At 36.7% G+C, this 72,089-nt stretch overlaps 2 protein-coding genes across 3 annotated transcripts; both read right to left on the bottom strand.

Moving 5' to 3' along the window:
• Positions 1-29,216: 29,216 nt before the first annotated feature.
• On the bottom strand, positions 29,217-29,693 carry LOC127082074 (uncharacterized). Its single transcript, XM_051022298.1, has one exon. The coding sequence runs from the start codon at positions 29,691-29,693 to the stop codon at positions 29,217-29,219; it is 477 nt and encodes a 158-aa protein (XP_050878255.1).
• Positions 29,694-29,923: 230 nt separating this feature from the next.
• Positions 29,924-62,934, bottom strand: LOC127086431 (G-type lectin S-receptor-like serine/threonine-protein kinase At4g27290). 2 transcript variants are annotated; one of them, XM_051027194.1, is made up of 7 exons: positions 61,524-62,934; positions 31,662-31,790; positions 31,429-31,565; positions 31,133-31,343; positions 30,794-31,031; positions 30,556-30,703; positions 29,924-30,379 (listed from the first exon to the last, which is right to left on the bottom strand). In XM_051027194.1, exons 1-7 carry the CDS (start codon positions 62,803-62,805, stop codon positions 30,077-30,079), a joined length of 2,448 nt encoding a protein of 815 aa, XP_050883151.1. In that variant the 5' UTR covers positions 62,806-62,934; the 3' UTR covers positions 29,924-30,076. The 2 variants fall into 2 exon arrangements, with proteins under 2 accessions (XP_050883151.1, XP_050883150.1); XM_051027193.1 differs by lacking the exons at positions 29,924-30,379; positions 30,556-30,703; positions 30,794-31,031; ... (1 more) ...; positions 31,429-31,565; positions 31,662-31,790 and adding exons at positions 59,710-60,113; positions 60,290-60,437; positions 60,528-60,765; positions 60,867-61,077; positions 61,162-61,298 and having other exon boundaries at positions 61,395-62,907.
• Between the last annotated feature and the right edge of the window lie 9,155 nt (positions 62,935-72,089).

Below are 72,089 nucleotides of genomic sequence, written 5' to 3'. Positions count from 1 at the left end.
GTCACTCTTTTTGATGATCTTCATGAACTCCTCAACATCTTTCTGAAAAGAACCCTCAGCCTCCTTCTGAGCCGGTTCTTTGTCAACCACTGCCTGTTTGCCCTTAGCTCTTGCGGATGACTCAGCAGCAATGTCTCTCAAAGGCTGAGGAGCAAACAGTCGTCCGCTCCTTGTGAAGCCTCCCTGTCCTCCGACATTGTCCACCACAGGACTTGTAACAGCAGGGATCCTCACAGGAGCACTGATCGTAACTGGCGTTTGAACAACCGACCTTGTCTGGTTACCAGCCCTCCTATCTCGGCGATAGGCATTGTCATAACTCCAGGGCACAGCTCTACTATTTTCATTCTGCCTTCTGCCAGGCGCAACAATAGTAGCAGGTGCTCTGATGGTTACCGGGGTAGGAATGGTAACCGGAGTATTGCTGGTGGTGGGTGTACTGACAGCCCCACGTCCTCTTCCTTCAGCCGGCTTATAAAAAATGGTGACAGTAGACACTGCCCCATTATCTCTGGTAGCACGGCTAAACTGTAGACAGCCTTCGTCCATTAAACTCTGAACACCAGTCTTCAACTGGTCACAACCATCCATGGCTTCTGAACAACCCAAACAATCTTCTGAACAGCCTGGGTCAACACCCCCCTTCAACAATCGGCCCTTGACGACCAACAGAGATGTCTGAACATCTTCGACATTTACAATCAGGTCTTCAGCTTCCCCATCTTCAATGTTATTAACCCTATGCCCCCCATGTTGTGGCATAGGATTGTTCACGACATTCGGAACCGGAGAGAAGTTGATTGTCTTGGAATCAATCAAGTCCTGGACCTTGTGCTGAAACGCCCGACATCTTTCAGTATGGTGGCCTGGTGCCCCAGAGTGAAAGTCACATCTTACATTGGCATCATAGCCGGGTGGCAGCACGGTAGGAGTAGCCATTGTACGCAACTCTACAAACCCTAACCGGAGTAGCTCGGGTAGTAGTTCTGCGTACGACATAGGCAGAGGGTCAAATCTCCTATCAGGATTCAATCTCTGTCTCTGCTGAAAAGGACGTTGCTGTTGTTGTTGCTGTGGTTGAGGTCGTTGCGGTTGTTGTGGTTGTTGTTGAACTCTTTGTTGTTGTGGACGCGGTTGAGGCGCAGGAATGGTCACTGCGGCGATTGGACGATACTGGTCCCTGTTGTTGGCTCTGTAAGCACTCCCTCTGTGCTGTACAGCATTGGTTTCTCCTTCTCTACGGCGAGGTGCCCCAGAGAAGGGTTTCTTTGATGACGATGAGGAACCAGTATCGTGGATCCTCCCAGCCTTGATCAGGCTCTCAGTTCTTTCGCCGCAGATTACGACGTCAGAAAAGCTTCCGAATGGGCAGCTTCCCATCCGGTCCATGTAGACACCTTGAAGAGTGCTAATGAACATGTCAGTCAACTCCCTTTCCAGCATAGGGGGTTGAACTCTTGCAGCAAGTTCGCGCCATCTCTGGGCGTACTCTTTAAAACTTTCATTGTTCTTCTGACATAAACTTTGTAACTGAGTTCTGGTTGGAGCCATGTCCATATTGTGCTTATACTGCCTGAGGAACGCCTCACCCAGGTCTCTCCAGCACCGAATTGAATCCCGCTTCAATTCCATGTACCAATCCAAGGATGCCCCAGATAGACTATCCTGGAAGAAATACATCCACATCTTCTCATCGTCTGTATATGCGGATATCTTTCTATAGTACGCCTGCACATGGGTGCGAGGGCAAGAGGTACCGTTGTATTTGTCGAATGACGGTGCCTTGAATTTATGCGGGATTCTGAGTCCTTCAACCAATCCCATGTTGGTAACGTCAAAACCGAGAGAGTTTTGACATTCCATTGCTCTGATTTTCTCAGCTAGGGCCTCTACTTTGCGATCTCTCGCGTCATTTCTACCCAACATGTTGTCGTCTTCACTGAGCATTGTAAACAAATCCTCTTGTCTGTCAACAATTGGAATTCTGTTACGGACCGGAGCATGGATGACTCTGGGACTAACAACATCCGGAGCAATCGGTTGACCGTCGACTCGGATACCCCTCAACTCTTCACCCACAGCGTAGTTGTTGACGGGAATAGCAGCGGCAGGGACCTCAGGAACTGGGTTTCCTTCTTGCAGAGGCTGGTTGGGCGGTGGCAATGTAGCTTCTTGCCTCTGGACCATTGCTCGGAGTTCTTCTTGGCCTTGCGCGACCCCTTGCATCATGTGGATGAATTGGGCCATGCTTGCCCTCATTTCTGCCAACTCGGCTTGTACTTGATCCATGTTGCGTTGATGGTTGAGCCTCGTTGAGTAGCGGTGCGGCCTTTGGTCAGCTATCCTGTCTGGGCACAGGAATCAAAGTGAGAAGATGGCCTGAGAACACCTGTTATGCAAATGAGATGAGTATGATGCATGCAATGCTTGTGCAAATGCTTTGTTTTCAAGGAACCCTTAGGGTATTGTTTGCAATATTTTGAATATTTAGACATTTTTGTTTGCTCACGGAAATATTTCATTCAATATATTGAGACAAAGAAATACAGCATTCCTGATTTATTACAAAGAGAAAAGGTAAATGACATCCTATGGATCCCTAGAAGCTCGGGATGCTGGAAGACGGGAAGTGCACAACTTCTTGATCTCCCTCTCATAGGCAGCCTCCATGTCAGCTTTCTCTTTGGCAAGTCGATCATACTTCCTCTTCCAGAATTTGGATGACTGAGGAAGCAGAGAAGTCCAAGTGTCGTTCGGATCGTCGATCACTCGGTGCTCGAGAAACTCGATCATAGCATCCTTCTCCTTGAGCTGCTGCAGCAATTCCTCCCTCTCACGGACCCAGGCACGCGAAAGGTCCTCCTCTCTCAACTCCTCTACACGTTGGGTATGGAGGGTTGAAGGCCCAGCCACATCCAACGGTGTAGGTCTTGGATGATCGTACGGCATCAGGTAGGTTGCAGCTCTCTGTCTGACCCAAGAAGTATAGGGCTCCAAAGCAATGCAGTTCTTTGGACCCAATTCATTCCTACTTTTCTTGTGAATACTGCGCCAAGCACGGACAAATCTGGCTTTCAGGCCTTGGGGATCTTTACCCTCCTGAAAGAACGCGCCTTCTAACAGAATGTTATTAGGTTTATCCTTCAGGGGGAACCCAAGCTGACGTCGTGCAAGAATAGGATTGTAAGTAATCCCACCACATGTACCAAGAAGAGGCACATTAGGGAATTCCCCACAATAATCGATGATCTGGACGGTATCATACACGCGATCATACCAGGTGATATCATCATTGGTGAGAGACATGAGTCTCTGAGACCACCGTAGACATCCCTTGTTCTCCTTGAAAGCAACAGTCTGCGGCAAGTGCGAAATAAACCACTTGTACAGCAGGGGTAAACAGCAGACAATAACTCCTCCATTCTTCATATTCCTCAAGTGCATGGAGAAATAAGCATCACCCAACAAGGTCAGAACTGGATTAAGGACGGAAAAGATCCTAATAGCGTTCATGTCGACGAACTTGTCAAAGTTGGGAAAAAGCACCAACCCATAGATGAGTAGCACAAACAGAGCCTCAAAGGCGTCCTCACTCATGGCCTTCCCATAAAAAGTAGCTTGGGAAATGAGGAACTCGGAAGGAAAACCTTGAATTCCGCCTTTGGTAGTCAGGTTAGCTCCAATCAGATCTTCATCTATGTGCAACAGACTAGCAATCTCTCGAGCAGATGGAATACTCTCCAGGCCACTGAACGGCACTTGATCCAGAATCGGAATCCCAATGAGGTGAGAGTATTCTTCCAAAGTCGGCAGTAGCTGGAAGTCTGGGAATAGGAAGCAACGATGCAACGGATCGTAGAACTGAGCAAGAGTACTCATCAACCCTTCGTCAACCTGAGTGGTGAGCAGAGGCAGAAGCTTCCCATAGCGAGCTTTGAAACCCAAGGGATCTAATACATATGATGTCAGATTCCTTAACTCTTTTACGTCAGGCTGCTTGAAGCTGTATTTCTTTGTATGTCTTTTTGGTTTTTCCATTGTCTGAAAAATTTGCAAATAAACCCTTTAAGTTCCTTGAACATTTTCTTTTTCTGATGATGACATGTATGCGGATGAGTGCATGAATGTATGAATGCAACAAACACACTCAAGAATCAAGCAAGTCACACCAAACAAAGGTCGTGGGAAAGCTCTATGTATCCCTAATATCAATCATCCATTTTGGTGGATTTAGGTTTTCACCTTATCGACACCCAAGTTCCATTGATATTAACGGTACATGAACCGGTTCAAACATCCCTAATATCAACCAGCCGCTTTGGTGGATTTTAGGTTTTGCACCTGATCCGGGATCCATTGATATTAACGATGTTTGAACGACTCAACCACGAATCACGGGTTTGTTGAGAGTCACGAGCATGGGGTCTCGGTTAAGAACCACCCAAAAGGAGTGTACTAGGGTTTAAACCTGCCAGACATGTTCTATCAGAGGTTCCCATAATCATCGTTCCATCTTTCGAATATTATCGGAGGAACGAATACTCGTATTCCAAGAATATTCTCAAGAGAAACTCTTATGAGTGTAGTATCGCGTGACAATCGTATCAGAACTGACATCTGAACGACCTCCGCACTACGGTCCTAAAAATAGGCCAAGATGGGTTTGGTAAACTAAGGTCCTTGGCTTCTGCGGCACATGATTGAAAGAATAATGCCTAACCACAAATGACTTGTGTGACATTATTAGTTCAACATGACCTCCACCAAGTGAATGGGCTCGCAAGTCAACTGGCTAAGGAATACTCCACACCAGTCGACAAGACTATGCCATTCTCCTATCCTAGAGTGCACTCGAGTTCGGGTATAGAACTCATCTCACAGACCACCAAAGCAAACAGCAATGTATATCAAGCAATTCACACATTACAATCAATACAGTGATCCCAAATGGTACAAGAATAAATCAAATAACAAATAACAATATATCACAACAAAGGTGAAAAGTAGGCACTACCGCCAAGGAAACTAGGATCCCCAGCAGAGTCGCCACTTTTCTGTAGCGGTGTATTCGTCGCCATATGATTTATCAATTAAACCATAAGCAAAGCATACAATGAATCGAGTCGCCACCGCACTTTTATTTATCCAAAGGACTGGCTAAAAAGCGAACAAAAGCCTAAGAAGTTTTACACGTAGAAAACTAATAAAAGATCAGAGATTCCGGGTAAGGGGTAAGTTACACAATGGGAAGGTGTTAGGCACCCACTACGTCCTAGGTACTCCTAGGGAGCCCTTTTCACACTTGTTGTAAAAAATTGTTATTTGTTAAGACATATGCATTGTGCAAACAGGAGTGAGATGATGAGGAAAGAATGTACAAGTTTTATTGGGTTTGAGCGGATGAACCCGCTGCCTACGTACCTTCCATCAAAGGTAAGGATCAAAACGCCGTAGTTCGGCTAAAAGATTTCCAAAAGTGAGTTGGATTCAATTTTAAACAATAGCACTGAGGCTTTTCATTATCAATGGGAGAACACTCGACCAAAACCAACATCCACCATGCGAGGATAGCTTCGACGTACGAGAGGGGTTAACCCTATTTTCAGTACGGAAGTCTTACTGTCGACTCACTAAAGATAAGGTGAGGTTTACATCAACCACAATGATAATTGAAACCTACGGCTAATGCATGAAAAGATTAATGGACATGGCCAAAACAAGTGAATGAGTGAAGTTAATTGATTGTGATTATGAAAGTGAAGTCAAAGTATGATTAAGGTTAATTCAAAAGAAGTATTATGAAATGGAGTTTGTGAAAAGAGTCAAGGACTTGAGTCCAGGTTTTTAGTTTGAAAAACATGAAGATGTTTGCACAATGTCTAAGTCAAGTTTAAGATCAAAGTGTGAAAAGGTTCTAGGACACAATGAGGATGAATGAGTGAGGATGGAAAGTAAAGCTTCTCAGGAGGTTCACTTCTTGAGATCATATGAGAAATGATTCAAGGGTGTCCTTTGGAATGGAAAGTAAGTAATGATGAAATAAACAAACAAATGATACCGGATGCCACTCAATGGTCTTGCTCCAGTCTCACAAACAGAAGCGGATATCGGATACCAATAGCTGGATTTACACCAATCTCCTAAAACAGAACTGGATATCAGAGGCCACTCAATGGTCTTACACTAATCTCCTCAAAAAGAGAACAAAGAAGAAATATGGAAGTCAACTGCCAGCTTGTGGGACTTAGGTTAACCCCACACATGATCATAGGAAAGCAAATGCCAACTCGTGGGACTTACAATTGCATCCTCTCACAAACAAAGAAAGCAGAACAAGGATGTCAGACGCCAACTTGTGGGACTTACTCTAACACACAGTATGATCCTAGGAAAACAACTGCCAACTTGTGGGACTTACAATTGTATCCTCACATACAAACTATACAACAAGCAAAGATAAGATGAGTGGCCAATGTGATGGACTTATACTCACTTCCATATCATAGGAACAAATGCCAACTCGTGGGACTTACAATTGTCCTCAATGGGTAAACAACAATGATGATGTCAAACAGACAAAAGAGATGCTCATGCATTAATGACAATCGATGGTGATAAATGCATAACATATAGGCAAGCAAATGCACATAGAGCAAGCAATCAGTCAATGAATAGCAAACAGCACACTCTATAGCCAAACAATTGGGGGCTCACACAAGAGGGTTTGACTTTGAAAGTCCACTGTAATGGGTGAAGGTCGCTCTTAACCTGGCCATTGAGGGGCTCAGGTGAAGCAGATGAATAGGAGATGAGGGGTGTGCCTCATTGCTTCTATCTCAAATAAGAGAGAGCATCAAATAGAAAGTGGGGGAGTCCAGAAAGATGGAACTCTTTCCCCATTATTGACTCGATTAGATCTTGGGTATTTATCTCAATGCTTCAACCAGGTACTGGGAGCAAAGAGAGGACACACTGAATAGTGGGGGATAGATTGCTTATCCCTACCTTCCACCAATTGCCTTACTTGAAGGACTTTTCCTGCTTAGGACAAATTTAAACAAACACAGGCATTGCCTCTTAAGGAGGACTTCAGACAGTTTGCCCGGTCAAATAACAGACCGGGTCTCCAGACTACATGAAGAAGAAATATTTATACCTCAAAAGCAAATGCTAAAATAGCAAAGCAAGCAAGTTCAAAGAACTTAGGCAACTAAAGTACCAATGTGAAGAGCAGAAGCAGATGCAGCAGTGTCCTGGTCTTTAATCCCTGCAGCAGGTATCCTTTATGCTTTCAAATGAAGAATGAATGAGGATTCTTGGCTCAGAAATGCTTGCAAGTGCTCAAATCCGCAAATGCCATTGCTGGTCCATGGAGAAAGCAGAGTATGAAAGGGGTTTTACAGTTGATGTTTGATGGCTGTAGAGAGCTCACAATGGTGCCCAAGTCACGATACAAGCAAGAAAACTCATGGTGTTTTGGGAGTTTTTGCAGAAAAGGATGCTCGAGCCAAAAATGCAAGATGTGAGAGTGAATGGTTTTCTGGTTCGTTTCAGCTGCTACCCTAGGGTTCAAATGACAGAAAGATGTCCTTATGTAGTCTGTTTTTAATTGGTTAATCAAAATGCTAAGCTGGTTTTGTCAAATGAAAACAAAATGCAAGTTGCTAATTTGGTACAAATGAACATGGAGGTGCAAAGTCTTGCTCGAGTTTGGGCTTGGAAACCAGCTGCCAATGATCATTACTGATGCTGTTTTGGGTCTGTACACAAATTGTTAACATTGTTTTGTCCAATGAAGACCAATTGCCAAAATTGCCAATTTTGCATAAGTGGAGAATGGAGGTGTGGTTGGCACGATTTTGGGCCTTTGGCCAGCTGCAAAATGGCCTGTAACTCAACTGTTTTTGGTCTGCACCATGCATTGTTAACTTGTTTTTACTTAATGAACCAAAATGCATCACTTGTAAACTTGACAACCAAAGCAAAAATGGAGGTGGTATGAGGGAATGCAACTTGATTTTGGGCTTTAAACAAATCACAAATGATGTATGGAACATTTCCCAATTGGCCAAATGAAGAAAATATCAAAGAATCAAAAAGTCAAAGTTTGGTCAAACTTTGATTTTTAATGGAATAGGCCAAAAAATGCCATTTTGATTGGCAAGGTTTTAGGTCATGAAATTTATATTTTTGGAAAGAGGATGAAAAATGTGGTGTGTAGGAAAAAACCCCACCAAATTTGGCCTTATGGTTTGAGAGATATGGCTTGTTGAAGTTCAAAAATTGATGAAAATGATTCGATCATATCTTGACAACCACACATGGGATTTGGGAGTTCTTGGACTTTTTGAAAATGGGAGAACAAGATCTTCAACTTTCATGTTGGGCAAAAATTCATTTGAAGCTTGTATCATGATGCAAGTTGAGGATCAAGAAGTTTCTATTTTTGGCAGTTGAAATTACAGGTCCAGTTTCTATTTTGGGAATTTTTCTGATTTGCTTCAAATTCTTCCATGATGTTGATTGCCATGACATATGAGGTTTATTAGGACATGAATAAACTCCTTCAAACCATTTCCATCCATCAGAACCAAAGAATCAACCACAGTTGACCAACTTTGACCTTCTAGGGTTTTTGACTGTCTATGCATGAACTGATGAATTCCAAACCCTAATTCCTTGAGATCTTGACTTCAAATGATGTCCCAAGACAAATGAACTCTTGATTGTTGACCATGGTGCCCAAATTCCACAAGAATGGCCACCATCCACTGCTTTGATTGACTGTTGATTATCTAGGGTTTCTGTCCTGGCTTTGCACTGACTGCTGACCTCTGAGCCTTCAACCCTTGACTGGAACACTTCAAAAAGACCCCCAAGGCATGTGAACTTGTTGGACAAACCCTGGGGCTTTGATTCCTTGAGGAACAACCTTGCTTGATTGGTGGACTGATCTCCTGATCAATTTGACCTAATTTCTGCTTGCTTGCACTTGAGGCAACTGGGGACAATGCAAATGCTATGCAATGGATTATGATATGCTATGACCTAATATGAGATGGTATGCACAATGATAGGTGCAAATTTGAGGTGCTACAAATAAGAAGAGTAGAGGAAGAGGATCTTGTTTTAATTGTGGTAAATCTGGACATTATAAAATGGACTGTCCTATGAAGTATAAGGATCAAAGAAAAGCTTCACCAAAAGGGTACAGCAAACAAAGAAGAGCTTACATTGCATGGGAAAGTGATAGTGATTCATCAAGCACACAAAGCTCAAGTGATAGTGATGAAACCGCAAATCTATGCCTTATGGCTCACACCAAAAATCTGTCCTACCACAAGAAGAAAATCAATGACAAGAAGGTAAAACAAGCCTATTATAATAACTTCTCTTCTATGTCTTTTTCTGAACTGAAAATAGCTTTTGAAAAACTGCATAACGAAGCTGTAGATGCTTTTAAAAGATTATCTTCCGACAAACAAATTTTCTCATTTTTGGAAGGTAAAGTATACAAAGCTGAAAATGATTTAGAATCGTTAAAAGCTAGTATTGCAAAAAATTCAAAAGATATTGACATTAATGGATGTAGTAAAGTTAGGTATTGTGACGCTTGTCATATTTGGCAAAAAGAGGTAAACACTCTCAAGGTCAAATTAGAGAAAGCGCTACAACCTAAGGTTACTTATATCGTTGACTCTAGTTTGTTTAAGAAGTCATTAAATCCACCATATGCAAAATACTCTTTTATTCCAAAGGATTTAATGAACAAGAATAAACAAACACATCATCATGGTTCATGTCATTATTGTTGTCGTGCTGGCCATACCATTGAGAAATGTAAGTTTAGGAGATTTCTTGTTCCTAAAGGCATTTATCAATGGATGCCAAAAGGCAACCATGTTAGCACTTACCCACTTGGACCCAATGAAATTTGGGTACCAACCTATCTCGTTTGATATTATAGGATGAGTGCCTTGCTTCTGTAGATAGAAGATGGTTTCTTGACAGCGGTTGCTCAAGGCACATGACCGGTGACATATCGCTTTTCATAGAATTCAAAGCAAAGAAGAAGGGATATGTTACTTATGGAGACAATAACAAAGGAGCTATACTCGGCAAAGGTAGTGTAGGTAATCCCTCCACCACTACTATTTCTAATGTCCATCTAGTAGAGGGACTTAAGCATAATTTGTTAAGCATAAGTCAATTGTGTGACATGGGCTATAAAGTCTCTTTCACGAAAACTTGCTGCATAATTGAACATGCTGAACAAAACATTGTGTTTAAGGGTGTAAGAGTAAACAATATCTATATGCTTGACCTTTTTGATGTATCTTTAACAAGTACTAAATGTCTAGTTACCTTGAATGATGATTCTTGGCTTTGGCATAGACGTTTAGCACATGTTAATTTTGATTTGCTTAATAAGGTTGTATCTAAGGATCTAGTAGTCGGTCTTCCAAAAATAAAAATTTCAAAAGACCACCTATGTGACGCGTGCCAAATGGGAAAGCAAACGAGGGTCTCTTTTAAATCAAAAAATATAATCTCAACTTCACGACCCCTTGAGCTTCTCCATATGGATCTCTTTGGACCTTCTAGGACAAAGAGCTTAGGTGGAAATTACTATGGTTTTGTAATTGTTGATGACTATTCTAGATTTACTTGGACTATATTCCTTCATAGCAAAGATGAAACTTTTTCTGCTTTTAAGAATTTTGCAAATCTGTCCCAAAACAAAATGAATTCCAAAATAGTTACAATCCGTAGCGATCATGGTGGTGAATTTCAAAATTATCACTTTGATAAGTACTGTGACAAGTATGGTATTGAGCATAATTTTTCAGCTCCTCGAACTCCACAACAAAATGGCGTTGTGGAGCGTAAAAATCGTGTTTTAGAGGAGTTGGCAAGAACAATGCTAAATGAGGGTGGATTACCAAAATACTTTTGGGCTGATGCTGTTAGCACAACTTGTTATGTTTTAAACAGGATCTTAATCCGTCCTATTTTAAATAAAACCCCTTATGAGCTTTTAAAAGGAAGAAAGCCAAACTTGTCACATCTTCACGTGTTCGGTTGTAAATGTTTTGTTTTGAATAATGGTAAGGAAAATATTGGGAAGTTTGATGCAAAAGCGAATGAAGGTATCTTTCTTGGATACTCACTATCAAGTAAAGCATATAGAGTGTATAATAAGCGTTTACTTACTGTTGAAGAATCTGTCCATGTTTCCTTTGACGAGTCTTATCCGAAAAATGTCGGAAAAGGTATTTCTTTTGATGACGCAGGTGTATCTACAGAAGACATACTCAAGGAGGTTGTTAAGGAAACTGATCAGTCCAAAACAGCTGCCCATGAGAAGGAGGAAGATACTAGTCATGGAGAAGATGAGGAAGAAAAGACAGCTGAAGTGAATGAGCTTCCAACAGCTTGGAAGTCCTCAAAAGACCATCCTATCGACAACATCTTGGGAGACATTTCAAAGGGAGTAATGACCCGTTCTAAGATAAGTAATTTTTGTTCTCACTTCGCTTTTGTTTCACAAGTGGAACCTAAAAATGCCAAAGAGGCCTTGATTGATGAATTTTGGCTAATGGCCATGCAAGAAGAGCTTAATCAATTTAAAAGAAATGACGTTTGGGAACTTGTCCCTCGTCCGCGAGATCATCATATCATAGGTACTAAATGGGTTTTTAGAAATAAGCTTGATGAAAACGGAGTGATAACTAGGAACAAGGCACGTTTAGTAGCACAAGGGTATAACCAAGAGGAGGGCATAAACTATGAGGAAACTTATGCTCCAGTTGCTCGCCTTGAAGCTATACGTCTCTTGCTTGCCTATGCGTGTTCTAACGATTTTAAGCTTTACCAAATGGACGTAAAGAGTGATTTTCTTAATGGTGTCATAAATGAAGAAGTATATGTCTCACAACCTCCTGGTTTTGAGAATGCTGAAAATCCAGATTATGTTTACAAATTAAAACGAGCTTTGTATGGTCTTAAACAAGCCCCTCGGGTTTGGTATGAAAGGCTCAGCAAATTTCTAATTGATCATGGATATTCAAGAGGTAAAGTGGATAATACTCTCTTTATTAAACATAAGGGAAAGCACATCCTTTTAGTTCAAGTTTATGTAGACGATATAATTTTTGGTTCAACTAACATACACTTGGTCGAAGAATTTTCTAAGGTTATGCAGGGTGAATTTGAGATGAGTCTCATGGGGGAGCTGAATTACTTCCTAGGACTGCAGATAAAGCAACTTGATGAGGGTACAGCAGTATGTCAAACAAAATACTGCAGAGAACTACTCAAGCGCTTTGGAATGAATGACTCAAAATCAATTGACACCCCTATGCCTACCAACGGAAATCTGGATAAGGATGAGCATGGTAAGTGCGTAGATGTCAAAAAGTTCAGAGGTATGATTGGATCTCTTCTGTATCTTTCTGCTTCTAGACCTGACATCATGTTTAGTGTTTGTATGTGTGCACGATATCAATCAAATCCTAAGGAATCACACCTAAAAGCTGTTAAGCGCATATTTAGATATCTTCATGGAACACCTAAATATGGGTTGTGGTATTCCAAAGGAAGTGATTGTAGTTTAGTGGGTTACTCTGATTCTGATTTTGCTGGCTGCAAATCAGATAGGAAAAGCACAAGTGGTACATGTCACCTGTTTTCAAACTCCTTGGTAAGTTGGCACAGCAAAAAGCAGGTATCTGTGGCTTTGTCAACTGCAGAGGCAGAATACGTTGCAGCCGGTAGTTGTTGCGCTCAAATTCTGTGGCTAAAGCAACAACTATAAGACTTTAACATTCAACTCAAACGTATTCCAATAAAATGTGACAACACTAGTGCCATAAACCTTACTAAAAACCCTGTTTTACACTCATGCACTAAACACATAGAGATTAGACATCACTTTCGTCGCGACCATGTTGAAAAAGAAGACGTTGTATTTGAGCATGTTGATTCTAAAAATCAGCTTGCTGATATATTCACTAAACCTTTGGCAACGGAACTGTTCTTCAACATTCATTGTGAATTAGGAATCTTAGATCTCTCTCAATTGATGTCTTAAGCATGTTTATTCTTATTTATATTATGCCTCACCTTGGTTGATGAGATTTGTTTTAGCTATCATGTATACGTCACAAGATTACACCAACAGAGGTAATATCACTCCTTTCTACACTTCTTTTACAACTATGTGTATGTTAGAACAAAATTCCTTACTCTCATTTATGTAAATTTCTTTGCATATATTGTTTGAACATTAAGAAACTGATTTATGAATCATACTTGGGCATAACTACCATGACATACTTCATAATGCATATCCATACTGCATAAAAATTCATTAAAATCTGGTTTGGCATCAGTATGTATCGATCCAAACATGTATGCATCGATTCATATCTTCTGCATTTCAAATTTTTCAAAACTGGTTCAGGATGCATCGATCCATCCATCGCATGTATCGATACATAGACCTGTTAAAAACATAAATGCATGATATGGATCGATCCATGGCCATATGCATCGACACATACTGATGCTATTTGAATTAAATGCATTTTTCTCTCTCTCATGGATCGACACATCAGCCACTCTTACCACATCCTATCTCAAGACTTCATATCAGCAGTACCCATACCTCCCAAAACCAGCGGCTAACCCTAATCTCCCTCATCATCACTCAATCTGAAACCCTAAACTCATTCCACTTTCCCTCACCCATTCATCACAATGCCTCCTCCTCCGCCTCCGCCGAGCTTCAGAGATCCTGATAGAGCTGATGAGGAGTCCTGTGGTGGCCACAATCCCCATTAACCAATCATCATTTCATTTCACTGCATTTCATCTCATGCTGCTCAAGTTTTATTTGAATTGTTGCACAATATATGGTTTAGCTTATGTAATTCTTAAACTCGTTCTACTCCTTAAATGCTTTTCACTTTCTGTTTACCTCTATTGTTATTGCCCTTATTTGTCATTCTTTGTGAGTGATTCTTTACTTTGAAGCTTCCTTCTTTGTGATTGCTAGCTTTTTTATCAATTTTTTGCCATGTCCTGCTACAACATGTTGCCTTGATAAACCTGTTTCTTCCTCTTTTTGATGTTGACAAAGGGGGAGAAATGCAGATATGCACAAACTCAGGGGGAGTATCACACATCTTGCCAAAAATTTGCCATCATCAAAAAGGGGGAGTTTTGAGCAAATTCTTTACTTTGATACATCTCTTAAAAGAACTCATACAATCTATTTTGTGTCAGTATGTATCAACACATAATCCTATGCATCGATCCATACAGTATGTTGTAAACCACAAAATTCTTTTGTTTAGTATGTATCGATCCATACGAGTCATGTATCGATACATGGACAGAAAAAATGCTCTATGGATCGATCCATACGAGCCTTACATCGATCCATGTTAGTTGAAATGTCCTATGTATCAATACATACGAATTATGCATCGATCCATGTTAGTTGAAATGTCCTGTGTATCAATACATACGAATTATGCATCGATCCATGCTTACTTAAATTCCCCAAAAACTCATTAATCTTACAGTATGTATCGATGCATAGCCTCATGTATCAATACATAAGTCTGTTTTATGTTCTAACAGCTTCTGTTTTGCATATATAAGAAATGTTATGACAGTAGTGAAAACAACGAATTCTTAGAGGGAAAAACAGTTGAGACATCAATCAAAACAGTGTGTAGCAGCAATTGTTTGAGCAATTAGAAACCTGAAAGAGACTTCATCTTCTCCATCTTCTCAATCTCTTTTCTTCAAGAACATCAACACATAATCATTCTTGTTCTTTGGATTAAAGGATCAACGAGATTACGTTCAGTGGTACGATCAAGGATCTAGCTGAGGTTTTCAGTGGAACGATCGAGGATCTAGCTGAGTTGAAGATTGAAGGGGGTTTCGAGGAAAAACCTACTGGTTTGTCCTTCAAGAACTGGAGTGTTCTTGCGGGTTTGTTAGTCACGTTTGCAGAACAGATTCAGCCGCAGCGTTGCGTTTGGAAATCGGGGGATTTCGCAAACAGGTCGTGGAACCGGTGAATTGTTTGCAATTTCTTGCAGGAAATTCTTGATCGAGCTCAGATCAAGTGAAGGTTTTAAACAAGAAGAAGATCTTGGGATTTAGAATTCTGTCTGTGTATTGAAACCTTGTATCAACGAATTCGGCATTATTGATAATTACAGTTCTCAATTTCATTTGAAATTGAGAGGGAGACGTACCCACACGCGAGGACGACGTGGGGAACTTCCTTACCAAATCTCTGCGTATCGTATTCTTTCCTTATCTCTCTTTACGTTTTCAACAGTTTCGCAATTTCAGATAGTGTGTTGTGGCTGCACTTTTTGCGATACAATAGTGGCAAGAAAACTTCTTTAACTAAAGTCCACTGTTGTTCATTATTGATCACATACACACCAACTGTTTGACAAAACTGTTAGCTGAATTTTATTCATTGGAATTAGGATTTAGTGATAAGTGCATTCAATTTGATAAGATTCCAGTGTTAATAACTTCTGTCATTCTAATTCAAATCCAGCAATAAATTCGCGTGTCCGGTTTTCTAGTAGTAGTTCAGAATAGACGGAAGTCGATTCGGGACTGAAATTTTCCGCCAAGTTTAAAAACTCTGATAAAATTTTAAATCCGTTTATTTTCAAAGAGGTGATCTATTCACCCCCCCCCCCTCTCGATCACTAGCCACACCGTCTAACAGAGAGAACTTTTTGATCTAAAACCCTAGACTCACTAGTGACGTGAGAATGGCAAATAAATGTAGAAGGATATGTGTTTTTGATCCTTCTATTTTGGGCCAAGTTCCATGATTCATCAGTCCAACCCAATATTAAAGTAATGGTTCAGACTAAAGCTATTGGATCGGTTGGATTCAGTTTTCTAAAGGTCCAACCCAACCATCTGAAGCGACCCACCTAAACCCATATAAAACCATTAGTCATTAACCCGATAATGTGAAATAACAACCCACCCGATTTGAAAGCATGTGGGGCCTGATGGGTAGGGAGGTTTGCATCAATTTCAAAATATTTGTCTATCCCTACAAATATGATCCACATTACTTATGAGTTCACACATTCACGTATTTACAATTTTTATGGATATTCGATCTAGATCAGTTGATTTATAATAAAAATAAATAAATTTGATTTTATATTTTAAAATATTAAAATTAAATTTAAGTTGTTATATCATGATCATATAATTATTGTTTCATGCCGACCAAAGACCTGAGACCCACTTCTCCATGCCGACAAAAGACCCAGGACCCACTGCTCCATTCCAACCAAAGACTCGGACTCATTGCTCTGTGCTAGATAAAGACCCGAGACTCTCTGCTCCATGACAACAAAATACCCAATAGAGAGAGGCCCAATATCTAGCCTATTCCACCAGGCCCAAGCTATAAATACTTTTGTAATGGGTTCTAAGGTACAAAATCTATAATGTCCACTTTCACTTCCACTATCTTGAATCCTAAGATGACTTGGGCATTGGAGTGCTAACCATACAGAAACCCCCTCCCTTGAGCCCATTGTATCGGAGATAGTAACACCAATTAACGACATCACATAAAGATTGACCTCTCTGGTTCAAGAAGCATCGTGACTTCTGAAAGTACAGTCACGTTATCATATGGTATCATTTACTTATTTTGATGTTTTTTGCTAATTTGAGTATCGTTGTTAGAGTTTGTTTGCGTATTTGTAATTTGCTTACAATTTAATATTCGTGTGTTTGTAGTTTATTCACATTCGAATTATGGTAATCGCTTCGACTATTTAGAAAATTGTACCATTACGATCCTCAATATTCAATATATTAAGAGATTTTGATTCCTTGATAATGTATCTTTTTGAGCCGAGCAAGTTGTCCTTTTGTCGTTTCATCAAACTTGGCTTGAATCACAAGTTAGAACTATTAAAATCAAGATTTTGAGTGTTTGATTCAAATCATGTACTAACTATGAGTCAAATTGTAAACTTGGCTCTCTTTGGACTGTCTTTTTATTGGACCTTCTTAAATTGGGTGTTGGCCTAATCCATATCAGCTAGTATCCTATTTATATAGAGTATAGAAAATGGGAATTTCTTATCCCACACTATCCGGTGAAAAAACACCATATGAAAAACCAAAAATGCCCCTCAAATTTCATAGATACATCTTTGGACGCACCATGCACCACTTTTATGACGCACCAAATGATTTCCACCCCAGATTAAAACAAAAAATTATTCTGGAGATGCAACTCCGGATATTTTCAACAAATATATTGATATTTGAGCATCCCAATGGATATTCCAGAGATGCATCTACGGAGGTTTGGGGAGGGATTTTGAAATTTCTATCAACTTTGCATGTCAGATATTTTTGGAGATGCATTTTATGGAATAAGTTGATAAAACACTCACCTGCATGATCGCAGACTCATACTTGTTTTCCACTCAGAATCCTTTCCAAAAACCCTTCCATTCTTAATCAACATTTTCACTCCAAATCTTTATTCTTTTGTTTCATCACATCAAAAGAAGCTGAAATTTCAGGTAAAGATTATTTATATCAAACCTCATTGCTCATATTAAACTTGTTTTTAGTCTGAAAAATGTTCGTTTTATCCGGAGATACATCTGCAGATTCTATATCAACTCGTCTGAAGATGCATCTCTATAGGTTGTTTTTTTATCATTTTTTAACTTTGTTTACAATATTAGCAGATTTTGAGTGTTTTATTGTAAATTTTTTCATTAGATATGGTGCACCCCCGATGTTTCCCCCAAATATGTTGTGTCTCCGGATGCCAAAGGTGTTGTTGTGAATGAGGTAGATGTTGATAACCAATTTAAAAATGAGCAAGAGTTTAAATTTCATGAAAACATGCTTTAATGGATTCGTACGGACAGAGCCACATGAGGTGGTGAGGGGGCATGTGCCCCCAATAATTTTTTAATTTTTTATATATTATTATATATTTATATATAAAATTAATAAAAGTCTTTTAAATTATTTTTGTGTAATAGATTTGTCATTTAAGTTTTTATGTGTAACAACTCAGTCCTTTAAGTTATCAAACATGTGCATCATTAGTCTTTTTTAACCGTGTGAATGTGAAATTGTAGTTGTAGTTATTTTGAGTGGTTATGAAACTGATGAAGTGCAATGAAAAATATCCAAATGTTCTAAATGTTCTAAACATGAAGAAAAAGATTTGAAATCAATCTAAATGACTAGTTTGTTATAAAAAAAAACTTAAATGACCAATTTATTACACAAAAATAATTTAAAAGGATGTAAATATATGAATAATTATTTAGGGTTTCTTTTGTGAATTATTTATTTTAAAAATTAATTTTGAATTTAAAATATGTTCGGTTAAAATATAGTTAAATTGATTTTTTTATTTAATTTTAAAATAATATTTTACAAAAAGTTATTTAAAAAAAAATGTTTTATATATTTTTATTTTAATACTAAGATGTCATTATGAAAAATTACGATTAACTACTTATATCATCGTCAATTACTTATATATAAAAGTAGATAGATAAATATTATTGTTGATAATAAAATTAAAAAATTACATAAATAAAAGATTTAAATTTTATTAATTTTTTATAAAGACAAATTTTATATTTTGATATATATTTAAAAATTTTAATTCTATTCGTCATAGATATATTATGCTACAAATTCATAAATTAATATATTACCCTCAGAACATAAAATTTCTGGCTCCGTCCCTGTGCGTGATCATATGTGATTTATGTAACCATGACTTGTGTGAAAAATCATCCGATCATCCAATTGCGTGTCGCCTCATGCCAGAAGAGAATGAATACGTTTCAGACATGACATTGAATTTGGTTCATCCGAAAAATATTATTGTAACTTTGAAGCGTAAAAGACCCTAAAATATCTTAAATATCAAGCAAGAGTATAATATTTTATACCAAACATCTCATATTAGCAAACCACCTCATTCACCACCTCCACAAAATATTCCATTCATTGACGAGATACCAATTTTTATGCAAAAATACATCGTACGGATTATCAATGTTAAGGGTAACAGTAATTACGGTTATCGAGTTATTTTGACTTTTCTTGGTAAAGGAGAAGATAAGCATACACTTGTCTGCCATCAACTTATCCATGAGTTAAGGATCCATAAAGAATCATACACGTGGCTTTACGGAAAGAAAGAAAAATTTTATGCAATTTATGAGTCTCCTGTTCCTTGCATTAGTGGACCGACACCGAAGAAAAAATGGATGCACTTCCCCGAAATGAGCCATCTCATAGCACGTGCGTATGATAGGAATGTGTATTAATCTTACAAGATACAGTTTTTCAAAATCTTTTTTCCCACTACACATCTCCCCATCTCAAACTCCAAATGATTTTATTATGTGTATTTGGAGGCATTCAAAATCGCAACACTTTGTTCAAGTTTATTTGAAACCAGGATGCCATATACCACTTACACCAGTGGAGTGGATGACTCATTCAACAACAAAAGTCGAGACTTGGTTATACCAATTTGTAGAAAGGATGCAAGAGTTCTCCAAATTGAGCAACATTGAAAGAGAATCAAATGCACAAAAGTCAAATGAGATACCACTCATACTTATAGATTTATCTGGCGACAAATCTTTCGTTTCATTTTAGTTCTTCATCGTCAATTAAGTATATGTAATTGTGTATTAATACTAATGAAGTGTAATATTTGCAATTTCAAATATTTTAATATACTTTGATGTTTTCTAAAAAAATTGTTCATTTGCCAACAAAACACACAAGTTTTGTTTTCTTCCTGGTTCAGGAGAGGTTCCAGAGATGTATATCCAAAATCAGATAATAGGGTGGTACTGGAAATGTATATTCGAAACTAGCACTTATACATTATAAAAAATTTGAGGTCCATATTTTTCTACAACTTTTATAAATTTAGGCTCTTGTTTTTTATTTCATACAAACATAAAATATCGCAAGTGTCACAAATAAACATCATCTTTTATGTCACAAATGTCTCCTTCTTCAGCACGACACTCGGGAGAAAGTTTAAGATCAATGAGTACACATCTTTTGCAGATCTACAATACGAAGTGCATAATCTCCTACCTTACGAAGATAATCAAAAAAATGTGAAACTCGAGTACCGTTCACTTTCAATTAACAACAAAGGCAAGATTGAGTTGAACAACTATGAGCTCAAAATAAATGCAAATGTAAGGATTATGTGGAGTGCATTTTTCCGTTTCGAAACAAATGTTTCGATCGAGTTGGAAGCGACAATTTCAAGATCGATCGAAGATGTTGAAGTGTCCACCTGAGTATTGAAATGTAATGTTTAATTTTATGTTAACATCACCTATGTAATGCTGATTTTATGTTATGAATGGTAAATTTTATTTTTTTAAAATACAACTTTCTGATTTTCTGCTTTTGTTTCTGTTTCCCAATGTTACGGAGATGCATCTACGGACAGATTCCGAAGATGCATCTCCAAGTAAAAAAAAGGCACATTCCTAATACGTCACTCAGAATTGACTTAAGTTGTATGTGTTTGTGGTGTATCCGAAGAGACATCTCCAGAATCTAGGATTTTATTAATATTTTCACACGATTTCCTAGTAATACATAGGTGTATTAAAAAATTCCCTAAAAATTAATCATAAAATTATAAATAAACCAATTTAAATAAAATGCAAAATAGAAAAAAAAAACTATACTATGTGTGATATTCACTTTATATATACAAAATACATTAAGTTAAGTTGGAGAGAGTGATAAATAATGCATTTTGTTGTAAAATATTTTACTGATATATTAAAAAGTGATTCTTACATGTTACATCTACATGCTTTAAATAAGAGAGAATAGAAAACCTAATGGGCTTTGACTAATGGGCCTCATTACTAATAGAAATAATTACTATTTACAATCTAATATTTACAACACTCCCCCTCAAGCTGGTGAATAGGTATCTATCATTCCCAGCTTGCAAGTAAGTTGCCTGAATCTTTCTGTTGGTAAGCCTTTTGTTAACACATCTGCCAGCTGATGCCCGGAAGGAACGTAATATGTAGTTATCAGTCCACTATCCAACTTCTCTTTGATAAAATGTCGGTCAATCTCAATGTGTTTAGTCCTGTCATGCTGAACAGGATTATGAGCAATACTAATAGCCGATTTATTGTCACAAAACAATTTCATAGGACCTTCACATTGTATCTTCAAGTCTTCTAGAATTTGTTTCATCCACAATAGCTCACAAATTCCTAGTGCCATAGCTCTAAATTCTGCCTCGGCGCTTGATCGAGCAACTACACTTTGCTTCTTACTCTTCCAAGCTACAAGGTTACCACACAGAAAAGTACAATAGCCTGACGTAGATCTTCTGTCACTCACTGATCCGGCATAATCCGCATCAGTGTAAGTCTCCATAGTTAGATTTCCACCTCTTTTAAACAAAAGTCCTCTCCCTGGAGTTGCTTTAAGATATTGTAGAACGCGATCTACAGCCTGCAAATGTCTCACCCTCGGATCATGCATGAATTGGCTCACCACACTGATTGCATATGCCAAATCTGGTCTAGTGTGTGCCAAGTAAATCAATTTTCCCACTAATCTCTGATATTGACCCTTGTCAACTTTGTCACTTTCCTCCTCAAAGCTTATCTTGTGATTTTGTTCAATGGGAACACTTGCAGGTTTGCATCCAAGTTTGCCAGTTTCCTGCAAAAGATCAAGCACATACTTCCTTTGAGAAATAAAGATGCCTTGCTTTGAGTAGGCTACCTCAATTCCCAAGAAATACTTGAGTTGCCCAAGGTCTTTCATCTCAAACTCTGCTGATAATTTCTCTTTGAGGAAATGTCTCTCAATCAAATCATCTCCTGTAACAATAATATCATCAACATAAACAAGAAGTACAATCAGTTTTCCTCCTTGTGAATGTTTAAAAAATAAAGTGTGGTCTCCTTGACTTTGCTTATAGCCCAAACACATCATTTCCTTTGTGAATCTTCCAAACCATGCCCGAGGGGACTGCTTTAGTCCATATAAGGCTTTCTTCAATTTACACACCTTGTTAGCTCCACTTGTTATGCCAACACCTGGTGGAATCTCCATATACACTTCTTCCTCTAAGTCTCCATGCAAGAACGCATTTTTAACATCAAACTGTTGCAATTCCCATCCACATGAAGCAGCACGAGATAGTAAAATTCGAACATTATTCATCTTTGCCACTGGGGAAAATGTCTCCTCATAATCAATACCATACGTCTGAGTATAACCTTTTGCCACTAGTCTTGCTTTGTACCGATCAAGTGTACCATCATATTTGTACTTTACAGTATAGATCCATCTGCATCCAACTGGACTTTTATCTCTTTTCCTTTCAATAATCTCCCAAGTACCATTTTTTTCAAGTGCTCTCATTTCCTCATCCATAGCTTGGACCCAATTTCTATTTTGCAATGCTTCTTCAACAAATGATGGGATTTTCACAGAATCAACAGCTGCAATAAAACTTTGATATTGTGTGGAAAGATGTTTAGTGGAGACATATTGAGAGATAGGGTGTCGATATAGGGAGGGACAAGATCTTTTATCCTTCCTCAAAGCAATGGGTAAATCAACTAGATTAGTGTCACAAGTATCAGAAATGGCACAATCATCACTAGAGGAATCATTTTCAGTACTTACCTCCGATTTAGGCGATTGAATTTGTTTCTGGAGAAGGTCAGGTTTACTTCTTCTCTGATACACTAGAGTTGGTGCTGGAGGTGCTGATTCCTGTAAAACAGAAGGCCTTGAAGGACCAGGAACACTTACTAGCTCAGATTCAGGTGTTGAACTAGGACTCAAACTCAAACTAGGTGACAACTCGGGTTCAAGAGAGGGAACACTGATAGGTGTTCTAGGGAGGCTAGGACCAAGGATCAGAAACTCGGACTCAGACTCTGACTCTGACTCTAAGTCACTTATGTTCTCCCCCTGAGACTGAGAACGAGTGAAATATGACACATTTTCATGAAAGGTGACATCTTTGGAGACAAAGAATTTTCGACTCGGAGAATGATAACATTTGTACCCTCTTTTGTTGGGTGCATAACTGATCAGTGCATTTTGATGCACGTTCTTCCATGTTTGTACTTAAGCATTTCTTCGGTTTGCTTTGATTATTTTTATGTTTTAATGTGTTTTCATAATTTAGTTTTATTTAAGTTTTGGGTCATTAGTTTTGGGTTTGGGTTATGTTTTCGACCCAGTTGGGTTGTAAACCAAATTCCTTGTTTTCCATATACCTAGTAGCCGTACACCATTGGAGAGGGAACGGGAAAATCACGGTTCATGTACGAATTTGAGAGCTTGCAAAGAATGATTATGGTGAACTAATTTCCCAAGAATCAATTCACTGTAATCGGATGCCACTTTGAGGTTCTTTTATAATTTTCCATTAATCTGTTCCTTTGAATTATATCTATAATCACAATTACTTGCTTAATTTAATTGTTTTTACATGATAGAATTCTTTAATTTGATTGTTGTCTGCTTTTGAATCAATTTCGTGATTAGTGTAGCTTTTGCATTATCGCGTTCGATCATATTGCGTTTGCTTAATCCGCAATAGTTTTAATCCGTTTGCTTTACTCGGAATTCAGGGACAGACTTCGTATAATTGTTATTGCGCTTGTCAGTAGCTTTTGTAATCGAATAGGATCAGACTCGTTTAGGGAATTGGAATTTTATAGGGATCAATGATAAGTCGGAAGATGATATAATGGGTTGATTCGTTTCAGCTTATTCAAATAATCACTTTTCATAATCACTTATTTTCTGCATTTTTGTAATTGAACACCAAATCAACCCCCCCCCCCCCCCCATTCGATTACGTTTAATTATTACAAACAAGAATCCTTGAGACGATATCCGAGTTTAATTGTCGCTGTATTACGTTTTTATAAAATTACTCGTTTTGATCCGCGCGCGACAGCGGATCAAATTGGTGCCGTTGCCGGGGATTCTTGTTTCTTTTAATCGTTTTTAGAGTCATAGGTTTAGTGTCTAAGCGTATAGGTCCTAGTTTCCTCGCAGTTTCGTCCAACTTACGTATTGGTCTTCTTTTTGCGGTTTAGGGAAAAAAAATCTGTTTTTAAACAAATTGTCTCAGATTATTTTGATTTTTTGTCGATTCATTAGGAAAAAATCAGTAATCAAAAGCCTTTATTTATGGAATAAATAGTGGATGTCGCCCTAAAAAACCGAAATTCCTTATTTTTCTATTTTTTATGATTTATTTTCGGTTTTGGTAGTTTTAAAAAAATCTGAAAAAATTCTCAAAATTCTTAATTAACGTCATTAGATTAATTTCGGTGTTAGTTTATTTTTCTAAATTTATTTTAATCGTTTTCCTTCATTGTGTTTGTTTTTTACTATGGCTGACCAAAGAACTTTAAGGCAGTTAGTTGTCCCTGATGTGAATTATAATGGCATGTGTATTGAATATCCTGAAGCTGACACTCCTTTTGAATTGAAATCTGGTTTAATACACTTGTTTCCAAGGTTTAGTGGTCTTGCAGGTGAGGATCCGCATGAGCATCTGAAGGAATTTGAGGTTGTGTGCTCTGGACCTTCACTAGAAGATATTGTCAAACAAATGGCTGCAAATAATCTCCAATTTCAACAACAAGTATATTCTACTTTAAAAACTTTGCAAACACAGATTGGGCAGCTTGCCACTTTGGTGAATGCCATGCAGCAAGCTCAAGGATCAAACCAACAACCCTTGGAAGAACATTCTGTTTTTCAAATAGATTTGATTTCTGAAATTGTTGATGATACTTGTAGTGATTTATTTGCATATGATTTTCCATCATTGTCTGGTTTTGATGATGTTTATTCTTGTGATATTTGTACTGAAACTAAAATTTGCTCTGTTTGTGCTGAAATTGAGGCTGCCTTACAAGTTGATATTCTTACTGCAGATGAGGTTGCAAATAAAGTTGTTCATGTAGATAAAGCTCTTGACATCCCGGCTTCCCCAAACACTCCTTCTATTGAGCAGCCACCTTCCCTCGAGCTGAAGCAACTTCCTGAAAATATGAAATATGCTTATTTACAGATGAATGAAAAACTACCGGCTATAATTTCTTCTAACCTTGATTTCGATCAAGAAAATAAGCTTTTGCAGGTTTTAAGGAAGCATAAAAAGGCATTTGGTTGGACATTAGCTGACATTCCAGATCAGATCACCTTCACGTGTCCATTTGACACTTTTACTTTTAGAAAATTCTTTGATCCTGGAATAAAAGGCGAAGATACTAATAAAAATTTCAAGTTCAATGGACATTACCCAAAGCTATTCCATGACAGCCCCACTTTGGAAGAAGAAAATGTAGAATATATCTCTTTGGGAAAGGCTGCTTATGTGATCACCTATCCTCCTTGACTACTCGGGTGTGTTCTTTCCTCTCTCTTCTCCCTCTTATTTTATGTTTGTTTCTTTCATTGAGGACAATGCATATTTTAAGTATGGGGGAGAGAATACTTTATTTTATTTGTTTTTGTTCTTTGTTTTGTTTTGTTTTTGTTTTCTTTCTAAAAAAATTGTATTTTTGTTGAAAGTTTTAGGCTATAGAATAATTTGAGGTTGGTTTGTAGAGACTTGGGAAAAGTTCACAAGATCGGTATCGTTTTAACACCTTAAATCTCCTGAATATGAAAATCATTTTGAATACTTGTTATGACATAGCCTTGAGTTCTCATTTTTCTTATAGCTCTTGAATAGTTTATTTCAGCAGTCAGCACCATCTCACACACACTCTACGCAGGGAAGCCGATGAATATAAGTGAGTGTTCCGAAAAAGAAAAGAAAAAAGAAAAAAATAAAGGAATGCACCTTCTAAGTTTGGTGACCCTCACCCGGTCACTTAACCCAACAGTTGTGGAACCTTAAAAAAAAAAGAGTTGGAAATAAGACTCTTTTGTAGTTGGTTCAGCGGTTTTTGGTGCTGAACTTGGTATGGCGAATTACGGTCCGATCCCCCGCAACTACAATTGAGTAAGCAAAGGGTTATGCCACTTAAGTACCAGAACCCCGTGCAAAAAAGGATCAGAGTCACTAACTGGTCGCCTTGCTATGAGTGTGTGGAGATAACGGGCTTAATGTGATTGCGCCTGAATGAAAAAGAGCCAAAGAAGGATGAGTAAGTTAGGCTTTAATATAATAACATGATTCGAGTTGATTTGTGTATTCAGGAGGTTTATGTCTGCATATCTGTGGATTAGTGTTCTTACAATGTCCTTAGTGTGCAAGATTAATACCTATCGAAGCAAACTTAACCGAAGATGACTTGTAGCCTAGAATGAGTAACCGTTGATGTGTTTGTGTTTTGTTTTGTTTTTCATTTTGCTCGGAGTGCAAAAGTTCAAGTGTGGGGGAATTTGAACAGTGCATTTTGATGCACGTTCTTCCATGTTTGTACTTAAGCATTTCTTCGGTTTGCTTTGATTATTTTTATGTTTTAATGTGTTTTCATAATTTAGTTTTATTTAAGTTTTGGGTCATTAGTTTTGGGTTTGGGTTATGTTTTCGACCCAGTTGGGTTGTAAACCAAATTCCTTGTTTTCCATATACCTAGTAGCCGTACACCATTGGAGAGGGAACGGGAAAATCACGGTTCATGTACGAATTTGAGAGCTTGCAAAGAATGACTATGGTGAACTAATTTCCCAAGAATCAATTCACTGTAATCGGATGCCACTTTGAGGTTCTTTTATAATTTTCCATTAATCTGTTCCTTTGAATTATATCTATAATCACAATTACTTGCTTAATTTAATTGTTTTTACATGATAGAATTCTTTAATTTGATTTTTGTCTGCTTTTGAATCAATTTCGTGATTAGTGTAGCTTTTGCATTATCGCGTTCGATCATATTGCGTTTGCTTAATCCGCAATAGTTTTAATCCGTTTGCTTTACTCGGAATTCAGGGACAGACTTCGTATAATTGTTATTGCGCTTGTCAGTAGCTTTTGTAATCAAATAGGATCAGACTCATTTAGGGAATTGGAATTTTATAGGGATCAATGATAAGTCGGAAGATGATATAGTGGGTTGATTCGTTTCAGCTTATTCAAATAATCACTTTTCATAATCACTTATTTTCTGCATTTTTGTAATTGAACACCAAATCAACCCCCCCCCCCCCCATTCGATTACGTTTAATTATTACAAACAAGAATCCTTGAGACGATATCCGAGTTTAATTGTCGTTGTATTACGTTTTTACAAAATTACTCGTTTTGATCCGCGCGCGACAGCGGATCAATAACCCAGAAAGATACATCTGACAGCACGGGGATCCAATTTGTTGTGATATTGTTTGTGAACATGAATAAAAGCAACACAACCAAAAATGCGAGACTCAAGAGTGTGTAAGATAGGAACAGATGGAAAACGTGAAAGCATAAATTAGGCAGGACTTTTATTACCTAACACTCGAGATGGGACCCGGTTAATCAGATAGGCAGCAATAAGAATTGCCTCACCCCAATAAGAGGTAGGAACAGACATTTGAAAAAGGAGAGATCTAGCAACTTCAAGTAAATGACGATTTTTTCTTTCTGCGACACCGTTTTGTTGTGGGGTGTCAACACATGTGAATTCATGGAGAATGCCATGTTTACTAGTGAAGTTGGAAAAGGTATGATTGACATATTCTTTACCATTGTCGGAACGAATTCTTTTTATGCCTTTCCCAAATTGCGTTTGTACCATTTTATAAAATTGGATAAATATTTGTGGTACTTCGGATTTAGTATTCATCAAGAAAATCCAAGTTACCCGAGTACAATCATCAATAAATGAGACAAACCATTTTGCACCAAAAATATTAGAGGTAGGGGCAGGTCCCTAAACATCAGAATGAATCAAATCAAAAGGTTCATCACTTTTATTAAAACTGGAAGGAAAAGATACACGATTGTGTTTTGCCAACTGACAAACATCACACTTAAAAGACTCAACAGAATGGTGTAAGAACAACGACGGAAACATAGACTTAATTATATAAAATGAAGGATGACCGAGACGCTTGTGCTGAAGCCAAATTTGTGAGGCTGAAGAGGAACACTGAGACTGGAAACAGGAGGACAACACCTTTGGATGGTCATCAGAGAAGTAGTATAACCCTTCCTTTTCCTTAGCAATTCCAATCGTCTGCCCCGTGGTAAGGTCCTGAAAAACACAATGGGACATAGAAAAAATTACTTTACAATTCAGATCACGGGTAAGCTTATGGATGGAAATTAAATTGTGGGAAAGTGTGGAAACATGAAGCACAGATTGCAACTGGAATGGAGGTTGCAAGTCAATATTTCCAGTGCCAACAACACAAGCATGAGAGCCATCAGCAACAGTGATATAAGGAATACTCAAAGGTGTGGTATAAGAGCATAATAATGTGGAATCAAATGTCATATGATTAGTAGCACCAGAGTCAAGAATCCACACATTCTTAGGAATATTACCACAAACAGTAAGAGATCGGGAACACAAACTCTTACCAGTAACTGCTAGAGACCCAGAACCAGAAGGCTTACTCATGGAGTCAAGCATAGACTTCAACCGTTCCACATCATTCTGACTGAAGGAGGAAAGATCAGTTCCCCTCTTTTCAAAGCTTTCAGTATCCTGGACATGTGTAGCAACATGTGCCTGATACCGGTGCATGTTGCGAGAACCGCCACCTCGGCTAAGAACCTGCTCCCTCCCATGAAGTTTGAAACACCTATCCTTTGTATGCCCTGATCGGTTGCAATGCTCACAATAGAATTTGTCACAAACATTCTTGGATGATGATGGTGGTGGTCCTTGTCTTGTTGTTTTGCTAGCTACTAATGCTGACACATCCGAGGGCTGTTCATGAAGCATAGCTTGACGACGGGTTTCCTCACTACGGACAGTGTAAAAAACTTCATTAAGATCAGGAAATTTTTCCTTACCCAAAATCTGCACCCGAATAGGGTCAAATTCAACATTAAGTCCTGCTAGGAAATCAAAGATCCTATCCCGCTCAACAACAGTATTCAAGGTGGCAGTATCCTTGCTGCACTCCATCTTCAAATTCTGATACTAATCCAACTCAATCCAAAAACCATTGAGAACTCCAAAATACTCAGTGATCGAAAGATTTCCCTGCTTAGTGTTGAAGATTTTCCTCTTTAAATCATAACAAGCAGACATATTTTGTTTCATGGAATAACTGTGACGAAGATACTCCCAAACTGCCTTTGCACTTGAGAGATACATGCAATTTCTACTAATTTCTGGAGATATGGAGTTCCAAAGCCAAGTAATAATAGCAGAATCATCTTTATCCCAGGAAGGGAAGTTAGGAGCAGTAACCAGAGGAGGATTTCCTTCAATATGATCAAGCATGTCGCAACATTTTAGAGTGTGTCTGATGAACTGAGACCATTGAAAATAATTTTTGCCGGTAAGCCAATAACCTTTTTGAACGACAAAATCCTTAGCATTAAATGGGGCTGGTGGATTTGTGGGAGGTGGAGGTGGAGGTGGAGGTGGTTGATCGTTAATAATCTCAGCCATTGAAAGGACAATCGAGAGAAAACAAACCAAGAAACAGGATGGGTTAGGGTTTCAAAGATGAGTGAACAAAAACAAGAAGCACGATGTGCTACAACACAAAACAACAATGACCCAAACACCCAAAAACAACAACAAACTGCAAACTGCAGTAAAAAAAAAGACTCCGCTACAAGGCGGCTAGGGTTTAGGCGGAAGCGAATCCCCCAAAATCGGGAGCTCTTGATACCATGTTGTAAAATATTTTACTGATATATTAAAAAGTGATTCTTACATGTTACATCTACATGCTTTAAATAAGAGAGAATAGAAAACCTAATGGGCTTTGACTAATGGGCCTAATTACTAATTACAATCTAATATTTACAACACATTTTTCATATATACTATCTTGCTTGTAGCAATGTTATAGAAACTTCATTATTTGAATGTAGTGTAATAGTTCCTTCTGATGAAGAGCCAAATTGGTGTGGATAAAAAGCTGGTTCCTTTGGCTCAGGCAATGTTTTTTCACCATTCAGCATTAGAATTACAGCTGACATAGTTGGCCTATCATCAGCTCTCTCTTGAACACATAAAAGACCTATCTGTATACATCTCAATATCTCTGCTTCTGCTACAACAATCGAATCGCTTACAGGTTCATCTATCACCTCCAATGCCTTTCTTTCACACCACTTTCTCCATGCCTACATGACATGAAATGCATATTGTGAGTTTTCAGTTTACTTTTCAACTATTGCTGTCAAATTTGCAGATATAACAACACTATAGCCTAGTAGAGTTTTGACAAACTAATATTGTTTTGTCATACGCGATTTAAAATGAAGTTTCATCAAATCGTGGACTAAACCCTTATACTTACATATCCAAGAAGATCGAGATCATGATAGTCACTATATTCCCTATTCTTTTTTCCACTGATTGTCTCTAGTATAATAACACCAAAACTAAATACATCAGATTTCACCGAGAAATATCCACGTGTTGCATATTCGGGAGATATGTAACCGCTGAAACATATAATAGAAAAAGAAAATAAATATGGATTCGGTATTTATGTTTTATAAAGCAACAAATTCAATTCAGTTTAGCATGCTTACTGAGTTCCTACTACTCTTCTTGTTTCACCTTTAGCTTCATCTCCCCATAATGTTCTAGCAAGACCAAAGTCTGATATTTTAGGATTCATATTTTCGTCAAGAAGAATATTGCTTGTCTTGAGATCTCGATGGATAATTCTTAATCTAGAATCTTCATGAAGATAAACAAGTCCTCGAGCAATCCCGCGAATAATTTGGAATCGTATAGTCCAACGCAGTAAACTTTTTCTAGTTTGGTCTGATAAAATATTTTCAGCTTAGTTAGAAGAAAACAACTAGTTGAAAGTGATCAATCAAGAGAAAATCAAAACAAGTTATGTATAAGATAAAATCACAAACCGAAAATTAAGTAGTCCAAGCTTCTGTTGATCATGAATTCGTAGATCAAGAGTTTCTCATCATCTTGAATGCAACATCCAAGTAGTTTAACAAGATTTCTATGCTGAAGTTTGGCAATTAGCTTAACTTCATTTATGAACTCCTTTGATCCTTGTCCTGAAGTATTGCAAAGTCTCTTCACAGCGATATCTTGTCCATTTTCCAATTTACCCTAACAATCATTATTTCAAAATTTAGAGAACCTTATAAAAGTTTTTCATATTTAGTTTTTGACTAATCAAAAAGCTCTATTATACCTTGTAAACTGGTCCAAAACCTCCCTGCCCCAATTTGTTATCAATGGAGAAGTTATTAGTTGCATTAGCTATGGTTGATAAATCAAATATTGGTATGTCAATATCTTCATTATCATTATTGTTGTGTTGATTATTCCCTGATAAAAGATAAAACAATGAGTGTGAAAAAGCATTTTAAAACCGTATCAGAGAGCATTAGCAAAATAAATCAGTTGAAATAACTAAAAGGTAACCTTGTTTCTCAAGTTTCTTCCTCCGGACGCGATGTATGGCGACTCCGAGTATTATCATGATCACAACAGACATTATACAGCCTACTAGAATTCCTGCAAGCTTCTTCTTCTTCAAGTCTGTGTTAGCACCTAGTTCTGAAGCTGCAACTCTCATGTAAAAGTCTTGTCCTCCATAGCTTAGTTTTTTGACATCCAAAATGTTATTAAACCAAATCAAGCAACCACTTCCACCATCTCTGATATCTAAATTTGCATAAGCTGTGCAAGAACAGTTTCTTAAACACAATCTTTCACATTCTTCAAGGTTTATGCTCTTGTTAAACCAAGATTTTGATGTATCTGGCAGCTTCATTCCCACAAGTTTCAAAAAACCGTCACTATTAATATTATCACAATCTAACTTCACTCTCCTAGCACAACCATCAGTCCAATTTTGCGAATTCCATTTTTCTCGAGATTTTGGAATGAAACCGTCAAGACATTCACATATTGGAGAATTATCAGCATCACAGTTAGAATTTGCACCACAGATAGCATAATTGTCACACCGATCCGATGGGCCAACGAAGAGAATTTGCCAACTTTTTCTATCATCCGACAGCGAGAACCGCGTTACTTGTCCCACCGAATTAATCATATGCCTTGAAAAAACTGAGTTGTGCAAAAGTTCATATCCATAAGAAACTTCCTTCTCAGTAATCACAAAAGTGATATTAAAGGATTTGAAAAGATCCGGAGACGAACTTCCAGATAAACTATATCCATTCCAAGAACCAACTCGATTCACTAATGTGTTTCCTCTAGTAGTCACTACTTGAGGAAAACCATTAGTATCTATATGAAATGAATACAAACCAGTAGAAGGATCTTGTGTATCTCTCCACGAAACCAAACCTGTAGAATCGCCTTTTACCAAACTGCTTCGGATTCTCATACCAGGGAGTAAAGTGTCACCAGGAAAATCAAAACTTTTCCACAAAATAGTATCTGGTTTGGTTTCATCTTTCACAACAAGGTTTCCATTTTCCAAGAGTTGCAGAATTGGGTTTGCACCTGTTGTTGATGTGTTAGAGGACCATACTATAACACCTTTGGAATCATCAACAATAACAAGAGTTCCTTTATCAGTGAGATTCAAAACTCCTGATGAGTTTTCGACTGCAGAATCTCGGTTTGCTATCCACACAACAGTTCTTGGTGAAATGTCCTTGTACCATATACCAAAATATTGGTTATTTGAATTATCAAAGTTGAAGAAACCAGCTTCAACAGTTCCATCTGTTGAGATTAGTGTCTCATTACCTTTGATTGATTGTCCTGGTAGAATGGTTTCCAAGGTATTGAAGGTTGGGATGAAGTGGAATAAAAGAAAGCAATAAACTAGCACGTTGAAGCTTTCCATTCAATGTATTTTGGTTAAGGATTTTTGTCAAAAATAGTATAAAAGTTGGAACATTTTTAACTATAAAGAAAAAATCTTCAAGCGTTGGTGTCATAATTGAATACTTTGACATTCATTGTGTGATCAAAGTTAATGTAATAGAAGTCAAACTAAGTTTCATATTTTTCAATGCTTTGATTATTTTAATATTTCAAAGATGCTACAACGTTGAATTGAAAATATACATCTTGATTAACATATTTCGGAAAACGTAACATAGGTCCAATACATGATGTTGGACCCATGTTTGGACACACAAAAATGTATCAATGGTAGGGATTATTTGTATTATTTTTGTATGCTACTTCATTAAATGGGTGATTTATTTGCATAAATGTTTAAATCATAATCATATTTAGGAGATGAACCATCTATTTATAGAATATTTGAATTTTTAGATACTCCACTTAGATTGGTATTTTTAATAAAGTGATAGTTGGGATCCTACTAAGATAAGTGTTATGTGTAACTGTTACTAAAAAAAATGGTGGTGTGTATTTGATTTGAATGAGTTTTTTTATGTGAGGAATGGTAGATGCAAGTTGGTGCTTCCAATATCCTTATTTGTTTATGAGTTTATATTTTGGGATGATGGTGCTTTGATAACGTTTAATTTTGAGATTTCTCTTTAGTTCAGCTGCTTGTGTTATGTATTTAGTTTTCGATTCGATCGCATTCATTGTGTATGCTGGTTGTCATTCTGTTTATAGTTGGAAGCACCTTGTAACAATGTGAATAGTCGGGACTATGTGTTTGTTGTTTGTTTGTTTTATTCCGTTGAAATCTAGCGGATTCGATCTGCAGGTTTGACATGGTTTGTATGTCGTAACGGTGTTGGATTTTTCTTTTGGCATATTAATTTAAATATTCGGTATACGAGCGGTTGTTTATTGTTGCGTCAAAATCGGATCCGAGAATATCAAGTGTGTTCGGTTTAATTTTGTTCAACAACCTTGTGTTATGCGTATTTCATTTTGATTGCGATGATCGCATTTTGGCGTTAGCAATTTTTTGACTGTTTTTTCTCTTGATTCACATGCAATATTTTCAATTCAAGTTGTCATCACACTTTAATTTGAATTTATATGCGTTTTTGGTAGTTCAGAAAAATGTGAATTCGCATTTACTTTTTGCTACTTTACGTTTCGACCAATGGCTTTTGCTTTTGTTATGTTATATTCGTTGCATTTAATTTATTTGCAACGATCGCGCTTCGCGTTAGCTACTTATAATTTGATTTGTGTTGAAATACAACGATTCAATTTTGTTACATTTAAATCAAATTTAAATTATAAGTTAGTATCTTTTCATCGCACATTCCCACGTCACGTAAAACTCAATTTGCATCCTCACATTATGATATTGATACGTGCACACTTTGCATTTGTCTACTTTTCGATTCGATTGTGATGAATGCGTGCTTGTTGTGATTATATTATATGCGCATCGTGAACTTGAAAACTGGAAGAAGAGAGAGAGCCCCCTCGTGCAAATCTGAGAGGTCTTTTATATATTTTTTCCATATTCCTCATTTATAGCAAAAGTAGTGGCAGCCGTGGCTAAAAAAGTGGAGGAAATGTAGGAAGGCTAGGTTGTGGCGGTTGCCACAACCCTAGCTTCATGATGAGTGGCGAGCGCCACCTTTGTAACAACTGCCCACCACTTCTCAAGGATTGGTGGTGAGCGCCACATTCCTTGGATAATGGGCGCCACAATCCCATTTGCTTTGGTGGCCCATTATCCCTTTGAAAACTTCATTTTCTTCTCTTTTCCTTCCCTTTTCTTTCCTTTTTGCTATTTTCCATTTTTCTTGCGGTAAACCTTTTAATCGATAAATACCTGCAATAAACATAAAATACTGCGTAATAATAAGTGTTAATCGAGTAAAAAGCAATGCATATGGAGCCAAAAAATACGATACGTTTTCGCGTTATCACTAAAATTGACCAATAAATAAACATTTTCTATCCAGAACTATGTAGCATTGAGTTCTCCATCGTGCCTGAAGATACATAAGAGTGAGATTCAATGTTTGGTCAGACACTCTAATAAAAAAACTATTTATAGTCATATTCTTTTTGTCATTTAATAACTTGAAGAAATCAAATAACAAAAACTAACATCCATATTCGCAAAGCTAACTAAATGGTTCCGTTGAGTACAACAAGTGTGAGGGGTGTTAATACCTTTCTCTCACATAATCGAAACTCAAACCCGAATTTGGTTGCGATGACCTTTTTCTTTTCTTTTAAGGGTTTTATCGATATTCACACCACGACAGGTGGGGACTCTACTGGGGACTGTCTAGAGATTCAATCCTAATTTAGTTAACTTTGCAATGAATGTTAACTTATGACTTCTCGGAAAGTGACACGATAATGTCGAAGTAATTAAAAGATCGAATCTAAAGGGACTGCTCCAAGCAAGACAAAATTGTGTGCAATTTTTTAAAACTAGTAAAAGGGGGGGGGGGCTTCAAGTTTCAGTGCAAAAAGTAAATAATGAGTAAATAATATCACGAAAGCGGTCAGGTTGTGATATAGAATTCCCTATTGATCTCTTGTTGATGTTTGATGCACTTTATGAATGAACTAATCACTATAACCTCACAACGAATTAACAAAACCATTACAGTCGATCCCTTACAAAATAACTCACTAACCACTACCAGGAGCTTTCTATTCCTAGTCTGCCAACGTAAGCAGGGTTAGGCGATGTATATAACATTAATTCTTTATGCCACTACTCGGGGTCTCCTATCCCTATTCAACCAGCGTACACACAACAATTTCCTTAGGTCCAACACATAGACTAATGGTCAGTATTCCCTATATGCCCAAAGTCAGATTAAAAGAGTATCTCATAAAAAGTATTATGGACAAGAAGCAATTAAATAAGATTATAGATCAATAGGTTCATACAGTGGTCAAATAAATAGAACCCAACAATTGAGAAATAGGTTCATTATAACATAACCTAACCTAGAAGAATTTAGCTACTCATACAGTAATTAAAAATAACACAATTGATAAATAATGATAACATAAGAAATCCTTTGAAGAGGTGGCCTCCAATGACTTCAATTGCTCTAAAAAATACCATTTGTGGTCTATAATTCGTGCTTCAATCTCCCAAAATCGAAACCCTTGTGAAAATGCTAAACAACCTCTTTTAAAGGCGTCAGAATGAACCAGAACGCAATAGAAAAAGGCCCAGAAAAGTGACCATCGTACTCACGATACCCTGCATCGCGCGTGATGCAACTTTTAATGCCCTATCACTTGAGAGAGACAGACAGAGAGAGAGAGAGAGCAATAATGATAGTGTGAAACTTATATGATCTAAAATGGTGTCAGCATGGTGATGGTGGTGGTGTGTGTAGCGGGGTATTCGTTACTGTCGCACCTAAAAAATGCGATCCCTCGCGATAGGACGCGGAAAAGATGTTGTTCGAAACAGAGTCGCCACCGAACTTTATTCATTCTAATGAAGGAATAGGAAAATATCGAGAAAACCTTTAGAAATAAGAATAATGGTCGTCGCAACCATATTCGGGTTCGGGAGTCGATTACGCAAGGGGAAGGTATTAACACCCCTTACGTCTGTTGTACTCAACGGGAACCTCTTAGTCTGATTTTGCTATTTGACTGTTAATTGACTGTTTATCTGCTTGCTTCGAGTGATTAGAATTGATGATAGATATGGATGAAGACCTCATGAGGGGGAAATGGGAGGTTTTTTATTAGTGTGCTCGCGAAGATACAACAATCTCCTGCCTACGTATCCTTATGGTGCAATAAGGAAATCAGAGCATTCGTAGTTCGGGCTACTACGAATATTTGGTGGGTTTTGTTTTGATGAACGACTGTGTAGGTCGGCGTTCTAACGGCTAAACGCTGGCGTTGTCTACTCTCGGTGGAGGCTCTAGCACTGGTTTGTTGTGCGCATTAGAAAGGATTGACAGTGTTCTTTTTGAAAGGGTTTTGGTCACGCGGGGGTGACGAGTTAAATTGATGTGTTTGGGTTTGGTTGGTTTCGATCGCTCGGGGGCGAGAAATTAGGTTTGATGCGTTTGAGATGTTTTTGGAGAACGACGAAAGATTGAGCAATGTGGTGTTCACCAATCGTCCAATTCTTTCGAGGAATAATAAGGCGTCTGCCTTCTATTCCTTTTTCATTCAGATTATTTTGAAAGTTTGTTTGTGGATGTTGAATATACACGGTAGTGAGGCGTACGCCCCCTACTTGCTTATTCAAGGAATAATAAGGCGTACGCCACTTATTCTTTTATCCAAGTTTATTTAGCGTGTTTTAGTCGGAAGTCGATAATTTGTGCAATATGGCGTTCACCAATTATTCAAATAATCGAGAGATGGCGAGGCGTACGCCTCTCATCTTTTATCATCCGAGGTTTAAATTGTAAAAGATATGTTTGGATATCGTATTCGATTGCGTTTTAATTTGATGACGAAGATCCGAGCAATGTGGCGTACGCCAATTATTCGAATAATCGAAAGATAGTGAGGCGTACGCCCCCTATCCTTTTTTCATCTGGAATTTAGAATTAAAAGGATTTAGAATTTATATTGATTTAGAAAATGTGATTTGAATGTGTATGATTAAGGTTTAATCGGGTGACAAGAACTCGCGCAATATGGCGTACGCCAATTATTCAAGCGCTTGAGAAATAGTGAAGCGTACGCTTACTATCTCCTTTTCATCCCAAGTTTATGTTTGAAAGAAAAAAAAACTTTAGAAGTTAAATGGTTTGGAAAAATGCTTGAATTCATGTTTATAAATGAAATGAATTTGATTTAGTGTATTATTTCATCTACTCGATTAATCAATAACCAAGTAGGTTTCATTGTAAGGAAGCCCAAGAGTAAGCTATGTGAGGTTGATGGCGATGCGAAGAACAATCGACTTACAAGGGTGTTTGAAAGTGGACTCGACATTTAAATCGAGAATTGTATGATTTGTGCATTTTTTGAAATTGGTTTTGATGGATAATGAATTGAAATGGAATTGAATTAAAAATGATTATGAAATGGCTATGGAAAAGAAAATCTAATCAAAATTTACTTAACAAAATCAATTAAAACTTTTGATTTAATCATTTCAATCAGACTTAATAATTATCATCATTATCTAATTAAAGTTAATATAATCAAATGTTTAAACTGATTAAAAAAGATTAAAGCTTATATTATAAACAACATTAATTAATCCATTAATTTGATTTGGAATGTAAAACTTGGGATAATCGACCAAAACAATTACAAAATGATCAAATCCAATAAATTGCAATGTGCTCGAAACCGGTTTATATATAGCGACCACATAATCCTTGTGTCGTACATAAAGACCGAAACGCGGTGAAATTGATCCATTAATTTATTGAAACCTTGGGTGGTACAACGACACAGAATTGTCGAGTCCATCACCTTGAACGAGCAAAAATGGGACAAGATGGTAATACCGAACTATGTTTCTATATTTACATAGCCACCAACATAATCTAAGCGGTTTATACATAATGTGTTGAAAATATAATTGAAGCTAAAACTAATATCATCAAAATAGCACAGTATATCCTTAAAACACGGTGTCTTATGATTGTATACAAGATTCCTGCAACACCTTTGAGCAGTATATACATTAGCAACCTACATTTTTTTCAGAAATTTAATGAGCTGGACTCAAGAAATCCAACAGCAAAATCGAAAGGGAAACAACTTAGCACTTGAAATCAATCAAAAAGAAAAACCTGCACACACCAGTTGAATATATGACTAAAGTGACTTTAGTAAAAATTTCAGAGTTTAAGGCAAACCAACATTCTAAACAAGGTGTTGGACGCAACAGACTAACAAACTTCTGCAACACTCAAAGCCAGCACCTGGTATATGATAACAATAACTTCATAGGAAAAAGAAAACAAAAGGAACCTACTATATGCATGACACTTATTCATCCTAACAGTCAAAACAATGCCATGAAACAAAGTCAATATCACAGAGACCCAACTTTACACAGAATCTTACAGTAAAACAAATAACCAATATAATAAAAAATGGCATTAAAATGCCGTTACCCACAATGTTGTTGTGTTGGCAATGTTGATGAGTTTGAGCCGCTGTAAATTGAACTTCTTTGAAGATATCAGAGTCGGAGATTTCCAACTTGAGCTCGGTTATGTACAGGTGGAAGGAGGAGCTCGTGGAATGCTATTGTTGTTGGATTGCTGTGCTGTGATGGCGAGTCCGGAGGAGCTTCGGAGGGTGGAGAATTTCGTGATGGTGTACCGGCGACGGCGAAGAGGGTTTTGGGGGTTTCGTGAGATGACTTGAAATACGGTGAGGGTTTCTGTTTTCTTTCGTTAACAGAGAGAGAAGAGTGAGGATTTGTGTTGTCGACTTGAAGTCACGGGTTGGAGGTGGATCGACGGAAGGTTAACGGTGAAGGTGGCGGAGGGTTTCGTGTGTTAGGCGGCGGCAAGGTTTGGTTGTTGGTGGAGCTCCGAGGGTTGACGAAGAAAAATGGGTTTGACGGCGGCGATGACGGTGGATGGTGAGAATGAAGGTCGCGTGTGGTTGTGTGGCGGCGATTTTGAGCGGTGGAGGTGATTGGAGATGAAGATGGTTGTGAGTGAGAGTGGAGGCGGAGTGAATAGTGAAAATGAGGGAGTAGTCAGAGTGAGAGAGGTATTTGTTGAGAGTTGAGAGAGAGGGTGAGGAGTGTGTGTGTGATGGATTCTGAGTGAGGGAAGGTGAGGGAAAACGCGTGGGTTTGTTAGTGAGAGGAAAAGTGTTTTCTCTTTTATCTTTTTTTTTCTTTTTTGTCGTTTATGTGAGGAGGGAGAGGTGAGTGGTGTGTGCTGATTTGTGAGGGAGAGAGACGTTAGGATGGGATTTTGTGGATTTTATTATTATTTGTTTTTTTTTTGTTTTTTTTTAAAAGAGAATCCAATGCAAGAATATACATATATTTTTCATAATTATTATTCATAATAAATCATAAAAACTAACTAATAATTAATTTAAACTAACTAATATTTAAACCAACTAATATTTAAAAAACTAACTAATATTTAATTAAATTCTAATTTCTTTAATTAAATATCAAAAAAATATTTGACCAATTAAAAAATAAAAATCGAGTACAAATTTGTTCGGAAAAATTAAATCAATCATACCAAAATTATCAACACAAAACACATTATTTGAAAATAAACTGTTTTCCTCAAATTTTGACAATTCAACCGATTTGTCTGTATTCTCAAATAAATTCGTTCCGACTGACATTTTAGGTGTTTATGATGCAATGTATGTCATGCTATGCGTATGATGCAAAAAATGAAACTGAAATTAATCTTGAAGAAAATTAAAATAAGCCCAAACAAAATTGGGGTATGACAGCTGCCCCTATTTAATTAACTTGAACTAGAATGTAAGAATGACAACAATTTTCATACATTCATGGTGGAAGGTAATTAAATACGAAAAGATCCAAATTTTGTCCTTTGGAGTGCAATGGAGAGATGCAGATGAAAATGCAATGGATGCCAAGGTAATAGGGTAGAATGCCCAATCAATGCCAACCCTCGAGTCAACATTCAAATCTTGCATAGGTCGTTTCTGATTAAAGACAAAATTTGAACATGTTCTCTGACACCAAAAGGATGACAGTAAAACCTGCTATCACCAAAAGGATGATGGGAATTCGACATGATTTTCAGGATTGTCACCACCAAAAGGATGATGGATAAACCGAGCTTCAAAGGTAGTCATCACCAAAAGGTTGATGGTTATAGTGGATACAACAAAGATCGCCATCACCAAAAGGATGATGGTAGGATCAACAACAAATCTCGCTATCACCAAAAGGATGAAAGCTAGACACAATCCAAAGATTCTCATCACCAAAAGGATGATGTCCGTCACCAAAAGGATGATGGTTGTTCTGATAAATTTTCCCATTACCGAGAGTATAGTATCAAGGCTATCACCAAAAGGATGATAATTGATTCATCAATTTCAAAGATCACCGTCACCAAAAGGATGAAGGTAAGATCCAACAACAAAACTTGTTATCACCAAAAGGATGATAATAAGTCAATTAACTCCAATGATCACCATCACCAGAAGGATGAAGGTATAGTCACACAACAAACTTGTTAACACCAAAAGGATGATAATAAGTCACACAACTCAAAGGATCCCTATCACCAAAAGGATGAAGGTAAGATCAAAACAAAACCTTGTTATCACCAAAAGGATGATAATAAGTCAACAATCACCATCACCAAAAGGATGAAGGTATAATTAAAAGACAAAACTTGTTATCGCCAAAAGGACGATAATAAGCACACAGCACAATTGATCACCATCACCAAAAGGATGAAGGTAAGATCAAGACAAAAACTTGTTATCACCAAAAGGATGATAATAAGTCAACAATCACCATCACCAAAAGGATGAAGGTATTGTTAAAACGACAAAACTTGTTACCACCAAAAGGATGATAATAAGCACACAACGCAACTGATCACCATCACCAAAAGGATGAAGGTAAGATCAAGACAAAAACTTGTTATCACCAAAAGGATGATAATAAGTCAACAATCACCATCACCAAAAGGATGAAGGTATAATTTAAAAGACACAACTTGTTACCACCAAAAGGATGATAATAAGCACACACGCAGTCGATCACCATCACCAAAAGGATGAAGGTAAGATCAAGACACAAACTTGTTATCACCAAAAGGATGATAATAAGTCAACAATCACCATCACCAAAAGGATGAAGGTATTGTCAAACGACAAAACTTGTTACCACCAAAAGGATGATAATAAGCACACAACGCAATTGATCACCATCACCAAAAGGATGAAGGTAGGATCGAGACACAGACTTGTTATCACCAAAAGGATGATAATAAGTCAACAATCACCATCACCAAAAGGATGAAGGTATTGTCAAACGACAAAACTTGTTACCACCAAAAGGATGATAATAAGCACACACGCAATCGATCACCATCACCAAAAGGATGAAGGTAAGATCAAGACAAAAACTTGTTATCACCAAAAGGATGATAATAAGTACACAACGTAACTGATCACCATCACCAAAAGGATGAAGGTAGGATCAAGACAAAAACTTGTTATCACCAAAAGGATGATAATAAGTCAACAATCACCATCACCAAAAGGATGAAGGTATTGTCAAACGACACAACTTGTTACCACCAAAAGGATGATAATAAGCACACACACAATTGATCACCATCACCAAAAGGATGAAGGTAGGATCAAGACACAAACTTGTTATCACCAAAAGGATGATAATAAGTCAACAATCACCATCACCAAAAGGATGAAGGTAGAATCAAAACAAAACTCGTTATCACCAAAAGGATGATAATGAGCCCATAACCCAAATGGTCACCGTCACCAAAAGGATGAAGGTAAGACCAATCAATAAAACTTGTTATCACCAAAAGGATGATAATAAGTCAATAGTCACCATCACCAAAAGGATGAAGGTACTACAAACAACAGAACTCGTTATCACCAAAAGGATGATAATGAATCCACAATCACCATCACCAAAAGGATGAAGGTGAGATCATAACTTCAAAACTTGTTACCACCAAAAGGATGATAATAAGTTATAATAACTTCAAATATTGCTGACACCAAAAGGATGACAGCGGGATTGGACTTTCCAAATATCACCATCACCAAAAGGATGATGGCTCAAACCAAGCTTTATAATCTCTATCACCAAAAGGATGATTTTAAATTGAACTGGACGTCATCACCAAAAGGATGATGATTGAACCAGAATGACAAGGATTGCTTATCACCATAAGGATCGCCGACACCAAAAGGATGACGGTAGGCTGTAATAATTGCAGAGGTCACCATTCACCAAAAGGATGAAGATTGAACCAAAACTTCAAGGATCTTCGACACCAAAAGGATGACAGTAAGATCACAAATGTCAAGGATTTACCATTACCAAAAGGATAGTGGTGATCGTAAACAGGGTGATGATTAATATTATTCCTCAATGGACTTTCACCAAAAGGATGATAGTGAGAAAAATATTGGAAAAATAAGGCCACTGTCAAAGTTCAGTAAACCTGATTTGCGGGGTAGTGTTGGAACATTACGGGGTAAGACTTGCTCGGGGTATCAACAACAAAAGGTTGCAGAACCAATATTCTCTGGGGAGATGTAGTTTCTGTCAACAAAAGGTTACATGAAACGACTCAATGAGGGACACTCAATGCGAAACACGGTCAGTGTTTGGAGAAACATTGTTTGACTTAGCTGAGGATAACATCTTATCAACAAAAGGTTGAAGGATGTAACTCAATGGGGAACGCCCGATAATAGGGTAAGAACTCACTCAGAGAAAAACAATGACTCAACTGAGGGTTGGCCTGGATGCCTACGACTAAACCTTGGATTTTGATTCGTGTTATGTACATGAATGATATGTATGCGTCATGTATGAGGTGGTGCATGTGATGCATGAGATGCATGTTTGAATGCAAAGAATGATTGGCTTGTTTGGGATTGGCCCCCCTTTCAAAGGCGATGTATTTTGGAAACCAATGTTGGTTGTTTTTGTTTTTGTGAAGGTGCCACCAAGGTGGGCTTTGGCTTTTTGGTAATTGTCAATGTGGATTGGACTATTGATTGGTGAACGGATCTGACTTCCCGACACCTGGTAGTTGATGATGTGATGAACACGCAATAGATGCGGATACTCCTGGTGCCCCGAGTTTGATCTCTTGCTGATATGTTGTGTATTTGTCTTTAAGAAGATCTCGACTCTTTCTTCTGAAATGTATGGCCAGCCTGTAACTGAGCATAGCGACGTGATCAACGCATGTTGGTTATGCCTTTGATGTGCCCCAAGGATTCTTATCAAGATGTGATATTGTACTGGTATGAACTTTCGACATTTTAGTTGTGGATTCAAGCAACTACTAGTGTCTGATGCAATCTGCTTGACTAACTTGAAGGTATGAAGGGAATTTGCCCCTTGCAACTTGTCTTGTCCCAGTTTGTGGGGTGTTCAAAGGATTTCTCCTTGCAAGGAAACCTTAGGAGTGATTATCCCATGACATGGTCTGAGTCTATTTTTTTTCAGCTCCTGAATCTTGCAATGGTCTGCTCCTGATTAGCCTTTGGGGAACTTGCTTCTGACGGACTGAGTATTGAAGTGTTTTTCCTCCTTGATCAACCGATGCTTGGAGATTTGTCTTACACTAACCGTTTCTTAAGTCAATGTGATCAAAAGATGCCATGCCCCTGATTCACGGGATGGTCTTGATTCGTGTCAGCACCAACGATCAAGTGCCTCTTGAATTGCCCCTTGTTGGAATTTTCTTGATGTCAAGTACTGACTGACAATTAAGAATTGTTATCCAAGAAATGGTGATTTTAATGCAACAGTTATGCAAGTTTTGAAAAAAACAATCATTCATTTGGAGTGTTGTGATAGTGTGTGGCGAGTGGATCATGAGTCCAGTCGCGGTGCTTGATTTAGCTAGCGCGTGAGTGATGTAGTGAGAAGAGAATATCAGCAAATCTTTGGGAGTCAGTTTACTCAACCTTGCTATAGTATGCTTTTAGAATAAACCCTACTTCAATTAGGTCTTTTGAGGGTTGTAACGTGGCTTGGTTCATGGTTATTGAAACAAAAGGATATAAGGCTCAAAGTTTATTTTAACCCACCCCTTCCTCATGATGATCTCCAATCCTATGTTCAGTTAATTCACACACATTCGTCGTTTGCAGGTGTAAGGATAAAGATGGTGATTCAAGGTCTCTTGGAATGGCAGCCACCTTATTTCGTTTTTTGGATGTCGGTGACCCTTTGATTTTGGTATGGTGGTCACTGAATCTTGTTTTGTTTTGTTGGAGACTTTCATTGTCTCTTTCAATTTTTGTTTTGATCCCTAACTTTTGCATGGACCACTTTGTTTGAAGCTTTAATCCATCAGGATTGTCCCTGTTTTGCCTAAGTCTCCTTTTAAGGTGTTCGACTTAGCGGGCTTTTCCTTTGATTTTTTTTTTGAAATTGTGACTGCCAAGTCCTTGGTCATTGAAGAACAACAGACATAAAATTTGGATTTGTATGGTTTCTTCGACACTTCAAGATGTGTGCGAAGAATATCATGTGATTGATCCTCGTATGGGATATTTCATCTTGTAATTTGAATGTGTAGTTAGACCAACTGAACACTACCCTGCCCCAGGTTAAGCGTAAGGGTTTGTAGATCTGAAAGAATCTCCTACTTCTAGGCTCGAAGTGGTTGACTAGGGATTAACTCCTTATCTCTCCAGTGTTTGGGGATTTGAAACAATGCCTGTACATCATTAGCAGGATTTTATCCGAAAGCATACGATCAGCAATTATGAGTATTTTGTTTTCGTCATCCTCCTTCCAACATTTACTAACAATAGTGGGATAGAGGAGGTGAAGTGGAAAAGTATGTGTTTGTGATTTGAAAATGTGATAATATGAGTGAATATGAAAGATTGATTCAAAGCATGCATAATCATCCCATTAATAAGACCAAATAAAAATATCAATGTTTAAAGCATACAGTACTTAAACAATCAAGAACAAATCACAAAAGTGAGAAATGGTAAGAATGGCATAATGATCACCTTCATTCAAAGAAACAGGCCTTCATCTCTTGATTCTTTGTTGGGGAGTTGTTCTGCTTTTTCAGGCCGGTGGGAAGCTTTACCTTCGAGCTTCACTTGACTCTGCATGCGCTGGCATGGGGTTCGTTGCAACGTTTGGCCTCACTGGCGTGAATGTAAGTGCTTTACTATCAACCAAATCTTGAACCTTGTGCTTGAAAGCCTTACAGTTCTCTATTGTGTGCCCTGGAGCACCCATGTGATACTCGCAGTGAGCATTGGCGTCGTAGCCTGGAGGATATGATGGAGTTGCAGGTGTTATCTCCTTTAGAACAACCGATCCATCCTTTAGCAGGTAGGGGAGGATCTTGCTATATGATACTGGCAAAGGATCGAAATTTCTTTCTGGCCTTCTTGCCCTTTGCTGGTTAGGCTGACGTTGTGGAGCACGTTGCTGTTGATTTTGATGCGGCTGCTGGTAAGCCGGCTGTTGATGAGGTTGCTGATATTGTTGTTGATATGGTTGCTGGTAGGGTGGCTGATATGGTGTCGGGATGACAGCAACAACTTGATGATAAGGTATAGGAGCATATGGAGGTGTCCTATATCCTCCTCCTCTCATGATAGCATTGGTCTGACCTTCTGGCTTCTTTGGGAGATTAGGATAAGGTTTCTTTATCCCACTTGAAGCATTGGCAGCACAAGGTAGCTTTCCCTTCTTGATCTGGCTCTCGATTCGTTCTCCCACGGAGACGACCTCAGCAAAAGTTGGGAAGCTGGATCCTACCATCTTCTCCATGTATTGGGTATGTAGAGTTCCCATAAACATGTCAATGAGTTCTTTGTCAAGGAGAGGAGGTTGGACGCGAGCTGCAAGCTCTCTCCAACGCTGTGCGTATTCCTTAAATGACTCGTTGTTGCGTTGAGTCATGTCTTGCAGTTGTGTGCGATTGGGTACTAGATCAGTGTTGTACTGATAATGCCTGAGGAATGCTTCAGCAAGGTCTCTCCATGACTGGACCTGACCTTCCTCCAATTGCATGTACCACTCCAAGGATGCCCCACTGAGACTATCTTGGAAGTAATGAATCAGGAGTTGATCATTACTGATGTGGGCAGCCATTTTGCAACAGTAGGCTCTAAGGTGAGTTCTCGGGCAGCTGATCCCTTTGTACTTGTCAAAGTCCGGGACTTTGAACTTTTGCGGAATCACAAGGCTTGGCACCAAGCACATATCAACGGCGTCTAAACCGGGAGTAGTGTGAACCTCCAAGGACTTGAATTTCTCTTCCAGAGCATGGAGTCTATCAACAGCTGGGTCTGGGAAACCTCCAACAATAGGTTTGGCTGGTTGTGGCATGAAGAAGGCGTCATACGAATCCTCATCACCCATCATGGATCCATGTCGAGCAGATGTAGCAGAATGCTCGTGAGGGTTCATGTTAACCATGGGAACAGGAATGGGGATCGGTCCTCCTCTAGGCTGGTTAGGGTTACCATCAAGGTCAATCACTCCAGGGATGCTAAGTGATGGTGATCCAAACTCGGCAGCAACTTTCCTGGCTTCAGCGTTAGTCTCAGCATCCTTCTCCTTTTGAGCCAAGAGTAACATGGTTTCCAGCAAGCGATCCATCTTTGCCTGCATGGAATCAATGTCTGTCCTCATCGAAACCTGGTTTGCTTCAAGCTGCTCAAGTGTCATCTTGTAGTTGTGGCGTGTCTCGTACCGGTGTCGAGTAGTCAGTGTTACTGGACAAAGGGTAGAACATGGTGTAAGTTTTTTTTGGTTCCTGGAAAATGATATGCAATGCATGTTGATGATATGCAAATGCATGAAATTTTGCCATGTTTTTCGCAGAGGAAAACAGACTCAAAATTATCCACACGTCGAGTACATCAGGATAATAGGAAGAAGCAAAGGTTTCTCTGATTACCATAAATTCCCAAAGGTAGGTTCTAAAGTAATGTTTTCAAGGAAGGAACTTAGACTCACGGATCAAGTTCAAAACTTCCTCGCAATGGTGGGCTAGCCACATCGTGATGGGAATTCTGAAATGATCTAATCTAAGTGGGATTCTCGTATTGCACGAACAGGGTGTAGACCCTTCGGTTCAATACTACACAATCGCCAATCATGAAAACAAAACATGGGTTTAAGGCGAGGCTCCTAGAGTCACGGATCGTATTTAGAACCTCCCCGCAATAATGGGCTAACCACATTGTGATGGAAACTCCAAACAGATCTACTCCAGGTGGAGTCTTCGTATTGTCCCAATGAGGTGTACACCCCTCGGTTCAGTACTACACAACTCCGGGTTCTATGTTTTTTTCTCGAAGCTCGGGTGTGGAGCTTATCTCGCAGCATACACCAAGCCCCGTATCAAAGTATTAAAACATATTACATACAAGTAACATAAAAATATAGAGAAACAAGCATGGAAGATAAGAACATCTTCTAACAGTCACAGCAAAATTAAACTAAGTTAGGCTATACTCTCTCTTGCTTGGAGCAGGGTCCCCAGCAGAGTCGCCAGTCTGTCGCACCTCAAAAATGCGATCCCTCGCGATAGGACACGGAAAAGATGTTGTTCGAAACAGAGTCGCCACCGAACTTTATTCATTCCAATGAAGGAATAGGAAAATATCGAGAAAACCTTTAGAAATAAGAATAATGGTCGTCGCAACCATATTCGGGTTCGGGAGTCGATTACGCAAGGGGAAGGTATTAACACCCCTTACGTCCGTTGTACTCAACGGGAACCTCTTAGTCTGATTTTGCTATTTGACTGTTAATTGACTGTTTATCTGCTTGCTTCGAGTGATTAGAATTGATGATAGATATGGATGAAGACCTCATGAGGGGGAAATAAGAGGTTTTTTATTAGTGTGCTCGCGAAGATACAACAATCTCCTGCCTACGTATCCTTATGGTGCAATAAGGAAATCAGAGCATTCGTAGTTCGGGCTACTACGAATATTTGGTGGGTTTTGTTTTGATGAACGACTGTGTAGGTCGGCGTTCTAACGGCTAAACGCTGGCGTTGTCTACTCTCGGTGGAGGCTCTAGCACTGGTTTGTTGTGCGCATTAGAAAGGATTGACAGTGTTCTTTTTGAAAGAGTTTTGGTCACGCGGGGGTGACGAGTTAAATTGATGTGTTTGGGTTTGGTTGGTTTCGATCGCTCGGGGGCGAGAAATTAGGTTTGATTCGTTTGAGATGTTTTTGGAGAACGACGAAAGATTGAGCAATGTGGTGTTCACCAATCGTCCAATTCTTTCGAGGAATAATAAGGCGTCTGCCTTCTATTCCTTTTTCATTCAGATTATTTTGAAAGTTTGTTTGTGGATGTTGAATATGCACGGTAGTGAGGCGTACGCCCCTACTTGCTTATTCAAGAAATAATAAGGCGTACGCCACTTATTCTTTTATCCAAGTTTATTTAGCGTGTTTTAGTCGGAAGTCGATAATTTGTGCAATATGGCGTTCGCCAATTATTCAAATAATCGAGAGATGGCGAGGCGTACGCCTCTCATCTTTTATCATCCGAGGTTTAAATTGTAAAAGATATGTTTGGATATCGTATTCGATTGCGTTTTAATTTGATGACGAAGATCCGAGCAATGTGGCGTACGCCAATTATTCGAATAATCGAAAGATAGTGAGGCGTACGCCCCCTATCCTTTTTTCATCTGGAATTTAGAATTAAAAGGATTTAGAATTTATATTGATTTAGAAAATGTGATTTGAATGTGTATGATTAAGGTTTAATCGGGTAACAAGAACTCGCGCAATATGGCGTACGCCAATTATTCAAGTGCTTGAGAAATAGTGAAGCGTACGCTTACTATCTCCTTTTCATCCCAAGTTTATGTTTGAAAGAAAAAAAAACTTTAGAAGTTAAATGGTTTGGAAAAATGCTTGAATTCATGTTTATAAATGAAATGAATTTGATTTAGTGTATTATTTCATCTACTCGATTAATCAATAACCAAGTAGGTTTCATTGTAAGGAAGCCCAAGAGTAAGCTATGTGAGGTTGATGGCGATGCGAAGAGCAATCGACTTACAAGGGTGTTTGAAAGTGGACTCGACATTTAAATCGAGAATTGTATGATTTGTGCATTTTTTGAAATTGGTTTTGATGGATAATGAATTGAAATGGAATTGAATTAAAAATGATTATGAAATGGCTATGGAAAAGAAAATCTAATCAAAATTTACTTAACAAAATCAATTAAAACTTATGATTTAATCATTTCAATCAGACTTAATAATTATCATCATTATCTAATTAAAGTTGATATAATCAAATGTTTAAACTGATTAAAAAAGATTAAAGCTTATATTATAAACAACATTAATTAATCCATTAATTTGATTTGGAATGTAAAACTTGGGATAATCGACCAAAACAATTACAAAATGATCAAATCCAATAAATTGCAATGTGCTCGAAACCGGTTTATATATAGCGACCACATAATCCTTGTGTCGTACATAAAGACCGAAACACGGTGAAATTGATCCATTAATTTATTGAAACCTTGGGTGGTACAACGACACAGAATTGTCGAGTCCATCACCTTGAACGAGCAAAAATGGGACAAGATGGTAATACCGAACTATGTTTCTATGTTTACATAGCCACGAACATAATCTAAGCGGTTTATACATAATGTGTTGAAAATATAATTGAAGCTAAAACTAATATCATCAAAATAGCACAGTATATCCTTAAAACACGGTGTCTTATGATTGTATACAAGATTCCTGCAACACCTTTGAGCAGTATATACATTAGCAACCTACATTTTTTTTCAGAAATTTAATGAGCTGGACTCAAGAAATCCAACAGCAAAATCGAAAGGGAAACAACTTAGCACTTGAAATCAATCAAAAAGAAAAACCTGCACACACCAGTTGAATATATGACTAAAGTGACTTTAGTAAAAATTTCAGAGTTTAAGGCAAACCAACATTCTAAACAAGGTGTTGGACGCAACAGACCAACAAACTTCTGCAACACTAAAAGCCAACACCTGGTATATGATAACAATAACTTCATAGGAAAAAGAAAACAAAAGGAACCTACTATATGCATGACACTTATTCATCCTAATAGTCAAAACAATGCCATGAAACAAAGTCAATATCACAGAGACCCAACTTTACACAGAATCTTACAGTAAAACAAATAACCAATATAATAAAAAATGGCATTAGAATGCCGTTACCCACAATGCTGTTGTGTTGGCAATGTTGATGAGTTTGAGCCGCTGTAAATTGAACTTCTTTGAAGATATCAGAGTCGGAGATTTCCAACTTGAGCTCGGTTATGTACAGGTGGAAGGAGGAGCTCGCGGAATGCTATTGTTGTTGGATTGCTGTGCTGTGATGGCGAGTCCGGAGGAGCTTCGGAGGGTGGAGAATTTCGTGATGGTGTACCGGCGACGGCGAAGAGGGTTTTGGGGGTTTCGTGAGATGACTTGAAATACGGTGAGGGTTTCTGTTTTCTTTCGTTAACAGAGAGAGAAGAGTGAGGATTTGTGTTGTCGACTTGAAGTCACGGGTTGGAGGTGGATCGACGGAAGGTTAACGGTGAAGGTGGCGGAGGGTTTCGTGTGTTAGGCGGCGGCAAGGTTTGGTTGTTGGTGGAGCTCCGAGGGTTGACGAAGAAAAATGGGTTTGACGGCGGCGATGACGGTGGATGGTGAGAATGAAGGTCGCGTGTGGTTGTGTGGCGGCGATTTTGAGCGGTGGAGGTGATTGGAGATGAAGATGGTTGTGAGTGAGAGTGGAGGCGGAGTGAATAGTGAAAATGAGGGAGTAGTCAGAGTGAGAGAGGTATTTGTTGAGAGTTGAGAGAGAGGGTGAGGAGTGTGTGTGTGATGGATTCTGAGTGAGGGAAGGTGAGGGAAAACGCGTGGGTTTGTTAGTGAGAGGAAAAGTGTTTTCTCTTTTATCTTTTTTTTTCTTTTTTGTCGTTTATGTGAGGAGGGAGAGGTGAGTGGTGTGTGCTGATTTGTGAGGGAGAGAGACGTTAGGATGGGATTTTGTGGATTTTATTATTATTTATTTTTTTTTTGTTTTTTTTTTAAAAGAGAATCCAATGCAAGAATATACATATATTTTTCATAATTATTATTCATAATAAATCATAAAAACTAACTAATAATTAATTTAAACTAACTAATATTTAAACCAACTAATATTTAAAAAACTAACTAATATTTAATTAAATTCTAATTTCTTTAATTAAATATCAAAAAAATATTTGACCAATTAAAAAATAAAAATCGAGTACAAATTTGTTCAGAAAAATTAAATCAATCATACCAAAATTATCAACACAAAACACATTATTTGAAAATAAACTGTTTTCCTCAAATTTTGACAATTCAACCGATTTGTCTGTATTCTCAAATAAATTCGTTCCGACTGACATTTTAGGTGTTTATGATGCAATTTATGTCATGCTATGCGTATGATGCAAAAAATGAAACTGAAATTAATCTTGAAGAAAATTAAAATAAGTCCGGACAAAATTGGGGTATGACAGTTACCATTAGAGATATTGACTAAATCTAAGGTAAACCATACAAGTCGAGTTGCCACCGCACTTCTATTTATCCAAAGGAATGGTTAGAAAGCGAACAAAAACCTAAAAGTTTTATCGAATAAAAAACTAGTAAAAATGTCAGAGATCTGGGTAAGGGGGTTGGTTATGCAATGGGAAGGTTTTAAGCACCCAAAACATCCTAGGTACTCCTAGGGAGCCCTTTTCATAAGTGTTGTTCTAGCCTAAAGGCTGTAGGTATATCTAAAGTACTATTTACTAAAAGGAAGGTTAAAAGAAAATGACTCGCAAGGATGTCGCATCCACTGCCTACGTATCTCATCTGAGTATGAGAATCAGAGTCTTCGTAGCTCGGCTACCTATGGGTTAAAGAGAAGTGTGCTCGGTAAGACGTCGCGTCTTATGCCTACGTATCTCATCTGGAATGAGAATCAGAGCAAAACGTAGTTCGACTAACTACAGGTTAAAGGGTCTCTATTGCAACTAGGGAAAGGGAAAGGGACGGTCTCGATCGTAACGAGGGCGAGAGAAAAGAATCGCAGCAAGGGCGAAAGCAAGCAAGGATTAGTTGTTAGTCGTCAGTCAAACTCGGTAAGACATCGCGTCTCGTGCCTACGTATCTCATCTGAACACGAGAATCAGTGTTGTCGTAGTTCGACTAACTAGGGGTTAAGGATTGCCATCTGAACATGGACTTACAAAAGAGGACGCCAGCTGTGTCAAAGGAGGGTGAGCAGTATGTTCAACGTCCTAACAGTAGGTGTCGCAGCTCGCTGAATCGAGTCTTAGGCAGTTACCTATTTGCCATAGAACGGACTGACATGCCACAAGATCGGAGACGCACGGAAGGTCTAAAAGTGGGGAAGCTCTGCTCTAGAGTTGTCATGCAATATGGACCTATGTGTTAGGATTTACAAAGGGGAACATCTACCTAATGTTAGCATGCAAAGAATAAGGGAATTCTACCTATGTTATCTATAGATGTTTTTGATTGGCTGTATTTTGTGTTAAAACACTAACTGTACTCTGATGTCTTGACTGATGTCATGACATGCTTGAGTAGTATGCTGCAGGATTAGCTAATACAGGAGTTACTGAATGTCAAACTGGATGTTATGACATTCATCCCTGATAGCAGATACTGGACTATAGAATAGTTGGTTTTTCTGTTATACCTCAGTATTTATTTCAGTCTGTTTTTCAGGAGAATAACAGACCTGGCATATAGCTTATTGTCTGAATGTCAAACTGAATGTTATGACATTCATCCCTGACAGCAGATATTGAATTATAGGCTGGTTGGTTTTTTCTGTTACAGTTCAGTATTTAATTCAGGCTGTGGTTCAGGAGAATAACAGACTTAGCATATGACCTATGTTCTGGACGTCAAACTGAATGTTATGACATTCATTCCTGACAGCATATGCTAAAGTGTAGGCTAGTTAGTTTTTCTATTTCAGTATTTTTCTCAGGCTATTTTTCAGGAATCTAACAGCTGAGCTAAAATCCAGGAAACTAACAACTAAGCTACAATTAAGAGGCCTAACATATAGCATATTTGGTAGCACCCTAATATGTGGAAATTAGGTTAACTTGCTTAACCTTAATTTTAGGAAATACAAGTACAAGGCCCAAGTGCTGCATTATAAAAGGATGGCAATCCTACTTTCAGCAATTCAGGGATTTCGAAGTGTGAAGCATTAAATACATGATTGTATTTCATAGCTGTAAGTTTTATTGTGTCTTGTATTAGGTTTAACTTGTGAGCCAAGCAATTCTCACCTAGATGATTGCATTGGATTAGGGTGTTCATTGAGTTGTAATTGTTGTGTCACTCTAAGCTTTTAAGTGTGAGTGCTGTGTTTCTTGATTAAAGCTGTTAAGCACAATCAAGAGTTGTTTGAAGTATAACTTCGCCATTGTATTTAAACTAATTAAAGGTTGTAATCACTGTGGTGATTGAGGGGGAGTGAGTAGGAACTCTGGTCTTAGTTTAAGATTGAAATTGCATTGGGTAGGTCTTAAGTGATAGGATTAAACAGTTGGTTTAAGTCCTGAATTAATACTGCTTATAGTGGATTTCCTCCCTGGCTTGGTAGCCCCCAGACGTAGGTGTGCGTCACCGAATTGGGTAAACAATTGTCTGTGTTATTTACTGTCCTTTACATTTACGTTCTGCATCATTCCTGTCTGCGCAGAATTGGATGTCATAACATCCAGTGTGACATCGATAGTCTGTTACTAGAATTTCATTATCATACAAAGGGTTCTACCTAGTGGGTGCTACCTAAACGGAACAAGAGTTGACGGATGGAGCGCGGAGAGGAGTTACGGATAAGGGTAGATGGCGATGCCTGAGGCAATCGACTTGCAAGAGGTAGATGGAGATGCCTAAAGCAATCGACTTACAAGAGAAATGGCGATGCCTGAGGCAATCGACTTACAAAAGGATGGATGAATACGTGTTGATTCTGTTAAGTTTTGAAAATGATTACTCGACGTTGGATCGAGCTTTTGATCTTATTTTGAAATGGTTATCGGATGTTCGTTTTAATTATTGTATTAACAGGTGAATAAAGAAATAAAGAAATAAATATTATACACTTTATGGGAGAGGGGTACATTTGTTATGAATGGGGATTGTTCATGGCAAACAAACAATAAGAATATATGCCTCATACATCAAACAAGTAGGCAACAAGTATCAATCAGATCGGATAAATAAACAATATATAATCAAACCAAAGAATCAAATAATGGAGCATTTAAACAATGCATGGGAGTATGAACATGTTAAATAATCAAGCAATAGAAAGCATGAATGAGAGAAACAAGTATAAAAGATAACAGATGAATCAAACAGATGAAAATATACACACGAAGGGTCCACTGAATAATTTAATCAGGAAATGAGGTAAGGACCAAATAAAATCAAGGTAAAAGGCCTCTAATACATGGCATATGATATGAATAAGGGAGGATCAAAAGATCTCTTCAATTGCCATAAGCAATCCCTAAGTGAAACATCGATCATAAAGAAGTCAACTGAAAATTCAAGTCAACTTAAAAAATAACAAATAAATAGCAAATTAATCAAGAAAATTATGAAAAATTAAACTAAGTAAGGAGGGGTCAGGACATCATCATCCCCCAAAAATATTTTCAAACTAATAAAAATTGGTACGTGAATTAATTAAAATAAAACATAAGTCAAATTAAAAGTCAATTAATAAGACTAGGTTAGAAATAAATCAATAATAAATAGTAAATTAATCAAGAAAATTATGAAAAATTAAACTAAATAAGGTAGGGCAGGACATCATCATCCCCCAAAAGTATTTTAAAAATAATGAAAATTGGTACGTGAATCAATTAAAATAAAACAGAAGTCAAATTAAAAGTCAACCAACCAAACTAGGTCAAATATAAATCCAAAATAAATTGAAAATATGAAATAAAATTCCAAGAAAAGGTCAGGTTGACCATGAGACAGTGGCATACCTTTATCCCAAAAATCAAATGCTAACAATAATTTTAAGTCATAAAAATGAAATCAATAAAAAAAGTTTGTTAAAATGGACCATTTAGAATAAATAATTAAAATAAAATATTAATATTAAAAAACTACGAAAATAAAAATTATATAAAATTAAATAAAACGTTAGGAAAAGTGAAAAATATTTTTGGGTAATTTTATGGACGAAGAAAATATTTTAAATAAGAAAAAGAAATATGAAAACGGAAGGATTAATGGTGATGAACATGGTAAGCAAGCAGAGATATGTCAAAACATGGCCATGGAAGAGATGATTACCTAATGGAAAATAAAAGTGGAATGGAATCTGATATGTGATGAAGCTTTGCCTCCTTGCCACAAAATTCCAATACTCCTTTAGGGTTAGGGTTTCAGCTTCTTAAATAGGGTGGATTAGGTGTTCTCATGGGCTTTTTAATAAGTGATTTATCCATAAGAATAAAAGTGTGAAGTGAGGTGTAAAATGTTGTTATTTTGGGCCAAACTTAAGTGAATGGATGTCCAATGCATGGCCAAAAGAGGTAAAAAAACGTGACTGGTTTGTGCAGCATGCTTAGAAAATCTGATTGGGCCAGCCAGACCCAAAATCTGCCTAGAAAATCAAGTCATGGTGCCCACTTTAAATGAATGTATCTCTCAAACCATGGATCCAAATGAGACGATTCCAAAAGGATGTGAAAGAGGACATGGCAAAGTACAATTGTTGTGAAAAAAGTATTTTCAAATAATGCCTTGAAGTGCAAAAAAACTGGCCAAGAAGTCTTGATAAATTTTGAAGATTTTGGACTTAGAAATTTTTCTAATTGTCCTAAAAAATGTCTCACTTTGACTAGGCATAACTTTCTCAATCCTGATCCAAATGGAGAAAACTTTATATCTCTAGAAAGCTTGGAACAATAGGAACAACTTTCATGTTGGAGAAATGTTAAAATGGAGCTTTTATCTTGATAGGAAATGGGCTTAAAGTGAGTGCAACAATCATGAAAACTTGCCCTAAATGGAAAGTCAACCATTTCCAAATTAGGTAACTTTTCCAATTCCTGATTAAATGATGAATCCATGATCCAACCTTGATCAAATTTCACATGTAGGCTCCCTTAGGCATGTATTTTGAGATCCACTCTCAAAATGTCAGGAGTTGACTTTTTTGGCCCCACAATTGACTTTTCCCAAACTGTCTGATTCCCGATTCCATTGATCAATTGAAGCACTTCTGGCTCAAATAAAGAGCTGATTTTTTTGTATGTAGACCCTTGTGGACATATGGAGGGCCATGGAAAAGAGTTTCACCCAAAGAATCAGAAATAAACTGATTTTATACCAAACCCTAATTTTAGGGCAAAAATGACCGGGACCTGATTGCACTGCTTGTCAATGGATCTTGCTGAGATAATTGTGAGTCTTCCTAGGCCAAGATGTCTCTCCAACTATGACATGGATGAGCTCCTCTACTTCCAACCAAACATTGCCTGTTGCAGGTAGCTATGAAACCCTAATTTTTGATTAAATCCAGATGAACACTCTGATGGCTCTGAATCTTTCATTGATGAACTGAGGACCACAATGAGATACCTGGACCCCCTTGAGACCCTTGAGACTTGTATACTTGGAGAATGAATTCCAATTCTCAATCTTGCTCTGTGTGTGCTCCTTCTATTAAGGAGTGATCAATCAAACCCTGATTTCTAAGTCACTAATGCAGTATGTAATGAGTATGACCTACTATGATGCTAATGAAATGTGAAACATAATCCCATGCTTCCAGGAAAAATGAAGGGTAAATTTTGGGGTATTACAGTGTGGTGGAAGCAAGATGGAACATTGTTGTTGTGTTGATTTCAATTTAAGAGAGAATGAGAGAACTTTTTGATCTAAAACCCTAGACTCATTGGTGACGTGAGAATGGCAAACAAATGTAGAAGGATATGTGTTTTTGATCTTTCTATTTTGGGCCAAGTTCCATGATTCATCAGTCCAACCCAATATTAAAATAATGGTTCAGACTAAAGCTATTGGAGCGTAAAAGACCCTAAAATATCTTAAATATCAAGCAAGAGTATAATATTTTGTACCAAATATCTCATATTAGCAAACCACCTCATTCACCACCTCCACAAAATATTCTATTCATTGACGAGATACCAATTTTTATGCACAAATACATCATACGGATTATCAATGTTGAGGGTGACAGTAATTACGGTTATCGAGTTATTTTGACTTTTCTTGGTAAAGGAGAAGATAAGCATACACTTGTCTGCCATCAACTTATCCATGAGTTAAGGATCCATAAAGAATCATACATGTGGATTTACGGAAAGAAAGAAATTTTTTATGCAATTTATGAGTCTCTTGTTCCTTGCATTAGTGGACCAACACCGAAGAAAAAATGGATGCACTTCCCTGAAATAGGTCATCTCATAGCACATGCGTATGATAGAATGTGTATCAATCTTACGAGATACAGTTTTTCGGAAACTTTTTTCCCACTACACACCTCCCAATCTCAAACTCCACATGATTTTATTATGTGTATTGGATGGCATTCAAAATCGCAACATTTTGTTCAAGTTTATTTGAAACCAGGATGCCATATACCACTTATACCAGTGGAGTGGACGACTCATTCAACAACAAAAGTCGAGACTTGGTTGTACCAATTTGTAGAAAGGATGCAAGAGCTCTTCAAATTGAGGAACATTGAAAGAGAATCGAATGCACAAAAGTCAAATGAGATACCACCCATACTTATAGATTTATCTGGCGACAAATCTTTCGTTTCATTTTAGTTCTTCATCGCCAATTAAGTATATGTAATTGTGTATTAATACTAATGAAGTGTAATATTTACATTTTCAAATATTTTAATATACTTTGATTTTTTCTAAAAAATTTGTTCATTTGCCAACAAAACACACAAGTTTTGTTTTCTTCCTGGTTCAGGAGAAGTTCCAGAGATGTATATCCAAAATCAGATAATAGGGTGGTACTGAAAATGTATCTTCGAAACCAACCCTTATACATGATAAAAAGTTTGAGGTCCATATTTTTCTACAACTTTTATAAATTTAGGCTCTTGTTTTTTATTTCATCCAAACATAAAATCTTGCAAGTGTCACAAATAAACATCATCTATTATGTCACAAATGTCTCCTTCTCCAGCATGACACTCGGGAGAAAGTTTAAGATCAACGAGTACACATCTTTTGCAGATCTGCAATACGAAGTGCATAATCTCCTACCTTACGAAGATAATCAAAAAATTGGGAAACTCGAGTACCGTTCACTTTCAATTAACAACGAAGGCAAGATTGAGTTGAACAACTATGAGCTCAAAACAAATGCAAATGTAAGGATTATGTGGAGTACATTTTTCCGTTTTGAAAAAAATGTTTCGATCGAGTTGGAAGCGACAATTTCAAGATCGGTCGAAGATGTTGAAGTGTCCACCTGAGTTTTGAAATGTAATGTTTAATTTAATGTTAACATCACCTATGTAATGCTAGTTTTAGGTTATAAATAGTAAATTTTATTTTGTTAAAATACAACTTTTTAATTTTCTGCTTTTGTTTATGTTTCCCAATGTTACGGAGATGCATCTACGGATAGATTCCGAAGATGCATCTCTAGGTAAAATAAAGGCACATTCCTAAGACGTCACTCAGAATTGACTTAGGTTGCATGTATTGGTGAAATACATCTCCATAAGCTAGGATTTTTTTAATATTTTCACACGATTTCCTAGTAATGGTGTATTAAAAAATTCCCTAAAAATTAATCATAAAATTATAAATAAACCAATTTAAATAAAATGCAAAATAGAAAAGAAAACCTATACTATGTTTGATATTCACTTTATAAATACAAAATACATTAAGTTAAGTTGTAGAGAGTGATAAATAATGCACTTTTGATATATACTATCTTGCTTGTAACAATGTTATAGAAACTTCATTATTTGAATGTAGCTTAATGGTTCCTTCTGATGAAGAACCAAATTGGTGTGGATAAAAAGCTGGTTCCTTTGGCTCAGGCAATGTTTTTTCACCATTCAGCATTAGAATTACAGCTGACATAGTTGGCCTATCATCAGCTCTCTCTTGAACACATAAAAGCCCTATCTGTATACATCTCAATATCTCTGCTTCTGCTACAACAATCGAATCGCTCAGAGGTTCATCTATCACCTCCAATGCCTTTTTTTCACACCACTTTCTCCATGCCTACATGACATGAAATATATATTGTGAGTTTTCAGTTTACTTTTCAACTATTGCTGTCAAATTTGCAGATATAACAACACTATAGCCTAGTAGAGTTTTGACAAACTAATATTATTTTGTGATACGCGATTTAATATGAATTTTCATCAAATCGTGGACTAAACCCTTATACTTACATATCCAAGAAGATCGAGATCATGATAGTCACTATATTCCCTGTTCTTTTTTCCACTAATTGTTTCTAGTATAATAACACCAAAACTAAATACATCTGACTTCACCGAGAAAAATCCACGTGTTGCATATTCTGGAGATATGTAACCGCTGAAACATATAAGAGAAAAAGAAAATAAATATGGATTCGGTATTTATGTTTTATAAAGCAACAAATTCAATTCAGTTTAGCATGCTTACTGAGTTCCTACTACTCTTCTTGTTTCACCTTTAGCTTCATCTCCCCATAACGTTCTAGCAAGACCAAAGTCTGATATTTTAGGATTCATATTTTCGTCAAGAAGAATATTGCTTGTCTTGAGATCTCGGTGGATAATCCTTAATCTAGAATCTTCATGAAGATAAACAAGTCCTCGAGCAATCCCACGAATAATTTGGAATCGTCGAGTCCAACGCAGTAAACTTTTTCTAGTTTGGTCTGATAAAATATTTTCAGCTTAGTTAGAAGAAGACAACTAGTTGAAAGTGATCAATCAAGAGAAAATCAAAACAAGTTATGTATAAGATAAAATCACAAACCGAAAATTAAGTAGTCCAAGCTTCTGTTGATCATGAATTCGTAGATCAAGAGTTTCTCATCACCTTGAATGCAACAGCCAAGTAGTTTAACAAGATTTCTATGCTGAAGTTTGGCAATTAGCTTAACTTCATTTATGAACTCCTTTGGTCCTTGTCCTGAAGTATTGCAAAGTCTCTTCACAGCGATATCTTGTCCATTTTCCAATTTACCCTAACAATCATTATTTCAAATTTAGAGAACCTTATAAAAGTTTTTCATATTTAGTTTTTGACTAATCAAAAAGCTCTATTATACCTTGTAAACTGGTCCAAAACCTCCCTGCCCCAATTTGTTATCAATGGAGAAGTTATTAGTTGCATTAGCTATGGTTGATAAATCAAATATTGGTATGTCAATATCTTCATTATCATTATTGTTGGGTTGATTATTCCCTGATAAAAGATAAAACAATGAGTGTGACAAAGCATTTAAAAACCGTATCAGAGAGCATTAGCAAAATAAATCAGTTGAAATAACTAAAAGGTAACCTTGTTTCTCAAGTTTCTTCTTCCGGACGCGATGTATGGCGACTCCGAGTATTATCATGATCACAACAGACATTATACAGCCTACTAGAATTCCTGCATGCTTCTTCTTCTTCAAACCTGTGTTAGCACCTAGTTCTGAAGCTGCAACTCTCATGTAAAAGTCTTGTCCTCCATACCTTAGTTTTTTGACATCCAAAATATTATTAAACCAAATCAAGCAACCACTTCCACCATCTCTGATATCTAAATTTGCATAAGCTGTGCAAGAACAGTTTCTTAAACACAATCTTTCACATTCTTCAAGGTTTATGCTCTTGTTAAACCAAGATTTTGATGTATCTGGCAGCTTAATTCCCACAAGTTTCAAAAAACCGTCACTACTAATACTACTAATATTACCACAATCTAACTTCACTCTCCTAGCACAACCATCAGTCCAATTTTGCAAATTCCATTTTTCTGGAGATTTTGGAATGAAACCGTCAAGACATTCACATATTGGAGAATTATCAGCATCACAGTTAGAATTTGCACCACAGATAGCATAATTCTCACACCGATCCGATGGGGCAACGAAGAAAATTTGCCAACTTTTTCTATCATCCGACAGCGAGAACCGCGTTACTTGTCCCACCGAATTAAGCATATACCTTGAAAGAACTGAGTTGTGCAAAAGTTCATATCCATAAGAAACTTCCTTCTCAGTAATCACAAAAGTGATATTAAAGGATTTTAAAAGATCCGGAGACGAACTTCCAGATAAACTATATCCATTCCAAGAACCAACTCGATTCAATACTGTGTTTCCTCTAGTAGTCACTACTTGAGGAAAACCATTAGTATCTATATGATATGAATACAAACCAGTAGAAGGATCTTGCGTATCTGTCCACGAAACCAAACCTGTAGAATCGTCTTTTACCAAACTGCTTCGGATTCTCATACCAGGGAGTAAAGTGTCACCTGGAAAATCAAAACTTTTCCACAAAATAGTATCTGGTTTGGTTTCATCTTTCACAACAAGGTTTCCATTTTCCAAGAGTTGCAGAATTGGGTTTGCAGCTGTTGTTGATGTGTTAGAGGACCATATCATAACACCTTTGGAATCATCAACAATAACAAGAGTTCCTTTATCAGTGAGATTCAAAACCCCTGATGAGTTTTCGACTGCAGAATCTCGGTTTGCTATCCACACAACAGTTCTTGGTGGAATGTCCTTGTACCATATACCAAAATATTGGTTATTTGAATCATCAAAGTTGAAGAAACCAGCTTCAAAAGTTCCATCTGTTGAGATTAGTGTCTCATTACCTTTGATTGATTGTCCTGGTAGAATGGTTTCCAAGGCATTGAAGGTTGGGATGAAGTGGAATAAAAGAAAGCAATAAACTAGCACGTTGAAGCTTTCCATTCAATGTCTTTTGGTTAAGGATTTTGTGTAAAATCATTATAAAAAGTTGGAACATTTTTAACTATAAAGAAAAAATCTTCAAGCGTTGATGTCATAATTGAATACTTTGACATTCATTATGTGATCAAAGTTAATGTAATAGAAGTCAAACTAAGTTTCATATTTTTCAATGCTTTGATTATTTTAATATTTCAAAGATGCTACAAGGTTGAATTGAAAATATACAACTTGATTAACATATTTTGGAAAACGTAACATAGGTCCAATACATGATGTTGGACCCATGTTTGGACACACAAAAATGTATAAATGGTAGGGATTATTTGTATTCTTTTCGTATGCTACTTCATTAAATGGGTGATTTATTTGTAAAAATGTTTGAATGCTAAAATTAGGTAAGAAGTGAATGGATAACAAATGAGTGTTTATAAATCATAATCCTATTTAGGAGATGAACCATCTATTTATAGAATATTTGAATTTTTAGATACTCCACTTGATTGGTATTTTTAATAAAGCGATAATTGGAATCCTACTAAGATAAGTCTTAGGTGTAACTGTAACTAAAAAAAATCCAAGATAGGTGGTGGTGGTGTGTATTTGATTTGAATGAGTTTTTTTTTATGTGAGGAATGGTAGATGCAAGTTGGTGCTTCCAATATTATTTTTGATGTGGGGTGTTTATTTTAACGTGACAATTTTATGTTTTTTCAATGAAAGAGTACGTGTAGCTTAGTATAAGAAATCAGGAACATTGGTCAAAATAATTTTTTGAGTTCTCCAAACTAATAAAATACATCTTTAAAAATTTAAAGCATAGATCAAAATTGTTAAAGTGTAATTCAAAGTCTAGAAGGATGTTAGTTAAGCTACTTGTTAGACATGTAATTAATTAATTAAGTTGATTATGTTGATGGACGTTGTTAGTGTTTGTAAGCACAACCAATATTAACCTTCATGTGATCACAAGTGGCATAGAAGCGGCAACATAGGTCATCCAGAAACGGTAACATAGGCTGCCTTATTGGGTCACCCAACTAACTAACTCAATTCAAAAGTAACTCTTCATGTGATTGCATCACCCTCTAAAATAATTCACAATCCGTTGCACCAAGCATACTCACAGTCTGTCCATTCTCTCATTCCAAAATAAAACAAAAGGGGAAGCTACTCTTTTCCATGCCATATCTCTCCATCATGATCCACCACGTGAATCACCATTCTTCATCATAAATCCGACCATCTTCTTCGCCTCCCTTGACTCTTTTCGGCGAACAACTCAACACGATTCTGACTGCTGCAGCAGCTTCCCTATTTAAATAACAACTCTGGACAGTAGCATCACTATTTTTGTTCACTCCCGACAAAACTTTCTCTGTATTATTTACAGCAGCAACGTACACCACGACCCGTTTGGTATCGTTTAATTTTGAGATTTCTTTTTAGTTCTGCTGCTTGTGTTATGATTTAGTTTTCGATTTGATCGCATTCATTGTGTATGCTGGTTGTCATTCTGTTTAAAGTTGGAAGCATTAATTAGGGGTGTGCAAAAAACAGGTTATCCATAATCAAATTGATAATCAAATTTTTTATTTTTAAAAAATCAAATCAAATATTAAAATAAAAATTTGAGTATCCATTTTATTATCTAAATATAAACCGTTATTCATTATAAAAATTTGATTTTTTTATTGGATATCCAAATTTTACAATACATTAAATTTTTATATTTGTCTGTTTTCATGTTTTATCACATTATAAATCAATTTTATATTTTATATTTTTTAAATTTTATAAAATATTATTTTATAAATAAAATTCAGAATTTTTTTTCTTTTCACAAAAAATATTATATTTGGATTTTTTTTTCAAATAAAATTATTATTTTCTTCTCAATAAAAAAAATATTTTTTTATCAAAAATATTTTGTATTTTTTTCAGTAAAAAAATGTTTTAAAATAAATTATTAATTTATTTTCAAAATTATTTTATTTTCGATTTTAAGAAAATAAATTGGTTTTATGAAAATGGTTTTAAGATCCAAACCGAACCATATATATGGTTCAATTTGGTTTGGTTTATGATCCATGCACACCCCTACTTGTAACAATGTGAATAATCGCGACTATGTGTTTGTTGTTTGTTGTTTGTTGTTTGTTTGTTTTATTCCGTTAAAATCTAGCAGGTTTGACATGGTTTGTATGTCGTAACGGTATTGGATTTTTCTTTTGGCATATTAATTTAAATATTCGGTATACGAGCGGTTGTTTATTGTTGCGTCAAAATCGGATCCGAGAATATCATGTGTGTTTGGTTTAATTTTGTTCACCAACCTTGTGTTATGCGTATTTCATTTTGATTTCGATGATCGCATTTTGGCGTTAGCAATTTTCTGCTGTTTTTTCTCTTGATTAACATGCAATATTTTCAATTCAGTTGTCATCACACTTTAATTTGAATTTATATGCGCTTTTGGTAGTTCAGAATAACGTGAATTCGCATTTACTTTTTGCTACTTTACGTTTCGACTAGTGGCTTTTGCTTTTGTTATGTTATATTCGTTGCATTTAATTTATTTGCAACGATCGCGCTTCGCGTTAGTGTTAGGGACCAATTATCACTACTTTTCTTATATTTTTATTGGTCCCTTTTACCATTTTCTTATTGAATTACACACTTTTATCCTCACAATTTAGTAAATATGCAATTAAGTTTAATTGATTATGTTTTGAGTAGATATTTCACTTAGTTGTTAGTTTTGTAGAGTTTTCGGACAAGAGAGCATTGAATTACATAAGCATAATTTGGAAGGAGTTTGAATGACATTTTGGAAGCATTTGAAGAACAAAGTTTGGGAGAAATAGTTTAAAGGAAGCTTGCAAGGCAAAGAAGCTGGAATTGCTTCAGTTCGCGCCGCGACCAAGCTTGGCGCCGCGAACCTTGTGAAAACAACAAGCTTGTTAATTGGTTTGTGCCACTTTGTATGCTTTGCACCCAACTTAAGTGTGTTAGTTTTAGATCATTTTTAGAGTACTTTTCAGTTTTAGACCAAAATGAGACATTTAAGGAAAGGATGAACTCTTTAACACTTAATGGGAGAAAAGGAAAATTCATCCACAAGTTGGAGAAGAAAAACAAAGCTGACTTTTGTAATTCATTTTGCTGTCAAATATGATGATGAGGAGCTAAACCCCATTTTGTCAAGATTGGAGGTAGTAGCTATTCCTTATTGTTTATGTATTCCTATTGACTCTTATATATGACAAAAGATTATTGATGTAAAAATTGATATTTTTGCCCTATGTTGAATATTCAGATTTGAGTTATTGTTGAGAAAGATTGTTCAAGTCTTGACTTAAAATATGCTTTCAAGTAGTGAATAAGTTGTAGAGAAAGATTTATACACTACTCTTCTTTTGTATCAAACATTTAAGATTGCTATATTAATAGTTAGGTAGAGAAATCATTTAACGATTAATATAGTGATTATCACAATCTCATTTAGAAATAAATGTTATTGAGAGGATACTTGAATATCATCAATAATTTTAAGTCCATATAGTTGTCATTAAGGAAACATAAGAAATTTGGGTAGTGAACTCCAATCTTGCCAAGCCTTTTATATTTGATTAAAATTATTTTCATTGTCTTAGTGTATTTTACTCAAAAGATAACTATTCAAACAAAACAACTTGGTTACATTTTAAACTTATAACAATTGGAATTATAGAACGGCGGTAATAACAACTAATCTCTGTGGATACGATATAAAAATATTTGCCGGAAATATACTTTTCAACAAATTGGCGCTGTTGCTGGGGATTGGTGTTCGATATTACCAGCATTGTAATAATTCATTGTTCTAAGTTTTTTTTAATTTTACTACTATCACTCTTGTGTTTCACTTGGTTTGTTAGTTTTGTAGATTCTAGTGCATGCGAGGAAAGGCTACCGAGGAGCAATTTCAATTCGATTCCGAAATTGAAAGAACACTTCGAAAGCTCAATAGCAAAACACGAAGAAGAAGGAAACTAGCCGAAGAGAGGAACTGGAGAAAATGCAAAGGCCATGGTTTTGATGAACTCACTCAAATCCATATTTTTCTAAATGGGCTCCAATCGACTCACAAGACACTTTTGGATGCTACCGCGGGTGGTTATCTTATGTCAAAGAATGCGGAAGAGGCGAAAGTCATTATTGACCGGATGACACTCAATGATTGTCAAATTTAACATGATCGTAGTCCTTCACAAAGGAAACCGGGAGTTCTTGAATTAAATACCAATGATGCTATTCTTGCCCAAAACAAGTTACTTTCTCAACAAGTGGAGTTGCTCACTCAACAAATGTCCAAATTTCCATAGCAAATGAAGAAAATCCAAGTATCTCAAGCTAGACATCAAGTAGCATGTTGTGAACTATGTCAAGGAGATCATCCAACCGGTTATTGCCCTCCATTGGAAGAAGTGAATTATGTGAACAACCAAAATCAAGGTTATCAAAGGCAACCTCCACCCCACAACAACTCATATCAAACAAAACAACTTGGTTACATTTTAAACTTATAACAATTGGAATTATAGAACGACAGTAATAACAACAATCTCTGTGGATACGATATAAAAATATTTTCCGGAAATATACTTTTCAACAGTTAGCTACTTGTAATTTGATTTGTGTTGAAATACAACGATTCAATTTTGTTACATTTAAATCAAATTTAAATTATAAGTTAGTATCTTTTCATCGCACATTCTTGCGTCACGTGAAACTCAATTCGCGTCCTCACATTATGATATTGATACGTGCACACTTTGCATTTGTTTACTTTTCGATTCGATTGTGATGAATGCGGGCTTGTTGTAATTATATTATATGCGCATCGTTTATTTTGTCATATTGCGATTCGAATGGTTTGCAGTGTTACGTTATGTCATCACGTTAGAGTTTGTGTCATCACGCTAGAATTCGCGCCCTGCATTTAAATTCGCGACCGTGTTACAATTCGCACATTTCATTTGGTTTTTACCACTTCATCATCAAATCATTCCACTAACATTTTAAAATCTTTTCGATTAGGTTTCAACCCATTTAACAAATTATTTTCAAACTAATCCAAATAAAACACTCGATCAACATCGAGTTTCTTTTCCGTTTGTCCAAAGAGTTGAAAATCTCTTTCTCAAATAAACCAGATGAAAAATGAGTAATTGGATGTAGACTCCCCCCCCCCCCCCAGTGTTTGGACACTAGCGGTAGAGATCGTTGTTCGAAGACTTGTCATCTGTATTAAAATACAATAATTAACTGAATTTGGTTCGTTCTTTCATAGAAGAAAAATGATTAATTAGGTGCAGATGTAACACCCCAACTTATAATTAGAGTATTTTATTTATTTATTCAAGTGATTTATTTATTATATTGCATTTTGTTGTTTTTTTTAACATAGAAATATTTTGGTAATTTACTAATTATCGGGGTTATGAGATTGTAGATTAGATAAATATTATTATTAGGATTATTGAAGATAATTATAAATAAATAATTATTTGGTGACAAGATAAAATAGTAGTATACATATATTTTCCTAATTAAATAATTATTGAGTTAAATATTTATTTAATTTCAATAATAGTATAATTAATTAAATAGGAGAATTGAGTTTTTGGTGTGATTAGAGGAGAGTTTAAGGTTAAAAAAGAGAAGGGAATATTAAGTGGGTGAAAAATGTAAATTTTAAGAATAATACCCATATATATATATATATATATATATATATATATATATATATATATATATATATATATATATATATATATATATATATATATATATATATATATATATATATATATATATATATATATATATATATATATATATATATATATATATATATTCTAAAATATGGAAAGATCTAGGTTTTTAGAAAATATTATGTTCCTTACCTTCCTATCAACGCCTTTTAGGATTTTTGTTGGGTTTCCCCTAATTTTTCCTTTATGTGATTTATGAGCTATGATGTGTTCTTGCTTAGATTGTTATTGTTCTTGTTATGTATTTTGATCGTAGACCCAATTGCGGGATTTGGGATAAACCCCTTAGGATTCCATACCTTCAAGGTATGAAGTATAATCCTTGCAATGTTATGTAATATACAATTATTGGTATGTTCAACGTAATTGATTGCTTATGTATTGGAATTTACCCAGAGGTTTTGAACGGCGTTTTGAGAGTCGTTTGATTCCCTATAATGTGATTTTTGGATCTGAGTTGTGTTCCTGATAACACTGAAACACACTGCGTATTTGACTCAGATTGCACATGCTTATTAGGTTTTTATTATCATTTTCTTGTGTTATGTTTGCTTGGTACTTTGCCCTACAAATGCCTTTTGTGAAGAAACGAAGAAAAACAAACAAGAAATCGAAGTTTTTATGAAAAGTTGTACACATGGTGTCCAGCATGGCGGTCGCCAAGGAGGGTGCCATGACGTGTAAGCTGTCAACCGGTGGTAGTTGCCACGTTCCCATGATCATTTCATATTGTACACATGGCGGGCGCCATGGTGGGGACGACGGGAGCCACCTTTGTTAGCACGATCCCACTAAGGATAGTTGGAGGGCAACTTTGTCTTTTCCTAGCTTTTTAGAATCTCTATAAATAGGCGTATTCACTTCACGAATTGACATCCAACTTAGTTCACAATACTAAGCCTAAAGTTCACCATTGTAAAAGCGATAATCCGTCACATCGGGGGTTATTGCACTTGAGTTGTAGTTAGGTTGGAGCATTGTACAAACAGCCTTGCCGCCGTTTTACTTTCCAGTCAAGTTTACTTTCCAGTGTACCATATTAAAGTATCTGATTTGGAGCAGGTTTCTTATTTAAGTTATTTGCATTTACGTTTTATTTATCTTGTATGCTTTACTTTATTTACTTATTTGTCTCACTTTTACCTATTCGCTTATTAACTTGCACATTTTATTTGCCTATTCTTTTAAACATGATTAATTCTGCTATGTTGATTTTTATTTCCATGTCTGACTAAATCTTTAAAGGTTAGGATGTAAGGATCGTCGTTAAGATGATACTCCATAATTTGTATCTATAGGAATGCTTTAGGGTCTGTTTTGATTTTAACACAAGTTTTCAGTACTTATTTTGTTCGGTAACTATGAAAGTAGAGCCGATATATAGTTGGGTAAGATTGAAAGTCGTGCAACTCTTAAAGATAAACTTGATTAGTTTTAACTGGTCAAAAGTAGCGAAAGCACTCTGTCGGGTTAATTAGGAATTTTTAACACTATTAGAAAACGATTTTGAAACTATTTTCGGATGCGTTTGTAGGTTTAAAATCTGGATCCTTGAGCGAAAGCCATGGATCCCTTTTAAGTTAAACTTTCCAAATGAAAATCACTTTTTAACTTAGTCAAGAATTTAATTTCTTAAAAATAGGTTTATTACTTTAACACAACAAGCACCCTTCATAAGTGACAATGAAGGGCATTAATTAGAGAGTAAACTCGGTTTTGAATACTCGAAAGCAACAATTCCTGTTAAATTGATTCTTCTCAGAGTAGAAAATATTGCCCCCGTAAGTAGTTCTATTTGGAAACAATTGGAGTATTTCCTAACTAATGTGAATTATATCTGAGCCTGTATCTGTTATCTAAACTTATTTACTTTTCTGTGTACAGTGAACCTACTTATTTGATTTGCCTTGGATAAACACCGTAACAATAGAAATTGATAGATTGACAATTTGGTCTCTGTGGGAACGATAATATTTTGTATTATTTTGACGTGTTCCGTATACTTGCGGATAATTATAACACGCCCATCAGTTCCCAAACCTTTTTTTTCTTAAAATTCCAGAAAAACTACAGAACTTAATTTTTAAGCTCTTTTACAAGAAAATTACTTTTTGTCAAAAACCTAAAACTGTAAAAACCAAAAAAATATTTTTTTATTTAAAATCGGACTTTAAACAAAAAATCGAAAATATGACAAATAGGGAGAAAACGTAGGAAATCGCAGGTAATCATAGAAGGGGTTGACCGCCTTATTTCATAGATAAATTGAGTTTCGTAAGTCTTTTTAAGATGTCGTCAATTGCGTTAGAAAGCTAGCGCGATACAACAGTAATAGTTTGCTAATTTTTATATCAGATCCATAGTCAATTTTAGTCTTTCGTAAGTCCTTTTAGGATGTTGTCGGTTGCATTAGAAAGAAGACTTAAGGGTATTTCAAAATGGAAAGTTTCATAATTTTATAATGAATATATAATAGTTAGAGCTATTTTTAAGTCAAACATTTTGTTTTAGAGTCCATGCAAGAAATATCGCAATAGGGCTGAATTGAAATGAATAGATTTGGAGTTTCGTAACTCCGATTGAGGTACAGTTAAGTGCATTAGAAAGAGGGTTTACAAAAATTCAAAACTGTATAATTTAATTATTTTATCATAAGTGTATAATATATGGTGTTATTTTGAAGCGAGACAATTTTAGAGTTATTCTAGAGTTTTGAGCAATTTTGAGTATGGTGACATTTCGTTACCTTTATTTATGAGTTTAAGGATCCTATTTTATTTGAATAGAGTTATTATAGAGTTTGAAAAGTTTCTTTTGAGTTATTTAGAGTTGGAGATCAAAATATAGGATACACTTAGCTGAGATTGGAGCACTATTGATATTATAAGGTTACCTTTGAGTAACTTTGAGGAAAAGTGTCTGTTATGTCCTTAGTAGAGTTATCACTTGTGAATTTTACTCTCAGAGTAATTAGATACTTTAGAGTACCGTTGGGGGTATTCTAAGGTTATTTTGAACTTTTCTTGGAGATTTTGGAGTTCGGGAGCCTTCAGTGACATTTTGAAGCATCTTGTGACATTATAGTCTTTTTGATGACCTTAAGGTCACTTTTGGGTAAATTAAGGAAATTGTCTGTCATTACCCTGTTAATGATTCGATAATAATAATAATAATAATAATAATAATAATAATAATAATAATAATAATAATAATAATAATAATAATAACAATGAGTTTTTTTAGAAAATGAGTTTTTGAGAAAATACGAGTTTTTGAGAAAATATGACTTTTTGAGAAAATTATGAGTCTTTGAGACTTTTTGAGTTGTTATGAGTAATTTGATGAGTTGAGAATATTTGGTAATAACATAACTTTACCTTGTGAGATAAATAATATTTTGTGTGTTGAAAATGACGTTTTGAGTTAGTAATCCAGAGAGGGGTTACAATGATGACCTCGAATGGTGTT

Source organism: Lathyrus oleraceus, chromosome 5 (assembly GCF_024323335.1).
Source record: "Lathyrus oleraceus cultivar Zhongwan6 chromosome 5, CAAS_Psat_ZW6_1.0, whole genome shotgun sequence".
NCBI lineage: Eukaryota > Viridiplantae > Streptophyta > Magnoliopsida > Fabales > Fabaceae > Lathyrus > Lathyrus oleraceus.
This window is presented reverse-complemented; position numbering and strand designations above follow the sequence as displayed.

What these genes read in the sequence shown, in the direction of transcription:
- LOC127082074 (XM_051022298.1), bottom strand. Translation starts at nt 29,693, where the DNA reads ATGGCTGAGATTATTAACGATCAACCACCTCCACCTCCACCTCCACCT.
- LOC127086431 (XM_051027194.1), bottom strand. Translation starts at nt 62,805, where the DNA reads ATGGAAAGCTTCAACGTGCTAGTTTATTGCTTTCTTTTATTCCACTTC. An exon ending in GAAGAAACTTGAGAAACAAG is followed by an intron (nt 31,566 to 31,661) that starts GTTACCTTTTAG and finishes ATCTTTTATCAG; the next exon opens with GGAATAATCAACACAACAAT. An exon ending in CTTGGACTACTTAATTTTCG is followed by an intron (nt 31,032 to 31,132) that starts GTTTGTGATTTT and finishes ATATTTTATCAG; the next exon opens with ACCAAACTAGAAAAAGTTTA.